Here is a 72,089-nt window from a genome sequence, read left to right as displayed (position 1 = left end):
GCCTTAAAAGTACAGAGAGTGTCTGCCTCCTGAACCCAGACTGGGAGCTGGTTCCACAGGAGAGGAGCTTGACAGCTAAAGGCTCTACCTCCCAGTCTGCTTTTGGAAACTCTGGGAGCCACAAGTAGACCTGCAAGCGGAGAGTGAAGTGGTCTATTGGGATAATATGGTACTATGAGGTCTTTGAGGTATGAAGGAGCTTGATCATGAAGGGATTTGTATGTGAGAAGAAGGATTTTAAATTCTATTATGTATTTTACAGGGAGCCAATGAAGAGAAGCTAATATAGGAGAAATATGATCTCGCTTGCTAGTTCCTGTCAGGACTCTGGCTGAAGCATTCTGGATTAATTGGAGGCTTTTTATGGAGATACTGGGACATCCAGATAGTAATGAGTTACAGTAATCTAGCCTTGAGATAACAAATGCATGGACTAATTTTTCTGCATCATTTTGAGACAGGATGTTCCTAATTTTGGAAATGTTGCGCAGGTGAAAGAAGGCAGTTCTAGAGATTTGTTTTATATATGAGTTAAAGCACAAAACTCAAAGTCAAAAATACTAGTTACTGGTCATCCAGGCCTTTATGTCAGTTAGACATGCTTGAAGTCTGGTTAACTGGTTTGTGTTAACAGGTTTAATAGACTACAACTGAGTGTCATCTGCATAGCAATGGTAATTAATAGAGTGCTTCCTAATGACATAGCCTAAAGGAAGCATGTATAGGGTGAACAGAATCGGTCCTAGCACAGAGCCTTGTGGAACTCCATAACTAACTTTTGTTCGTGTGGAAGGTTCATCATGGACATGAACAAATTGGAATCTAGTTAGCTAGTTAGCTAGCTAACATGGCCTCTCCCTCTCTCTCTCTTTTTTGCTCGGTGTGCCACATGTTTAGTTATTCCTCTGCCTCCTTTAGTGATAATGATACCTGTAATAAGTGTAAGGTTCTGTTAGCCTTGGAGGCGAGGATCACTGATTTGGAAGCGCAGCTCGGCACCTTCGAACAAAAGCCAGCTAGCCCATCCCCATTAGCTGGTGTGAAGCCACTGAGCTCAGGGTCTGTTAGCGGTCCAAGGGCAGCTCTGGAGCAGCCCGGAGAATTAGCCTGGGTGACGGTCCGACGGAAACGTACTCCTAAGCAGAAGCCCTCGGCTCATCACCTGCCTGTTCACGTTTCTAATAGATTTTCCCCGGACCGGGATGCAGAGACTCAGTCTAAAACGCCTCTCTGCAGTTTCCTTAGAGCCGCCGCCCCCCTCAAACCACATAGAGACTGTGTCTGCCCCTCGAACATATAAATCAAATAAATCATTAGTTAACAGAAGAGGAGTTATTCATAAAAACTTAACAAAAATTAAGACCACTCCTCTTATTGAACAGAACAACAGAACTGTCAAATGTGGATTAATAAATATCAGGTCTCTTTCATCTAAATCTCTGTTAGTAAATGATTTGATAACTGATCACCAAATTGACCTAGTTTATCTTACTGAAACCTGGCTATAGCAGTCTGAATGAATCAACCCCCCTCAGTCATAAAAATTATCATGTTCCTCGAAGCTCAGGTCGAGGTGGAGGAGTAGCTGCAATCTCCCACTCAAACTTATTATTAAACTTTCATCCTCAGAACAGTTTTAACTCATTTGAGAGCCTCACTCTTAGTCTCTCGCATCCAAACTGGAAAACACAAAAACCAGTTCTACTTGTCATTGTGTACCGTCCACCTGTCCCTTACTCAGAGTTTTTAACTGAATTCCCTGACTTCCTGTCTGATTTAGTGCTTAGATCAGATAAAGTCATTATGGTGGGAGATTTTAACATTCATGTAGATGTTGAAAATAACAGCCTCAGCATTGCATTTAATTCTATATTAGATTCAATTGGTTTCATTCAAAACGTTAATAAACCCACCCACTGTTTCAATCACACCCTTGATCTTGTTCTGACCTATGGCATCGAAATTGAACATCTAATAGTTTTTCCCCCAAATCCTGTTTTGTCAGATCATTCTTTAATAACTTTTGAATTTAAAATGATGGATCATGCAGTGTTTGGAAGAAAATTCCACTACAGCAGATGTTTATCCGACAACGCTGTTAATAAATTTAAGAAAATGATTCCATCTTTATTTACATCTATGCCAAGTATAAACATAGTGGAGGACAGCTGCTTCAATCCCACTCCCTACCAAATTGATCATGTTGTTGACAGCGCTGTAACCTCACTGCGTGAAACGCTTGATTCTGTAGCCCCTCTGAAAAAGAAGTTAGTGAATCAGAGAAGACTAGCCCCATGGCATAATTTACATATTCGTACCTTAAAGCAGGCATCACGAAGGCTGGAAAGGAAGTGGCGTTCCACAAACTTAGAGGAAATTTTTCTAGCCTGGAAAAACAGTCTACTAACATATAAAAAAGCTCTCCGTAAAGCCAAAACGGCATACTATTCATCACTAATAGAGGAAAATAAGAACAATCCCAGGTTTCTTTTCAGCACTGTAGCTAGGCTGACAAAAAGTCACAGTTCTGTTGAGCCCAATGTTCCCTTAGCTCTCAGCAGTGATGAATTTATGAGTTTCTTTACAAATAAAATCACAACTATTAGAGATAAAATTCAGCAGATGCTTCCTATACCTGCTATAAATAATCTTCTACTACAGTAGCTCTTGAATCATCTGTAGGACCTCAGTTATGTTTAGACTGCTTCTCTCCTATAGATCTCTCTGAATTTACATCAGTAGTTGCTTCATCGAAATCATCAACGTGTCTCTTAGACCCCATCCCGACTAGACTGCTTAAAGGCACCCTGCCATTAATGAACTCATCTTTATTGGACTTGGTAAATTTATCTCTAGTATCAGGCTACGTACCACAGGCCTTTAAGACTGCAGTAATCAAACCTTTACTCAAAAAGCCTAGTCTTGATCCAGGAGTCTTGGCTAATTATAGACCAATATCCAACCTGCCATTTATTTCTAAAATCTTTGAAAAAGCTGTTGCTAAGCAGCTATCAGACCACTTACACAGGAATGAACTATTTGAACATTTTCAATCAGGATTTAGTGCACATCATAGTACAGAAACAGCACTGTTAAAAGTTACCAACGATCTTCTCTTAGCCTCAGATAATGGACTTGTTTCTATACTTGTCCTCCTAGACCTTAGTGCTGCATTCGACACCATTGACCACAACATCTTATTACAGAGACTGGAGCATGTGACTGGTATCAGAGGAACAGCGTTAAAATGGTTCCAATCCTATTTATCGGACAGATTCCAGTTTGTTCATGTCCATGATGAACCTTCCACACGAACAAAAGTTAGTTATGGAGTTCCACAAGGTTCTGTGCTAGGACCGATTCTGTTCACCCTGTACATGCTTCCTTTAGGATATATCATTAGGAAGCACTCTATTAATTACTACTGCTATGCGGATGACACTCAGTTATATCTATCTATTAAACCTGTTAACACAAACCAGTTAACCAGACTTCAAGCCTGTCTAACTGACATAAAGGCTTGGATGACCAGTAACTTTTTACTTTTAAACTCGGAGAAAACAGAAGTCATTATATTTGGGCCTAAAAATCTCAGAAATAACTTTTCTAAAATTATAGCTACTCTAGATGGCATAGCCCTGGCCTCCAGCACTACTGTAAAAAACCTTGGAGTTATTTTTGACCAGGACATGTCCTTTAACTCACACATAAAACAAATTTCTAGAACTGCATTCTTTCACCTGCGCAACATTTCCAAAATTAGGAACATCCTGTCTCAAAATGATGCAGAAAAACTAGTCCATGCGTTTGTTTCCTCAAGGCTAGATTACTGTAACTCATTACTATCTGGATGTCCTAATATCTTAATAAAAAGCCTCCAATTAATCCAGAATGCCGCAGCCAGAGTCCTGACAGGAACTAGCAAGAGAGATCATATTTCTCCTATATTGGCTTCTCTTCATTGGCTCCCTGTAAAATATAGAATAGAATTTAAAATCCTTCTTCTCACATACAAATCCCTTCATAATCAAGCTCCTTCATACCTTAAAGACCTCATATATTATCCCAATAGACCACTTCGCTCTCAGAGTGCAGGCCTACTTGTGGTTCCCAGAGTTCTCAAAAGCAGAATGGGAGGCAGAGCCTTTAGCTATCAAGCTCCTCTCCTGTAGAACCAGCTCTCAGCCTGGGTTCAGGAGGCAGACACTCTCTGTACTTTTAAGGCTAGACTTAAAACCTTCCTCTTTGACAAAGCATATAGTTAGGGCTGGCTTCAGGCAACCCTGAACCATCCCTTAGTTAGTTATGCTGCTATAGGCCTAGACTGCCCGAGGACCATCGGTGCACTGAGCTCCCCTACCCCCCCCCCCCCCCCCCCCCTTCTCTCCCACCTCATGTATATTCCACCATTGAATGTTACTAACCTTGTGCTCTCTCTCTCCCCTAGTTTGTGCTCTCTCCCTCCCTCTCTCTCTCTCTCTCTCTGTACCTTCTGCAGGTGTCCCTGGTCCTGGAGCTGTTTATCGCTGATGTGCAGTTACTGGCCCCACCAACTTGCAGTGTCTATTTGTTGTTTATTGTTGCTGTTCTTTTCTCTCTGCTCTATCCACTCACCCCAACCGGTCGAGGCAGATGGCCGCCCAAACTGAGCCCGGTTCTGCTGGAGGTTTTTTTCTTCCGTTAAAGGGAGTTTTTTCCTCTCCACTGTCGCCAAGTGCTTGCTCATAAGGGAATTGTTGGGTTTTTAGTTTTAGTTTTTGTAAAGTGCCTTGAGATGATTTGTATTGTGATTTGGCGCTATACAAATAAAATTGAATTGAATTGAATTGAATGTTGCACAGGCATGTCAGCCATGACAGCCCAACAACATCCAGAGACTTGAGGTACTCGGGGTGGATCTCATCGACCCTTGGTGCTTTTTCACAGAGGAGCTGCCAAACTACAACAGTGACATCAGCTTGGGTGATGGATGGATCAGCCTTCAGCCTTCGAATCCCCAGCCCCTGCCTCCTTTGTGGAAGACGGTGTTGGCGGAGTTAAGGAGATCCTCGAAGTATTCCTTCCACCATCCGACAATATCCCCAGTTGAGGTCAGCAGCTCCCCTCCTCCACTGTAAACAGTGTTAGCAGAGAACTGCTTCAATTCAAATCAATTTAATTCAGTTTATTTATGTGTACAGTGCCAAATCAAAAAACCCAACAAATCCCTTATGAGCAAGCACTTGACAATAGTGGAGAGGAAAAACTCCCTTTAATGGAAGAAAAAACCTCCAGCAGAATCGAGCTGAGTTTGGGCGGCCATCTGCCTCAACTGGTTGGAGTGAGTGGAAAGAGGCCACGTTGGTGGGGCCAGTAACTGCACATCAGGCCGTTCCTCCCAATCACGCCCCTCCAGGTTTCACTGTCGCTGCCCACCTGAGCATTGTAGTCCCCCAACAGAATAATGGAGTTCCCAGTAGGAGCACCTTTCAGCACCCCCCCAAGAGACTCCAAAAAGGCCGGGTACTCTGCACTGTTGGGCTGAGACAACAGTGAGAGACCTGTCCACGACCCAAAGGCGCAGGGAAATGACATTTCATGCTGAGGGGTAAACTAGAATACATGGCGGCTGAGCTGGGGAGCTATGAGCAAGCCTACACCAGCTCGCCGCCTCTCACCGCGAGCAACTCCAGAGTAGAAGAGAGTCCAGCCCCTCTCAAGGAGTTGGGTTCCAGAGACCAGGCTGTGCATGGAGGTGAGCCCGACTATCTCTAGTCGGTACCGCTCAACCTCCCGCACAAGCTCAGGTTACTTCCCCCCCAGTGAGGTGACATTCCATGTCCCTAGAGACAGTTTCAGAGTCCAGGGATCAGGTCGTCAAGGTCCCCGCCCTCGACCAGTTAGTTTTTCACTATTTTTTTCTCAAAAACACAATCATGGTGCGCTCTCGGCCTTTTCTGTCTCTGCCATTTCTCTTCACAGACGCGGAAATAAAACAACCAGAATCTCAGCGAATACTTGCCTCATAAAAATATGAATTATATGGCTAGAAAGCTTGAAATGTTTTCTTTTGAGTGAAACAATTCAAGTCGAAAACAAATCATCACTTTTTATTTAATCCGTATGAACATAAGGAGAAGTCCATTTTTTCCTGTCTCACTTCATTACAGGTAATGCAGTCCGGCCTTGTACACTGTTCACTGTTCAGATGTAAATAATCTCAGGTGAACCAGGTAAATATGTGCACACCCCCGAGAAATGACACAAAATATCAAACTTCATCATAGAATTTACTCACTTTTTCTGCGCGTTTGGATGATGGCGCTTTACGCACGTGAAGCGGCGCTCCTTACATTCCTCACAGAGACAAATAGTTTAGCTTGTCCTCAGAGTAAAAACACTGATTTTAACTCAAATGAGGATCGTTTGGCTCCTCATTGTGTTGTATTGTGCTGCACTAATCCGTCCCATCTACATTGACTGAAAGGCTCATTATGTGCGTCTTTGTCTGGTCATTCAGTGCGTCTTTTGTGTTCTCAGGTAAATCACATGACTATTCATCCTCAGACACACCCTCTTGCATATGGCCTTTCTGGACAAAAAGTGTCTTAGAAAATTTAAATCAGTGTTATTGTTTACTGTGAATGTGTGAACAAGATGACATTCACAGCACTCTGAAGTAAACACTTTAGCCTACAACATGTAGGTCTCCAAAGTCTTGTGAACCAATGTTCTGTTTGTGTTTTATGGTCTTATTTCAGTGAGTAAAAAATTGTAGTTTTTCACTAACCATGCATAACCACTTTTTTCTCAAAAACACAATAATGTATAAACTTGCTGCTCACATATTATTGTAGCCAATTTTGTGCTGATTACAGTGTTATTAAACTTTTGGCATTAATATGTTTAAAAAACACTGAAAAAAGCACAAATGCCAGGACATGTCAAAATTTGTCCAGGCCCCAAAAACCCCCTCAGACCCCAGAGGGTTAATCAAAAATGTCCAGATTTAGACTTGAATCAATCAATGACACTACTAAACACCCATATAAGATATGAAGGAGATATGAATATTTATTTGTCCCACAGCAGAGAGATTCATATTTCAGTGAATATACAATGGTACTTTTCACTGAACCTGTCTTTGTCATTGATTCCACTAGAAAACCAAGTTATGCAAAATTAAAGTGTTACAATGGGGGAAAGGACATGACTCAAATGCAGGCTCAGCAATAAGTTCACTTCCGTTGTGTTTTCTCTCTTGCATGTGTTTTCTTGCTTACAAGCATTACTTGTAACCTGGGTGGAGTTAGCCAACAGTTAACTATAAGATGAAATGATATAACATGGAATTCTCAAAACCAAAGCCATGGCAGAGCCAGCAAACCAAACCAAAGGGGGTTTTGTTGGAGGAAGTGAAGAAAAGATAGAGAGAGTGATCGGACACAAGGCCGAACATGATGTAATATCAGACAGGCTTACCCTCTAGATTCCCAGTTCTGTCAGTATTTACGACACTAGTAACAGACAATTGTGCTTCTCAACCAGACGGGGGAAACTGTGAGCAAAAGTTACAGTGTTGCTTTAAAAGCTGTGTTAAAATCTAACATCAAAAGAGGGAAATGTAAGTTACTCTGCTTTAAACAGTTCCTCTTTGCCCTTTATAAAAAAAAACATTACATTATCATACATTGTGTTTGTTAAGCGTCAGAGGAATTTTTCCTTTGTTCCATCACAGAAAACCTACCTGTGTAAACACAACTTCTGTTGTGTTAAATGACACTGTATTTTAGTAAGAGATTGCAGGAACCTGGAAGACACGGCTAGTCAAGGGACTAACTAATTAGATTGCTGTATATATGTTGATTAAGCAGTGGTTATAAAGCCCTCAGGAAGCCTGCAGTCTGGGTTCATCATATCAAACCATTCTGGATATTCTGCTTATTAGAGAGCAGGTATGCAATGTGTTTTGTTTGGTTTTGTGGAGAGTCAGCAGGAATGAGTCAGGTTATGTAACTGTGCATGTCTAAATATTTATTTCATACAAGTGTGTTCATGAATGCAGTGTACCACTGTTCCGTCTGTACATTCAGTCTGGTTCAACATTACTCACTTTAACCACATGCAGGCAAACACAGGCCAAAAGGCAGAATTTTCCATTCTTTCCCACTTGAATCCCTCTTTGTGGTTTATCATCAGAGAGTACACTGCATATCATCTTATTTGCAAATTTAATTCTTTCAGTTCTTTGATTCTGCTTATAGGAACAAAGTATTGTGCAACAAGTTAGTTCTGCCATAAAATCTCCTCCTCCTCTCAGAAATAGGAATGTTACAAAATCCCTCTCAAACCATGTTTCAACAAGCTCTAAGGGGCAACAGTACTAGACTGTGTGAATGTCAGTGAGTATCCAGCTGTCATAATACAATGTGGATAAGAATACTCAGCAAACTACACAGGCTGTGAAGTTGCTGCAGAACATTTTGTTGCTATGAGTAATATTGTATTCAATTCAATTTTATTTGTATAGCACCAATCACAATACAATCATCTCAAGGTAAAAAACCCAACAAATCCCTTATGAGCAAGCACTTGGTGACAGTGGAGAGGAAAAACTCCCTTTAACGGAAGGAAAAACCTCCAGCAGAACCAGGCTCAGTTTGAGTGGCTATCTGCCTCGGCCGGTTAAGGTGAGTGGATAGAGGAGAGATAGGAGGCCAGGAGAGTAGAGGGGTAAACAGTCCTTAGTACTTTTAAGCCCAGTCGTAAAGGGTGTCTGCCTCCTGTAGCAAGACTAAAGACAGACAAGATGAAAGGGGAGAGAAGAGAAGAGGTGCTTGATGTATGGGAAGTCCCCTGGCAGTCTAAGGTTATAGTGGCATTCAGGATCACCTTGTCAAAAAGTTTTATGCCTAATCTTAAAAGTAAAGAGGGTTTCTGCCTCCTGAACCTGTGAGCTGGTTCCACAGGAGAGGAGCTTGATACACCAATCAGCCACAACATTATGACCACTGACAAAGTGAACACCACCGATTATCTTGTTACTGTGGCACCTGCCAGACTGTTGGGTATATTAAGCAGCAAATGAACATTTAGTCCTCAAAGTTGATGTGTTGGAAGCAGGAAAAAGTGTAAGGATCTGAGTGGCTCTGACAGGGGCCAAAGTGTGGTGGCTAGATGACTAGGTCAGAGCATCTCCCAAACTACAGCTTGTTGGGTGTTCCCAGTCTGCAATGGTTAGTACTGACCAAAAGATGTTAAGGAAAGTGAACAGATGACAGGGTCATAGGTGTCCAAGACTTACTAAGGACGAGGCTAACTTTCAATTATACTTTTCAAAAAAAATCCCATTTTGTTTGAATCTTTGTTGCAATGATTGAAATAATGTACCTTTGTCTCTATGAAGAAAAACATTCAGTGCCTGTAGTGGTGATATCACAACAGTCATGAAACGGGTGGAATGAGGGCCAATAAATTGCCAACACCACAACTCAGATATAAAAGCTTTAATTCTTTCTTTAGGGAAAAGGGTTCAGTGGATAAGTGACCAGGATGTGGAATGTAAACTGAAGTATTTATGGTAGAGTTGATTACTGCCTCAGCCAGGATCCGGTAACACCAACACCTTTTTTCAAATAAATTTCAGCAAGGCATTAATTTTTGTTACACAGATGAAACCATATGAAACAAGTTGAGTTTGTATTAAGGACATAAAAGCCTGGAGGACCAGTAACTTTCTACTTCTAAATTCAGACAAAACGTTTTTGCATTTAGACCTAAAACCCTAAAATATTTGATCTAACCATCCTGTTACTCTAAATGGTTTAACTCATGCATCTCATGCATGCGTCCATCTCACCGTTCACGTGGATCACCAGTTGCAGGAGCGCCAGAGGGTACGGCAGGAGCATGCCATATGGTCTCAAGGATGAGTCGCCACCAATCCCTGTTTTCCCGGCAGATCTCGCGGCGCCTGGTCACCCTCGACTCCTTCATCGACCGCTATGAACCGGGACAAACCCATGCAGTTGGTTCGTACCAGCCTCAGGCATCCCTGGACTAAACGACAGGGGCAATCAGAGACCAAGAGAGGTGGGGATCTGGCCGAGGCATCATTTCCCTCATGCCAGCTAAAAGGGTACCAAACAAGCCAGCAGGGTCTCCCCCAGATTTGCATTACCGGCAACCTTAGTGTTGGAGAGGAGGTGCCATAACCTCTCGGCCCTTACTGATTCAGGGGCCGAGAGGTTTTTTGGACTTGTCCCTAGCCCAGTGCTTCCATCTATTCCCCTGACCCAGAGTCTCCGGGCTGAGGAACTAGATGGACGACTGCTAGCCCACATCACCCACACGACTGAACCAGCTCTGTTGAGCCCAGGAGCCTTAGCTCTCAGCAGTGATGACTTTATTAGTTTCTTTACAAATAAAATCTAAACTATTAGAGATAAAATTAATCAGATGCTTCCTATAGATGCCACAAATTAATCTTCTACTACAGTAGCTCTTGAATCATCTATAAGACCTTAGTTATGTTTAGACTGCTTCTCTCCCATAGATCTCTCTGAATTCACGTCAGCAGTTCCTTCATCTAAATCATCAACAGCATCAACGTGCTAGGACCGATTCTGTTTACCTTATACATGCTTCCTTTAGGCAATGTTATTAGGAAGCACTCTATTAATTACCACTGCTATGCAGATGACACTCAGCTGTATCTATCTATGAAACCTGATAACCAGACTTCAAGCGTGTCTAACTGACATAAAGGCCTAAATGACCCATAAATTTTACTTTTAAATTCAGAGAAAACAGAAGTTGTTTTTGGGCCTTAAAGCCTCAGAAACAGCTTTTCTAACAATATAGCTACTTTAGATGGCATAGCCCTGGCCTCCAGCACTACTGTGAAAAACCTTGGAGTTATTTTTATTATTAAGATATGTCCTTTAACTCACACATAAAACAAATCTCTAGAACTGCCTACATTCACTTGCGCAATATTGCCAAAATTAGGAACATCCTGTCTCAAAATGATGCAGAAAAACTAGTCCATGCATTTGTTACTTCATGGATAGATTACTGTAACTCATTACTATCAGGATGTCCCAGTAACTCCATAAAAAACCTCCAGGTAATCCAGAATGCTACAGCCAGAGTCCTGACAGGAACTAGCAAGATCATATTTCTCCTATACCAGCTTCTCTTCATTGAGTCTCTGTAAAATCCAGAATAGAGTTTATAATTCTTCTCCTCACACACAAATCCCTTCATGATCAAGCTCCTTCAAACTTTAAAGACCTCATAGTACCATATAATCCCAATAGACCACTTCGCTCTCAGAGTGCAGGTCTACTTGTGGTTCCCAGAGCTTCCAAAAGTAGAATGGGAGTCAGAGTCAGGCTCCTCTCCTGTAGAACCAGGTCCCAGTCTGGGTTCAGGAGGCAGACACTCTCTGTACTTTTAGGCTAGACTTAAATACTTTCCTTTTTGACAAAGCATAGTTAAGCTTAGTTATGCTGCTATAGGCCTAGACTGCCCAAGGACTCTCCATCAGTACGCTGAGCTCCCCTCCCCATCCCTCCTATATCCTCCTCTCCTCTCCTCTCCTCTCATATGTATATTCCACCATTGAATGTTACTAACTCTGTGCTCTCTCTCCCCTAGTTTATGTTCTCTCCCTCTCTCTCTGTACCTTCTGCAGGTGTCCCTGGTCCTGGAGCTGTATATTGCTGATGTGCAGTTACTGGCCCCACCAACCTGCAGTGTCTATTTGTTGTTTATTGTTGCTGTGCTTTTCTCTCTCCTCTATCCACTCACCCCAACAGGTCGAGGCAGATGGCGGTCCAAACTGAGCCAGGTTCTGCTGGAGGTTTTTCTTCCATTAAAGGGAGAAAGTTTTTCCTCTCCACTGTCGCCAAGTTCTTGCTTATAAGGGATATGTTGGGGTTTTTTGTAAAGTTCCTTGAGATGATTGTATTGTGATTTGGTACTATACAAATACAACTGAACTGAACTGAATTGAATTGAAAATTTGTTATTTTGGTGAGTGAGCTTTAGTTTCAGCTGGTGTGTTAACTGTTTTGAAAATGTGATGTCAGAGTCAGCAGCATGGTGGCTGAGTGGTTAGCACTGTTGCCTCACAACAAGAAGGTTCTGGGTTCACAGTCTAGCTTTTCTGTGTGGAGTTTGCATGTTCTCCCGGTGCTTGCGTGGGTTTACTCTGGGTACTCTGGTTTCCTTCCACAGTCCAAAAGCATACATGTTAGGTTGATTGGAGACTCTAAATTGCCTATAGGAGTGTGTGTGTGGTTGTTTGTCTTTGTGTGTCTATATGTGGCCCTTCAACTGCAGAACATCACAAAGAATTGATGACCACTCTAATACTATAATAATCTCCCAGTCCTCAATAAAAGTTTTAGAAAGATATTTTACAAATAATTACATTATTGCTCATCCACTTGTAATATACTATGCAATGCTGTGAACTTAATGCATTAGCCAGACTGAGCATCTAAATGTTTGGAGCCACTTAACATTTTCAGTTGTATTTCTTCTGTACATGTATGTTTGTTGGGTTCTTTGGTATAATAAAGTTTGAGAGACAACATTAATTAAAACCTTAGAAAGGCCAGAAATGACTTTGTAATTTACTACCATAAAGTTATTCGAACTTCTCTGCCACAAATTAACTACTATTTATTTTTAAACGGTGGTCTTATTCTTTCATAAGTGATCTATGCACATATACAATGCAGATGTTTCTACAAGTAGAAGGTCAAATTCTAGTATGACAATCGTGATCTCCTGCGTTGTGATCTCCCACTGTATACTATTTATTTTTATTTAGCCAGTATATCACCTTATCTCCACAAATGCAATCTTCCAAAGCTCTTAACACCATCAGACAAATGGAAGAAAAATATATATATCCCTGAATTTCTTCTTGGGGAATAATAAAGTTTATCTTGTCTTAGCCTTCCAGTGTCCTTGAAGTTGTTAGTTTTTCTTTTCTACATGAACAACCAAACCCTAGACAAGTCATAAATCCCTAGAAAGTCATGTCAAATGGAGAAAGTGGCTTAAAATAGATTTTTGTGGGTCTGTCAAAGGCCCTAATCTAGGTATAGTTGGAAAAAGTGTATTAAATCTCTTTTTTTTCCTGTCTACCAGATGGCTGGTGAGTAGCATGATAAGGAATGTTGGACACTATGACCATATTTGGTGTTTTTATGTGTCACAACCCAGTGCTGGAGTTTTGAGAGTGACTATACAAAAGATAAGCTGTTGTTAAATCCTCTGAACTGACATGAATGTTTGGTAAAGATGATCAAAATATCATTAAAATAAAACAAGCTTATTTCATTGGAAATGTGATTTTGTGTAAATTTGCAATCGCATCAGCAGAAAGCACTAGTTCTAAGGAAGTTCCCTGGCACCTTCACAACATAGACCTCAACTTTTCTCATGTACAACTGACAGAAAAGAGAGTAAGAGAGAGAAAGAGGGAGAGTGTGTGAGTTCATGAAAAGGAAGCTTGTCCAGACAGTGTCAGATGACATCACAACTGTTAATAACTACTGTGTGTGCGGGGTGTATGCCTGGGAGGATCTACACTATAAAAAGACACAGACTCATTCAGTCATTCAGACTGAAGCAAAAGTGGAGGAGATTGCAGCGGAAACAACTGTTCTTTGTTCTGCATCTGACCACACTTCATGTAGAAGGTGAGTATTACAATTAAACTTAATTTTTGGAACCTTGGAAAATGAAATTGTGAATGTAATATAAAAAAGATGGCAGAATATTTTAATATTCAGCTGCAGGCAAGCCCAAAGGGAATATATTAAATTTTAAAATGCTTAAAATGTGAGTAATTTGGTTTTACTTTCTTATTTAGATAGAATAAAAATAAAAGAATTTTTTTGTCTAATCCAATGCAAATTACTACAATAATAAGAATCTGAATATCTGAGATAAAGTTAAAGGTTTGAGGACCACAGTTAAATACCATAGAAAATGTATTACTTAGACAGGCTAGATGTACAGCAATCAGATAGAACATTATGACCACTTGCCTAATACTAGTGATATTTTCAGAGCATAGATTTGTCTACCCTTCAGTGAAAAATTAATGTAAAAGGAATGAAAACAGATTAGAGGTAATTTTTTTAGACAATTTCAATAGTTTTCCCACTCTAGTTGTGAAATCACTATTATGGTCACAGAATGTTACTCCTCATAGACACCAATGTAGAGATTCAAACAAAGTAGAATATTTTGAAAAGACTGAATGAAATGTAAAAGTTTCATCTATAGTAGCGACAGCTTGGTCTGTGGTGGTGAGCACCACTACCTCATGTTCAAAGTTCAGATCCTGTTCAAACCTGGGGCCCTTCTGTGTAGAGTTTCTCCCCTGTGTGAGTTTTTTCTGGGTACTTTGCAGGACAGAAACACAAACTTTAATTCTTCCTGGGAGTTCCAGGGCACAAAACTCAATACAAAGCCGAGTGAGACGGTGAGCTCCCAAGACCGGGTAAGACGGTCGGGACTAAGAATAAAGCCCGGGTGAGACGGTCATCATAAAACCTCAAAAAAACACTTCCACTCTTAAACACTAACTGTACACAACTAATGCTTCGGCAGGGAACAAAGGAAAGGGGGGAGGTATAAATAGGGAGAACACAAAAGGGTGATTAACACAGGTGAAAAGGATAACCAATAGACAACAGGTGAAACCAATGAACACAATTAAACGTGAAGCTGCCGGGGACCAGTGCAAGGGGAAAAAGGAAGTCTTTACAAAATAAAGGTTCCCCGGCAGGAAGTCCCAGAGGGGAATCATGACAGTATCCCCCCCCCAAGGCCGGATACCAGACGGCCACAAACAAAGTCTAAAACAAAATCCAAGGTGGGCGGGGGGGAAACAAAACAAAAGGAGAAGTCTGGAGCCACTTGGCTCTCCAAGAAAAACAAGGGTCCGAGGCCGTTCCTGTGGGCGGCCTTTGCGGCGGGCGAAGGACCGCAGTCGCTCAGGAGGACGGCCTCTGGGATGGGCGAAGGTCCGCAGTCGCTCGGGAGGATGGCCTCTGGGACGGGCGAAGGTCCGCAGTTGCTCGGGAGGATGGCCTTTGGGACGGGCGAAGGTCCGCAGTCGCTTGGGAGGACGGCCTCTCCAGTGGGCGTAGACTCGAGGCAGTTCAGGCAGACTGCCTCCGCGATGGCTGAGGATGGGACTCTGGGCAACTTGGGACTCTGCGGTCCGGACGGCCCTGGTGGCGGCAGATCTGGATACTCTGGTAGCTGCCGCGGCTCAGGAAACTCTGGTAGCGGCGGCGGCTCAGGAAACTCTGGTAGCGGCAGCGGCTCAGGAGACTGTGGTGGCTGCTGCTGCGGCTCTGGAGAATGTGGTGACTGCTGCTGCAGTGGCGGCGGCTCTGGAGACGTGGTGGCTGTGGTCTGGGCAGCGGTAGCTGCTGCTGCGGCTCAGGAAGCTCAGGTAGCTGCTGCTTCTGCGGCTCAGGAAGCTCAGGTAGCTGCTGCTGAGACTCAGGGTAATCCGATAGCTGTGGCGGCTCAGGGAACTCAGGCAGCTGCAGCGGCGGAGAAGGCTCAGGGAAATCAGGTAGCTGCAGCGGCGGCGGCTCAGGGGACTGCGGTAGCTGCCGCTGCTGCTGCGGCGGCTCTGGAAGCCGAGGCGGATCTGGAAACTCTGGATGCTGAGGTGGCTGTGGCTCCAATTCCGGTTGCGGTGGATCGGGATCTTCTATAGGCTCGGTCGACTGCAGTGGCGACTGGAGTGACTCAGACAGGCCTGGGAATTCTGGGAGCTCTGGAAGTGGTGATTCGGACACCTCAGGGAGGAACTCAGACAGGTCTGGAAGCCCTGGCAGACCTGGATCTAGTGAGGACCTTAGCAGCTCTGATTGCCACGAGGGCTCAAGTAGTTCGGAAAACTCCGGTGGTTCTGGCCATTCACTGGGCTCAGGAGGTTCCGGCCACTCCGGTGGTTCTGGTTCTTCCGGTGGCTCTGAAGGTTGCGGATGCTGTGGATGCTCTGGAGGCAAAGACCGGCAAGGCGGCACTAGAGGTTCAGGCCGCTGTGGATCTTGTGGGGACCTCGGTGCTGGAGACTCTGGAGGTGGCTGCTGCGGCTCGGGAGGCTCCAGCGGCGGGCAGTGTCTGCTGCTGCGGCGGAACCTCAGTGGGGATGGGGACGTCGGCGCACTGAGGTTCGGGCTGCTGCGGTGGAACCTCAGCGGGGACGTCGTCGTCGGCGCGCTGAGACTCGGGAAACTGAACGGGGACCTCAGCGGGGACGTCGTCGTCGGCACGCTGAGGCTCTGGGATCCAGGGCGGTGGAACCTCTGTGGGGACGCTGTTGTCGGCACACTGAGGGTCCGGACGTTGGAAAAGGCCCTCAGTGGGGACGCTGTCGTCAGCACGGTGAAGGTCCGGCAGTAGGGGCATCAGAAGCTGGGAGAGGCCCTCAGCTGTTGCTGATGCTGTTGTCTGCATGCTGAGGGTCTAGACGCAGGGGCTCTGAAGATGTGAACTTTGGACCAGCTGGAGAATCAGGGGAAGGGCTGGTCAGGGACATGGGCGAAAAGGGGCCCTCAGCGGGGACGCTCACGTCGGCGCACTGAGGGTGCAGGATCCTGGGGGAAACCTCAGCGGGGACGCTATTGTCGGCGCACTGAGGGTACAGGATCCTGAGCGGAACCTCAGCGGGGACACGGTCGTCGGCGCACTGAGGCTTGGGGCTCCGGGATGGAACCTCAGCGTGGACGTAGACGTCGGGACACTGAGGTTCAGACGGTAGTGCTGGGGAGAACCTCTTCAAACGACGGTGACTCCGTCGTCGTCGAGGGAACTGGTCCAGCGGTTCCTCCAGCTGCTGATGTTGAACCTCAGCGGGGACGGCCACGTCGGCGCACTGAGGTCCGTGTTGCTGGAGAGAAACCTCAGCGGGGACGTGAGAGTCGGCACGCTGAGGTTCTAGGATACTGGGCAGAACCTCAGCGGGGACTCTGTCGTCTGCACACTGAGGGTACGGGATCCTGAGCAGAACCTTAGCGGGGATGCTGTTGTCGGCGCACTGAGGTTCAGGTTGCTGCTTCTTACGGCGGTGGCAACGCCGTGGCTGAGGCTGCAGAACTGGAGGCTCGGACGGGGCTGTGCTGCCAGAAAGTTCTGGCCTGGTGGCGCCACTGCGGGAGTCTGGCGGCTGGGTTGCTGGATCGAGGGAGGCTAGGCACCACTGCTTTGCCTCGTAGAGAGGAAGTCGGGCTGTGAGGCAAGTATCCAGAATGGTGTGCAGATTGGAAAATAGGGTAGCCATTAAAACTGCCCTATCCCGTGTCACAAACTGGGGAGGGTGACGGAAGTCTCCTTCTACCTGATGGCACAGATCCATGATGTCCCGGTAATTGCCGGAGGCTTGCAGGCTGCTGATCCTGGGGGAAACCTCAGCGGGGACGCTATTGTCGGCGCACTGAGGGTACAGGATCCTGAGCGGAACCTCAGCGGGGACACGGTCGTCGGCGCACTGAGGCTTGGGGCTCCGGGATGGAACCTCAGCGTGGACGTAGACGTCGGCACACTGAGGTTCAGACGGTAGTCACAAACAACTGAAGGCACCCCCTGCTCCATTTCTCCTCCGGCGTCCTCCACTCACTGTCCACTGGGTCCTTGTCTGGCCGAAGCATTCTGTCATGAGCTGGTGTCGGTGTGAAGGTGTGGGAGAAAAGGTAGGACCCAATTGCAGGACAGAAACACAAACTTTAATTCTTCCTGGGAACTCCAGGGCACAAAACTCAATACAAAGCCAAGTGAGACGGTGAGCTCCCAAGACCGGGTAAGACGGTCGGGACTAAGAATAAAGACCGGGTGAGACGGTCATCATAAAACCTCAAAAAAACACTTCCACTCTTACACACTAACTATACACAACTAATGCTTCGGCAGGGAACAAAGGAAAGGGGAGGTATAAATAGGGAGAACACAAAAGGGTGATTAACACAGGTGAAAAGGCTAACCAATAGACAACAGGTGAAACCAATGAACACAATTAAACGTGAAGCTGCCGGGGACCAGTGCAAGGGGAAAAAGGAAGTCTTTACAAAATAAAGGTTCCCCGGCAGGAAGTCCCAGAGGGGAATCATGACACCCACACACTGACATTTGCCATTGTAACAATATAATCAGTTTTTCACTTTACCTGTCAGTGGTCAAAATGTTATGGCTGATTGGTTTATAAATTAGATAGGCTATAAGAGTTATTTTAAACAGGAATTATGAAAGGGAGTAGAGAGTAATTGTTTAAATGACTGACTAAAGCAGTAATTTCCAACCTGTTTTGAATTATCATGTCTTAAAATCATTGTTTATATGTGATGAGCCGTTACTGTTTACTCATATGTCCACTTGTTTTGACCACAAATTAATTATCCAATTTTCTCAATTTTGTTATTTTCTGTGTTTTGTTATAGTAAGTAATCCCTACTTAAAACTTGTTTGTGCCTGCATGTTTTTTTCATCTGATACAAAATACATTTAGAATAGAAAGAATACAAAAATATTTATTTTACAAATACAAAATAATTTCCTGTATCCCATCTATTCCTTATTTATGGGTTTTTCTAGTAGTTAGAATCCATCCTTGGCTATCCTTCCTTCTTTGTTAATTCCCAAGTTTTATGGATAACGTGAGAGGTGTTTCATTACATTGTTGCACAATACAATATATGCACTGTTCCTTTTTAAGAATCATGAACTTACATAAAATTGTGTGGTCTGTTGTATTCCCACAGATTTAGTCCTGTTCAATATTTACACTCACATAATTGATGCATTTTACATATTTGTGCAAAGATGAGTCAGCAAATTTTATTGTGTATGCATTCAGTTCAGTAAGAAGTTTGAGGCAAAAGTGTTTCAATAAATATATTTTTTTTAAAAACAGGCTTTACTTTTTAAGGAATTCAAGTGTTTGAAGCTGAATCTGAATTTAAACCAAAAACAAAATGTATGTCTTTCCCAGGATGCTGTGCATGTATATGTTCCTGTTGCTGACCCTGGGCACAGTGGGGATGTGCTCTCTATACGATAAGCAGACTGACTTTGGCCTGAAGGTCTTTTCACAGCTGGCCCAGGGCTCTGTGAACAAGAATGTGGCATTCTCCCCATATGGCATCGCCTCCATCTTGGCTATGGCTGAGCTTGGTGCTGCTGGAAAAACCCACAAGGCCTTAACTACTGCTATGGGATTTTCTCTACAAGGTAAATATATTATAACAAACGAATTTTGTTAGGAAATTAGACTTTCCAATGTATGTATCAAATGCAATGCAACAAATTCTAAGCAGCCATGCATATATAACACTCAGCTGTGACTGGCCACTTAACAGCATCTAATGTATCTACACATCCATAAGTTTCATTATAAGAGGCAAAATAGAATCTGACAATAAAAATACAGAATACATAAAAATAAGAGAAAATAAGGCTAATATGTAGCCTGTGTGCCATGTGTGCTAATAAGGCAAGTACAGATGTGTGATGCATTTCTGAACAAATAAACACACAGATTTGTGAATTTGGAAGATGCATTTATATTACTGGCATAGCAATAAACGAACACTCCTCTTCCATCTTCTGAAGACAGAGAGATGTCTCGGCAGCAGCGTCTTCTGCAGCGGCACCTTTCCAATGAGGAGGTGATAGAGATAGCCGGTGGGGTGATGGTGGAGAGGAAAATGAACCTGGAGAAGGGATATTACCGGGCCCTGGCCAAGGCCTTCAGGACTCACCCTCATCAGGTGGACTTTACTAAGCCAGAGCAGGCCATCAACATTATCAATGCATGGGTCTCAGACCACACTGAAGGTACCAGTATTGCTACCAACATGTCATATGTAGTATTGCACAACCACTATCCTTTATGAGTTATTATTTGTCTTTTCCTCTGTAGGTGCCATCCCTGAGTTCCTGGCATCTGGGTCTTTAACTGATGAGACCCGCCTGATCCTCCTTAATGCTCTCCACTTCCAGGGCCCCTGGAAGGTTCCCTTTGACCCCAAACTGACACAGGAGAGAATGTTCCATTGTGCTAATGGACGCACTATGCCTGTGCACATGATGAGACTCACACACAGCTTCAATTACGGTAGGCTGATCCAGTGTGCTGCTTTATTTCAGTTTCATAGCATTTTCCAAAGATGGCTATCTGTGTACTTCAAAATACCTTCTCCTTTATCAACAGGTGAATTTGTGACTGCTGACGGGGTGGACTATGATGTCATTGAAGTTCCATATGAGGGCGACTCACTTAGCATGCTCCTAGTGTCACCTTTTGAGCTTGAAGTTCCACTCAGTGTTCTCAGTGCAGATCTGAGCAGCCAGAGGATTAAACAATGGAGGGCAGAAATGAAGCATGTCAAGAGACAGTTAGGCATGCCCAGGTAAAGTAAACAGTCAAACAGAATGTTTCTCAAACTTTCTTATAGCAGAGTTTTATGTTTGTTAGGGTCAACCTACATAGCTAATTAGCTGTAATCAACCTGTGTGTTTTTGTAGGTTCAGTATGAGTACTGAGCTGAATTTGAAGATGGCCCTACTTAATATGAGCCTGGGAGACATATTCAACTTGGCTAGTGCTGACTTCACACGCATTACCAGTAAGTATTTTTATTGTTTTCAACTTTATATATTAATAGTGAAGACACGGAAATTATTATTAGTAACAGATATTGACTTATGTAGTCAACAAAAACATGTTAAATCCCAGAATATGTTTTATATTTTTAATTTTGCAAAGTATCGATATTTTTGCTTTGAAGAGAGCTTTTCACACTCTTGGCATTCTCAGCCTCATGAGGTTGTCACCTGGAATGGTTTTCCAACAATCTTGAAGGACTTCCCAGAGGTGTTGAGCACTTGCTGGCTGCTTTACTCTCTGGTGCAACTTATTACAAACCATCTCAATTGGATGTAGATTTTGTGATTGTGGAGGCCAGGTCATCTGATGCAACACTCCATCACTCTACTTAAATAATTAGCTCTTACATAACATAGAGGGGTATTTGTGGTCATTGTCCTTTAGGAATTAAAATGACAGTCCCACTAAATGCAAAACAGATGGCAAGGCATGTTGCTGCAAAATGCTGTGTTAGCCATGCTGGTTAAATGTGTCCTCAATTTTGACTAAGGGTGTAATTACACTAGGCACAGTTGGTGTGTAACATGCCTGAGCTGGATTGCTCCTCCTCCCCACTGCCTCGATGGCCTGCACTCACACTGCACTTTAAATGATCTGGGCCTGAGCACGCTGAGGTCACCATGATACAGCTGGAGAGAAGCATTCTGGTACAGCACACAGTGTTGGTTCAGTGTACCGTGCCCAGGCACGGCACATATACAGTGGCCGACAAGGGCAAATGCGCCGCAACGGCCAAAACACATGCAAGAGAGAAAAGACATGCAAGAGAGAAACGCTGCAACGGAAGTGCACCAGGGCTGTAGGGCCTGTACTGAGGGATGCTATGCTAGGTCCCCCTACTGAGGGATGCTATGAACAAACTTTGGCTAAGTTTTACAGAGGCGAGAGAGACACATGTAGTGATATAAGCCAGCTATAGTTTTGAATTGCAACAGAATGAGCATCCTCTGATGATTGTTCTCATGCGCTAATATGTGCTAAAAATGTTCTACTACATTTGTTTACTTGATCAGAAGTGTCATACAACATTGAGAGACGGGGTTGTTTGGGGGTTGTTTTTGCAGGGTGGAATGTCTGAAGGTTTGTTTTCCATTTATTACTTTTTAAACACCACCATTAAACGCCATCATCTTTTACAATACTGTACTTTTATAATATTGTAAAACATGACGCCAAGTGTTTAAAAAGAAATAAACGGAAAGCGAACCTTTTTTATGTCACCTCTCTAAAAGTTTGCCAAACTTTGTTCATAGCATCCCTAAGTTCGGGGTCCCCATACAGGCCTGGTGCACTTTGGTTGCAGTGTTTCTCTCTTGCATGTGTTTTCACTGTTGCGCCGTTTCTCTCTTGCATGTGTTTTGGCTGTTGCGGTGCGTTTGCCCTTGTTGGCCACCGTACACATAGCCCTCATAGTAGTCTAACTAATTAGCCTTTGGGGGTCAAACATGCCCAGACACAGTATAGATCGCCTAGTGTGAGTACACCCTAAGTCAACAAACAGTGTCAAAATGACACTGCAAAGCACCCCCACATCACAACTCCTGCATGCTTCATAGTATTAACGATGCATTCATCAAATCATTAAATTAGAACCAAAATTTGGCCTCAGCAGAACAAAAGGACAGTTTCTCTCTGATCTGTCTGTTCCTTGTGTTTCTTGGCCCAAGCAAGTATTTTCTGCTTCTTGTTCTTCCAAAGTAACAATATGACCTAAAAGGCCTGACTTTTGCAGTTTCCTCTGAACAGTGGATGTTTCTGTTTATGTTTCTGCCCTCCAGCTGATGAAAGGCTGTGTGTGTCGAAGATCTTTCAGACAGTGAAGATTGAAGCGAATGAACAAGGAACCAAGGGAGCAGCAGCAACAGGTAGGGTGAATACTGAATGTCTTTCTCTTTTGTTTTTTCTTTCTATCACTCATAAACGCAAGAGCAAAAGAGAACAGTGGGGGTTGATATCCGTAGGTGCACTGGAACGGTATGAGTCCAGTCGAGGAGCAGGGAAGAGTCTTTAGAAATTAGAGGTTAGTTGGGGACCCCAGTCCAGCTTTGTGAAAACATGAGCCCACTTGGGGAGCTTGAATGCAGAGATGAGTAATGGCAAGGAGTAAGGGTCCTTAATTTGATTTCATCCAAATCTCTATAGTCTAAACATGGACATTCTTCATGGACTTCTTCCCCAAAAAGAAAAAACTGGCGCCTGCCGAGAAGCGCGAGGGCCAAATGATGGCTGAAGATAAGGAGGGTTCAGTATATTCCTGCATGGCCTGTCTTTCTTTTGAGACATAATTAATGCTCCAATCAGAAAACTTTATTGATCCCCAGTCTATCCTGGGACTGTGAAGTTTAAGCCAGGAATATCCTATGCTTTAGACAGACTATAATAGGCGTGCGACTGTCAGGGAAAGACGACGTGCAGTTTGGAGAGAGGCCGACTGTCCAACACTGTTGCCTTTATTGGACGGGCAATGGACATCGATTTCAGCCCCATGCAATGGGCAAGGCTGGAGTCCATGGCTTCAGAGTCTACCAACACCACCAGTTGGGGAGACACATGGGGGGAAGACAGAGTCGCTGTGGGTAAGGGACAAGAGAAATTTACTACACACAAGGTGTGGGTCACCAATATCCTCTCCTTTATTGATGAGAATACGCTTTCAATGGACAGACAGAGGCACATTGACCAGGCTATCCACAGTAGTAGCAGAGTTTCAGTTGAAACCTCTTTCCTTTCTCCGCGTTCGACAACTGGGTGCGTCCCAGCTGCATGGGTTCATCAGTGATGGCTGTTTTTGGTTTCAGAACTGGAGCAGGGAGCACTGTTTGGTGAGTGTAAGTTGATTCTGACTTGAGTTCCACAGCAGTGGAAGATGATCGTTGAGTAGAAGTCGATTGCGGTCCTCCAGTAGTGGCAGAAGGTGAAGATCGACCGTTGATAGACATCAAGATGTTCTTGGCGACACTCTCTCTCGCTCTCTTGGAGATGGCGGTTGACCTTGACAGCCAGGACGGGGAGTTGAGATAAGAAGGCAGGTTGAGTGGTATAAGTTGATCCTTTATTTGTGAGGAAAGCCTGCAAACAGATTTATTGTATAAAGCGGTTGAGTCCCATCCGGCTTCTGCAGTCAGGGTTCTGCTTGTTCAGTGAGGTGTGAAATAGCGTAAGTTACCTTGGACCACTCTGTGGGATAAGCCGGTGCATGCTGTTTAAAATGAATGTTACAATGAGTGAGAAATGACCGACAACCTCCTGACTGGCCAATTCAATTCAATTTTATTTGTATAGCGCCAAATCACAATACAAGTCATCTCAAGGCACTTTACAAAAACTAAAACTAAAAACCCAACAAATCCCTTATGAGCAAGCACTTGGCGACAGTGGAGAGGAAAAACTCCCTTTAATGGAAGAAAAAACCAGCAGAACTAGGCTCAGTTTGGGCAGCCATCTGCCTCGACCGCAGGTTGGTAGGGGCCAGTAACTGCACATCAGCGATATACAGTTCCAGGACCAGGGATGCCTGCAGAAGGTACAGAGAGAGAGAACAGAGAGAGAGGGAGAGAGCACAAACTAGGGGAGAGAGAGCAGAAGGTTAGTGACATTCAATGGCTGGTAAACGACTTGGTTGGGCTAGCTGAGATCGAGTGGCCGGCAAAACGGGGGAATTTTGGAGGTGCAGTTTTGAAGGTGGCAGTGTGGTCAGGGGGATTAGAAGCTTGTACTTTAAGTGTCAATTGTCCAAGCAGCTCACTTTTAGCAGCCAGTAAAATCTCTTGCTCATTGGCATTAACAAATTCTCTATAAATTGACTGGAGCTTCTCCAGTTGTCGTGCTAGGAGTTGTCCTTGAAACTGAATAGCGGATCAAATTGGACCTAGCCCAGACTTGTAACCTGAAAATTGTAGGTTCGAGTCTCAGGTCCTGCAGGAATTGTCGGTGGCACAGAGTGAATAGTAAGTCCACCTTCAATACCACAACTGAGGTGAGACCCCTGAGCAAGGCACTGGACCCCCAACTGCTCCCCGGGCGCCGCAGCACTAGCTGTAAAATAAATAAATATTCTGTATCCTAATATTGCCCACCCAAGATATCTGCCAACCACCCTTCCACAGGAGGCAAGAACCGGCCTGAAATCAAAGGGTTTTTGATTAATGATATTTCAATATCTTTCCATGTGGCATGATAGTCTTAATTGCATAGACACGTCAAAAATAATATTTCAAATGTGACAGAACCAACACTGTGACACCAACCTGTTTTTCTTTTCTTCCATCTGTCAGCTGCTGTCATGTTTTCTCGCATGGCAGTGGAGGAGATCACTCTTGACCAACCTTTCCTCTTCCTCATCCAGCACAAACGTACAGGTAACATTTTAATATAAAATTCATTTTACAATACAATTCTGCTAAGAGGGCTAGGCAAAGTCTGTGGGGTGTCTAATGTTTCCCTTCTGTGTTCAGGTGCTGTTCTGTTTATAGGTCAGTTCAATGAGCCTCAGCAATAATAACCCAATCTGAGGACATGCCTTTATTGCACTGTATCTGACTACACCACATAAGGACCATATGCATGATGACCACACAATTAAAATGGCACATGTCTTGAACATGACCGAAAGTGGAAATTGGACTGACTAAAATATTTGAAAAGAGTTTGCTGTTTATTTATTTCTCTGAATGTTTATAGTTAACAAAATGAAGAAATATGAAATAATTATAACAAATTGTTTGACAGAAACTTAGGCGCTTCACACAAAGAGGTATTATTGCATTTATATTGCATTAGTACCAAAAACAATTACCTATTTGTTTTTACGATGTCAATTTTAGAATTTTGCCATGCTGCTGTGAAGTTGCATTTCATGTATTATATTTATTAAAATACTATGTTTTTACAAAAGAGCAGTGTTTGTGATCTATACTTTACTGTTGAAGAGATTTATGGAAAATCAATTTAAACATGATGTACTATAAAAGTGACCATTTTTTACACTTATTGAAATTGTGCTAACATATAATGTAAAAAATAAACTTTCTGTACAATCTGTATTTTATTTAAGTCATCACTTCTAAATGTATATAATAAATATATTGTAACAGATGTCGTCGGACACAGAGGTTAGTGAAGTAACTTAGAAGTTTTATTCACACGGGTTACGCTGGACAAGGAAATGGAGAACCTGGTAAGAACAGAAAACACAGGGATACAACAACTGGAACAAAATGGAAAACCATGGAAACAGAAATAGGAGAATTAGCTTTAGCTCGCGAGAGTAAGGTCCACATTGTGTTTACGAGATCGGACGAGGATAGGAGTGTGGGAAGTGCTTTTATCTGGTTGCGGTAATGAGGTACAGGTGATCGTGGTGAGGACTCAGGTGAAATGAATTGTGCTGATTGTCTGAGGAGGGAGCCTGGCCAAACCGTGACATATATATAATGTAGTATAATATAACATAATATACAGTATATATATACATATATATATGTTGTGGCCATTTATCCTTAAGCAAGTTGTCCACATATAGTTTGTTCAAATGGCCACTGAGGACCGTCAAACTCAGGTTTACAGAAGGTAAAAAAAAATTAATGAATGTTCAGATGACAAACGTGCATGCATCCTCTCTGTTCCTGGTAAAAAACCATGTGCCCTCGGTCCCTGCAGACCCTCCCACTTTGATCTACTTATCAATTCACCGGCACACCTGTACCAAATGAACTAAACTAAACAATAAACACAAATAGCTCCAACAACCCAGCCCCTAATTGTGCAAATATAAATCACAATTACTAACATTAGCATATGCATATGGAGCTATTTCCAAACCTATCCCATATACACTACAAATCTTCCTGACCTCCTTTTCTTCTCGACTTCCTGAAAGAAGTCTTAGAGCTTAGTAACAGGTCTCTCAAAATGCTGGTCTTTGTCCGAACCCTCACAGAACGAACCAACCTTCTAGAGTCAGCTGTTCTTTCTGCCCATCATTCAGGAACTTCTTGGAGCTGTGGCATCAGCAATTATGACAATGTCTCCTACAGAGAAGCTCCTCTTTGGCCTCACCCACTTGTGTCTTTCTTGCATCACCAGTAAGTACTCAGCAGTCCACCTCTTCCAAAACAGCTCAGCAATATACTGCACTTGCCTCCATCTTCTCTTGATGTTCATGTCAGATGGTTCAAACAAACCTGGTGGCAAAATAGGTTTGCCTTTTAACAAGAGAATATGGTTTGGAGTAAGTGCCTCCAAATCATTGGGATCGTTTGAAGCCTTAGTGATTGGCCTGTCATTTAATATTGCCTCCACCTCACAAAACAACGTCTGCAGGCCTTCATCATCCAGTACTTGCTGTCCGACAACAGAAGTAAGAATACTTCGCACTGAGCGTATCAAGCGCTCCCAAACTCCACCCTGGTGCGATGCTGCCGGAGTGTTAAAGCTCCATTTCACTCCCTCCTGGACAAAGGTTCTCTCCATTTTAACATGATCCAAGGCTGCCACCGCCTGCCTCAGCTCCCTCTTTGCACCAATAAAATTTGTGCCATTATATGATCTTATGCTTACCATGGGTCCTCTTCTGCAAATAAATCTCCACACTGCATTGATGCAGGAGTCCGTGTCAAGTGAGTGCGCTACCTCTAGGTGCACTGCACGACTGCTCAAACAGGTGAAAATTACTCCATACCTATTTAAGACAGTTTTTCCTCTCTTCACATCCAACGGTCCAAAATAATCCACTCCCACATCTGTAAACGGTGCTTTATCAGGCAGAACTCTCTCCTCAGGTAAGTCTGACATTTTCTGTTCTCCCAATTTTCCTCTGTATCTTCTACACACTATACAATCTGATATGATCTTTCTGGCTGCTGAGTTGGCGTTAATAATCCAATACCTTTGTCTTAAACTATGCAGCATGTGATTGAGTCCAGCATGTCCCAGTTGTTGATGGATATGACGCAATATCAACTGGGAAACATGCATGTCCTTTGACAGAATCATCGGATGCTTTACCTCCAACGGCATAGCAGATTTAGACAGGCGACCACCAACTCTAAGGATGCCATCTTCCAAAAAGTGATCCAGACGGTACAGAGGACTGTCCTTAGACACATTCTTCAAGCCTTGTTTTAGTGATGTTATTTCACTGCTGAATCTTTGTTTCTGTACAAACTGAATTATCGCCTTTTCAGCCTCTTCACAGCGTTCTGTTGTCAAACTAAATTTTCCAAGCATGACCTTAACTCCAACAGCCAGGCCACTGATGTTCTGAGTTTCCTCCAGGATGAAAAATATTGAATGAGAAGACTGGTGGAATTGTCACTACACACACTAATGATATTCACTCGTAGCTCTTTCTTCACCTCTGGATCATCAGCAAGAGTGGAAGAGAAGTCTATATGAAATGTTGGCCACTCATTTTCAGGCAAATGCAAAAAATCCGATCCCTTTATCCATTTTCCCTTTACAAACTCCTCAATTGTCAGGCCACGAAATGCTTCATCTGCAGGATTATCCTTTGTATTTACATATCTCCATTGATCAATATCTGTGGCTTCTCTTATGGCAGCAACACGATTGGCAACAAAGGTGTGAAAGCGCTTGTTTTCATTAAAAATGTATTTTAGAATAGTAGTACTATCGGTCCAAAAAACAGATTTCTCCAATGGCAGCTGTAGCTCCTTTGACAACATTATATCCACTCAAACAGCAAGTGCAGCTGCAGCAAGCTCAAGGCGAGGGATGGTAATTTGTTTCAACGGAGCAACACGAGCCTTCCCCATTGTGAATGAGACGTGCAGACTATCAACATTCTCCAATCTCAGGTAGGAAACTGTGCCATAACCTGTTTGACTGGCATCTGAGAAATAATGCAACTTCACAGGTGTTCCAAAACTCTGAGGTTTAATGCATCGCTCCACTTTAAATCCACTCATCTTCTGGAGGTCAGACAGCCACTCTGACCAAGATTTAGAGCATGCAGGTGGAACTGGTTCATCCCACTTCAGGTTCATCCTGCAGAGCTCTTGTAACAACGACTTGGCTGGTATAATAAAAGGAGACAAAAAACCCAACGGGTCATAGAGAGAGCTCACCACAGATAAAATGCCCCTCCTAGTGTGTGGACGTTCCTGTACTGCAGTTCTGAAACTGAAAGTGTCTCTATGAACACACCATTGCATCCCCAATGCTCTTTCCATAATGTGCTGGTCTCTAACCAAATCCATGTCCTCCAAAGCTGGTCTGATGCTACATGGAATCAATGCAAACACATTTGGTCTATTTGTGACCCACTTCTGAAAGAAAAAGCCACCTTTTCTACAGATCGAGGTCAATATATCTATCAACTTTACTGCATTTTCTTCTGTTGCAGTAGACTTAAGACAGTCATCTACATAAAAATTGTTGTTGACAGTACTGATGATGTCCACTGAATACTCCAATGCATTGTCCTCTGCTGTTCTTCTCAGGGAATAATTAGAGCAACTTGGAGAAGAAACAGCTCCAAACAGATGCACACACATTCTGTATTCTTTGGGCTCCTTTGTAGTATCTCCATTGGGCCACCAGAGGAAGCGCAAGAAGTTGACGTGCTTGCGTGGAACCCTAACCTGATGAAACATGGCATAGATGTCAGCCATGATAGCAACAGGTTCTTCTCTGAACCGAAGGAGAACACCAATGACCGTGTTGGTTATATCTGGATCCTGTAGAAGCTGGCTGTTTAAGGATGTACCCTTATATGTGCAGCCACAATCGAACACAACTCGCAGCTCGCAGGTGGGGTGATGCACTCCATGGTGGGGGATGTACCACACCTTTCCTTCCATGGGAGCCTTCTCCTTTATAGGAATCTTTTCTGCATATCCTTGCTCTAGCATGTTGTCCATAAAATCAGTGTACTGGGTTTTAAATTTAGCATCTCGTTCAAACCTCCTCTTCAGGCCTTGGAGTCTTTGTAATGCAATACAGCGGTTGTTTGGTAAAAGGATAAGTAGGATCTTCAACTCTGAAAGGTAAGTCAATGCAGTATTGCCCCTCTTCTAGCACTGTAGTATCCTTCACGATGTTCATGAATTTAATGTCCTCTATTGACATCTCAAGAGAGGACATATCATATGTCCTTTCATTAAAATCATGATTGTACTGCTGCATTAACATATTCTCCAAGTACTCCACAGATATGCTATTTGCAGTTACAACTGTGCAGCCTGCTTGGACATCATTACCTCCAGAGTCTCCAACACGGAGAGGTCCATTTATAACCCATCCAACTCTCCTCCTCACTGCATATGGTCCATCACAAAGACTATTAATCAGTTCCCACGGCTCCAAAACTTTGGGAGAATCAGTTCCAATGAGCAAATCCATGTCTGCATCCACTTCATGTAACTTAATGCTGCTTAGATGAGGCCACTTAGCAATATCCTCTTGGCGTGGTACATTTATTCTGGTCACTGGTATTGTTGCTTGTGTCAAAACAGATGACAGCTCAATAAAATCCTCTATGTCAAGATCAGACACCTCCAAACAGTGGTGTCAATGTTTTTAATCTGTCCCATTGTCCTCAATAGCACATTACAATTCTTGCCTGTCACACCCAACCTCTTTGCCAAACTGGCAGTGCAGAATGTACCAGAACTCCCAGGATCCAGGAAGGCATATGTAAGTAATCTCTTATTGCTTTTCTGGCTTTTCACTTGCACAGCCACAATGGAGAAAACAGCAGTGTCCTCCTCACCAGCCCCTATATGGCCGCATGTCTGCTGTTGCTCAGACAAAGTACTCAGTACCTTTGGGGGTTATCTTTATATCCTCCTTTGCCACATGTAGGACAGATGGGTGCTTCCTGTGGCACACTTGACAATCCAAACAACTCCTGCAGTCTTTGCCTGTGCGTCCATACTTCAAGCATCCATTCCTTTCTCCTTTAAGAAGTGTATTTTGTCCTGTTGTGTCCTTGATTTAAACATTTGTCAAGAGTGTGATTTTTATAATTGCAAAACAGACATTGGACCTGCTTACTTGGAGATGATGTAAGAGTTTTCTTGTTGTCCTCGTCTCCATCCTTTATTGCAGTGACGCTTGTGGCAAAAGTACCACCCTTCCTCTTCTGCTTCATGTGTATAGAAGCCTTTGCATGGCTGTTTAAAGACATATCATTGATATTTCCAAACAGTGGGTCTGAGACAATTTTAACTTGTTTTTCAATAAAATTCACAAGATCAACAAACACAGCTCTGCTTCCAGTTTGTTCATGGATATCACAGGCAACATTCCTCCATTTTTCCCTCAGCTTGCATGGAAGTTTCATCACAACAGTCCTGAGGTTTACTGGCATGTCCAACTCCTTCATGTATTTGATATGCTGCACTAAATCAGAACAACCTCGAAGGAATAAGGCAAATGACTGCAGAGCATTTACATCCTCTGGTTTTATTGAGGGCCAGTCATAAATCTTGTCCATGTAGGCAGAGGAAAGTTTATGTTCACTGCCAAAATGTTCAAAAAGAAGTGTTTTTGCTCTTTGGTACCCCTGTTCAGATGGAAGATGCTGACAACTTTTCACAATATATCTTGGCTGCCCCCTAGTGTACTGTTCTAGGAAATACAAACAGTCACTGAAATTATTAGTTTTATCTTCAACACAATTTTCAAAGGCTCGGAGGAACGATTTAAAATGCAGTGGGTCACCATCAAACACAGGGATATTTCTCACAGGTAGAGCAGATGATGAATTTTGCTGAACTAACAGAGCAGTGATCTCATTTTGGCGCTGCATGATGTTTAAAATATCCGCAGTAGAATGAGACTGATAGGTTGTATTATGATGAACATTATCACTTGTGCTTGTTTACTTTGACTTTGAGGGACGTAAATACCTGGTGATTGTAATATGTCAATGCGTTTTGTCTTGACGCTGACAATGTGACAGTCCGAAGGCGGTTCAGAGTTATTAGATGTGGGTACAAAGTGGTCAGCACATGGATTTAGTTCGTATACCCTTTGTGCTTTTGCCCTTTCCAGATAAGAATTCATTCCATCCGATATTTTAGAGCCACACTTTGAGTTTAACTCCAAAACCTCAAGCTTTTGCATTAGTCTCCTTCAGTTCGGCCTCCAGTGCCAGTTGTTCCTTTTCCCTCCTTAGTTTCTCCAGTTTTCTCTTTAATTCCTCCTGTTCCACCTTTATTTGTTCCTCCTGTGCTTCCAAAAGATGTTTCTGTTTTAATGTAGCCACACGCTCAATTAATGCTGCCTTTTCAACTTGCACTTTAATTTTAGTTGAGGCAATGGATGACGCCTTAGACAGTTTAGAGCCAACATTAGAATGCTTTTTGGGACAAATATTTGATGCGCTGTCCTCAGGCCGTATATCATCACCGGAGATAATTTGATTTTCAGGAGGATTATCAGCATTTGGAAGTTCATATGAATGTTCTGCGTTAGACAGCCAACTCTTTACATCCTCGATGAAATTGAAGAATGTCGTCTCCTTTTCATCGAAATATTTACTGTTTCTCCATTTCATCCTTAGGTAAACCCAATGACATAAAGGACTCATGATGTTGCTTAGCTTCCTTAAAACATTTTATCAATTGATCCAGGAGAGATTTCACAGCATCAACATTGTCCATAGATTGCATTAAGGTACACAGTTGATTGATATACCTTTTGGCTTGTTTACATTTCATTGATCTCTTTTCCTGACAGGTTTGCACAAAGAACATCATGCCTTTAGTGCTATAACTTATGCGCCGTTTTGTGGAGAGTGCAATCTGTGTGTCACTTGCAGCTTTAAATGTTCTTCCTCATACAACTGTTCTTCTTCATAACTGTTCTTCCTCAGGAGACTCTGTTCTTTTGGTGTGTGCAACAAGCTACTGAAGACGTTCTATCAGTCTGTAGTAGCGAGTGCACTGTTCTTTGCAGTTGTGTGCTGGGGAGGTGGCATCAAGGCTGGTGAGGTCAACAGACTAAATAAGTTGATCAGGAAGGCAAACTCTGTTGTTGGACTGGAACTGGACAGTCTGGAGGCTGTGGCAGAGAGGAGGATGGTGGACAAAATAAACTCCATACTGGACAATTCTGCCCACCCACTTCATGAGGAACTGTAGTGAATGGGAAGTTCATTCAGCCACAGACTAATTCCCCCTAAAGCCAAGACTGAAAGATTCAGGAAGTCTTTTGTGTCCACGGCCATAAGACTCCATAATTCCTTAATATAAACAATAACGTGCACACACACACACACACACACACACACACACACACACGCATATACGCGCACACACACACACAAACCCCCCCAAATAAATAATTAGTTAATTACTTTATTACTTTATTAATTACTTTATTAATTACTATGAATCAGTATAATTTAAATAATCTCAAATTTAATAACTGCTGTAACAACTGAATTTCCCCTTGGGGATTAATAAAGTACTTCTTCTTCTTCTAAATGCCTTATCCGACATTGTGTTTTAATATTCTACAGTGCACAAGTTACTTGCAAGTAAAGGAAGACACGTATCATGTAGCATTTTCACTTACAGAAATGGGTATTGCGCGCGACCATGCGCATGACCTTCATTGTATAATAGGCTTTGGGCCTTCTTAAGTCCAGCATAGTCCAATTTGCAACAATAATAATCCTCGGTCCAGTGATTTATACTTCCAGAACTACGGTATCCAGAGAAAAAACTTTTCACATTCAGAAAATGGGATTATATAGTGTACATTCGGCATCCAGGTCGTCGATCCTCCACTCATCGGCCCAGTCTTTGTCTACAGCGTCCACATGAATAATCCAAAAATCCTGATAGATCATCCAACGAAACACATCCACTTTCCAGGTAATCCAAAACTAAACATCCAGGGGCGTTTTTTTACTTTATGTTGTGGCCATTTATCCTTAAGCAAGTTGTCCACATATAGTTTGTTCAAATGGCCACTGAGGACCGTCAAACTCAGGTTTACAGAGGTCAAAAAAATTAATGAATGTTCATACCTAGAGTTTCGTGATGATTTATTTACACATCAATCAGCAAGCTTACAGACGACAAACGTGCATGCACATTTAAGGCTTAAGGATAAATGGCCACAACAATATAAATAACATGACTGGACACTATCTGAGTACATTTCACGCTTCGCATTCCTTGACTGATTTAGGATACCGTTCTATTGGTAGCTTCAGATTACACGTCCATCAGCCACAGCAGACACTTGACACTGTTTAACTACTTTAATCAGTATACATAGCATTATCCATGTCACAGTGCTTTCTACAGTATTCTTCGTCATCCTCACTCCCACAGCCAAAGTGAGAGCTCCCGTGTGCCGATTAAGGCCGCATGCACGGAAAGCGCCATCACGATGGTGTTCCAGGAGGGAATAAGTTGTATTTTGTTTATATTAGGGATGTATGTATTAGGGATCTATTGGGATGATAAGGTACTATGAGGCTTGATCAAGAAATATGTGAAGGGAAGGATTTTACATTCTATACTGGATTTTGCAAAGAGCCAAGCTAATATAGGAGAAAATGATCTCTGTTGCTAGTTCCTGTCAGAACTTTGGATGCGGCATTCTGGATTAATTGGAGGCTTTTTATGGAGTTACTGGGAGTGGGAGGGGGGGTACATTTAAAACAGCCACAGTGTCACTTGCTCTAAGTTGCTGAGAATGGTCCCCATCTGTAACAGCAGTGGACATTAGGCAGCCAGGCATTCTTAATTGCCAACCACAGACAGCTGTTGTTCTGCTATGGCTTTGTGAGCTGTTGCTATGGTGACCTAAACCCAGAGTGGGAGGGGGAGTGATGCAGCATTTTACACACACAGATTGGAGAGGCTGAGAAAACTTCACCTCACAAAATGGAGGAATACAGAAAAACTATAAGACCTATCAAAATAATTCGTTCACTAACAGTGCCAGGAAGCTTTAACAAAAAGACTGATCCACTTTTTGTGAAGATATTCCAAAAAATGAACAATTGGTGGCGAGTTAGAAACACCCTTCATTTGTGTTTTTCACCAGAAATGCTAGAGCTCTTTATAATGGGAGTGAATGAGAGATTGAGCAGTCACTCTCTGTCTGTTTGGCCACCTGGTGGAAAAACTGTAGGTCCTATCAAAATGAGAACCGCATTACCTGAAAGAAGACAAAAATCTCTACTACTTTTGACAAAATAGTGTATGAAGAGTCAAAATTGTGGCTGTCACGGCGAGTTAAATAGAAAAATCTTCCATAAACTTAACAGCTTCTCCCACCACTCTAGGTCTCCCCCATACACACCAATGTAAAATTCAGAAAATTCCTAAAAAAAACCATAAAACTTAATCTGCGATTAAAGAAAAACCATAATAGATAGATTATCAAAAAGCTGAATACAAGACTTATAGATTAATGTCTTCTGACCTGTTTAAAGGTTGAATGGTGTTTCTAGCTGAAAGTATGCTGACACAGTTAAAGCTGAAAATGGACAAAGTTCTCTCCATTCATTTCTATGGGAAAAAATTCCGACAAAACCTGGAATATCTCAGAAATTAGAAAAGATATTGCTGAAAAAAATAGAAGCAACCCTCTCCTCATCGAGCTGAACGCGACAATGTTTGAATGACGTTTCTACGTTGAACGGTGTAGGACTAGATAGCGACCAAATAACGGCAGGATAATAATAAAGAGAAAAAACGAAGAACATATCTTGGGATTGGTGCTTTGCACATCTCTTCTTCATGTCAGGCCAAGCAAAAAAGCTTATCGTGTCGAGGTCGTGCGACCAACAGGAAGTCCACCAGCTGGGAGTTTATCTTGAGGTCATTGAGTTCGCTGTTTTTGCTCACCTCGAACTTCAACGAATTCCTCCTTGGGCTTTTCACCATATGAGCTAATTTTTGGTCAGCATCACCTAGACCCATGGGGCTGCAAAAGTTATCCAAATTTTGTGAATAAATTTTACGGTTTGTCTTTGGCAGGCGCGGCAATTTGACGCAGGTTTTTGGCTCGCCATCATTTCTTCAACTCTCACACGCATTGTCAGATTTGAATCGGACCAGTTGATGAATTGTAGACCCTGGGGACCTGCATCCAGGTGATTGAACAAAATCACTGTAGGCGCTATAGCGCCCCCTGTATAACAATTTGAAAATTTTCAAAAATTTTTATGGAGAGCCAAACATTTAGTTTGTCAGAAATGGACCAAATTTTGCACAGAAATCCTTTAGGGCATTCTGAGCAAAAAAGCCAATGAGAGCCATGCTCTATTTTCCACGCTGTTGCCTTGGAGATGACAGACACCCACCATTCATTTCCTATGGGAGTTTTACACTTAAAGATGCAAGTGCTGTAGCAAAATCTGCAGCTGTTGTGTTGTCAAATTTTAATCACTTACACTCCCCGCAGGCCTGAACCCACGTGACCGATCAAAGTCACAATAGGCGCCCCCTTTGTAAGGGCTTTCAAGTTTGAATGGAGAGCCACATTTTAGTTTGTCAAAACTGTACCACTATTTTCTGACAATCCTTTACAGCATCCCAATCAAAAAAGCCAATGAGAGCCATGCTCTATTTTACACACTGTTGCCGTGGCGATGGCAGACAGCCTCCATTGTTTTTCAATGAGAGTTTTAAACTTAAAGGTGCAATAGCTGAATAAATGTCTGCTGCTGCTGCCGTCCTGCATTTCTGTGTGTCTGTATGTGTGTCTGTATGTGCCTGTACTGTGGCCTAAGAGATGTGCCCTCTGCAGCGGTAAACAAAATCCCACACCTCACCTTTCCGGGTGAAAATTCTCCTCTCACTTAAAAGGCTCCCAGTGAGGTGACTGGTTCCACAGTTTGACCTTGGCCTTGAATAAAGGTCGTGTGCTCGTGAGGCGGTGCGCTCGAGGCGAGGGCCGCTTATTGCCACTTGTGGCTATATTTATCTTTACGATTTTGTATGTGAGCAGCAGGACATATAGCTTCTTACGGGATTAATAAAGTACTTATCTATATATCTATATAATGGAGGTACAGTATGTGCAGAAAGGTTAACTGGGCTGTTGGAGTAACATTTAGCTACCTCACTAAGTCAGTTAGCTATCTAGCTAGCTAATTCAATGCTACCGGTTGCTAACAAAAACTGGTAACGCCAGTTGTCATAGCAACCGTTTAGTTAATGTAATGTTAAATGTAGTTAAGTAGAACAAAATAACAATGTCAAACCATCCTCTTAAAACTATACAGCCCAGTTAACTGTTGTGCAGTTGGTGTCCAGCCAGTCAGCCGTTGTATGCTCGATGCTCCTGCAGGTCCTCCTCTTAGCCAGTAGGCAGAAGAAGGTGGAGCAAGTGCACTAGAACCAAGATATAATCTTTACAGTATCCATCTGTATTGACGACTAGTGGGACTAATCAAACCATGTAGACTATCCCTGTTAGCCTATTGGCGTATTTTATTAAAAGCTATGTGATTGGGTTCCGTGATATAGATTCTGTGAGCTCCCACCCTGATTTTCTGCAAAATTTCAGATCTGTGGCCTGTGAAAACAGGGTTAAAAATGCAGTCTGACACGCTGCAAAAAAAAAAAAAAGAGTTGAAACACTGAGAGCAGAGTTGAATGTTTGCAAATCAAGTTTGCAAAGGATAAAGCCAGATTTTCAGACATTCAAATCTTACTTTCCAACACTTTTTAGTTTTAAAATCATTTTGTACGTGTGGACCTTTCATTTAAGTTTCAGATCATTTTGCCTGTTAAGACAGGGTCAGAATGAGCAGACTTGAAGCCAGAAAGAGGTTTACACCAATGGTCAATGGTTCACACGAAGACGTAATCGTACCTGATAGGCAAAATTGAGGGCAAGACATGTATTGTCTATGCGCATGCTCATTAGAGGCGGTACTGCTCAGTGAAGCAGGAAAGGGCTTCAGTTCAGTAACGTTATAGTATCTGACAATAGAGATGAGCAGTCAACGTTAACTGCAGCTTATACGTTTACGTTGGACCTCGCAGCATAGAAGTAGAGTTTTTTGTAGCGATACAGTAGCTGAAAAAGAATCAGAAAAAATGGTAAGTTACTGCATCTCATTTGCTTGAACAATGCAGGAGGTGAGTGCTAAGCTAACGATAGCAAGGTGTAGGATTTCAGGAAGTGCATACCTGTTATACTTTTATGTAGTTTTTCAGCATAGCCTGTAAGCTGACAGGGCGACTACCACCATGAGTAGTAACATTATGCTGGGTAGGGCTTTCAATCAGCGTATGGCCCATATAATGCAAAGTGCAAACAAATTATTTAGTTAAGTAAAACATAATAGCATAATCGTCAGTGAAAATTTAAGATGCACGTACTAAGCTCTAGGTTTTCGACCGTGTCAACAATGAAAGTGACTGATAACTGTTACTCAGCTCCCTGTTTTTCTTTTTTTAAACTGTGCCAACCTACAGCTGGAATAAGCGCTTGAGTGTTAGAGTAATAACTACTACATTTTCAACTTTATTAGCGCACAGCATGTCCCATAGTATGCGCTCATATAGAGTGCAAGTATACAATATGTGCGCCATACTTTTCATACCCTTGTCCATGTGAAACACCCCCTCTCCATGTGTAACTCTTTAGCCTATCTGCCTGTCTATAGGTGAATGCTGGCATGTTTTAAACATTATTTCTATTGGAAGTTGATGTTATTGGCAATAACTGATAAGTAAAATATATATATATTAGTGTTTAGAGTGATATAACTTGAGCATAACTTGACTCTGTTTTTATGACAAAAGGTTACTGTAACTAAGGTATCTGAAATGCACAGCAAGTGCCATAAATTATGGTACTTAATCTTACTGGTGCATTATTATATTAAAATCCAGTGCTGCCTTTAAACAGTCTTTCTCAGGTATCTGGAACTCTATATTGCTCTTGTCTTGTTTTGCTTTTTTATTTTTAATTTCATTTTCATGTTTTGTTGTTGGCGGGTAATACTCTCTACATATTCTTTATTACTTGCCTTTCCTTTAATAGTTGGGAATTTTTTTGGCTTCTGCTTGTAGATGCGTTTCATGCTGCTGTTCAGTCGGCAAGGGAAGCTACGGCTGCAGAAATGGTACACAGCCACAGCTGAGCGTGACAAGAAGAAGATGGTAAGGGAGCTGATGCAGATAGTGCTTGCCCGCAAACCAAAGATGTGCAGCTTCCTAGAATGGAGGGACCTTAAAATAGTCTACAAAAGGTACACTAAATTATCAAAACCATCTACATGTATACTTATTTTCTTCATCCTTGGGTGGGTGTAAATATGACAACAACCAATCCTTTGACATAAATGTTAATGAACTGTGGTAATGTATAAAGATTTTCCCTGGGACACAAAAATAACAGACTGAGAAGACAAGGTCAAGATTTTCATATTACAATTACGTATGAAGTTTACCTATAGTTGCAAGAAAAACTAAATGCATTGTTTGCAGTTTCCTGGTTACCTGCATAAATTAGTCATAAAATGTGATATAATATCATCAGTTTGTTGATATTTGTTGGTCACCTATCTCAACAAACACTATTTCTAAGCTGATAAAGCAAACAGTCATGATCTTTCTTTATTCAACACATCCATTAAACAAATAAAGTGGTAGAAAAAGTAATGGCAACATTAGGCTTTTGATGTTAATAAACATCAGTTGGAGTCAGGTGTTGGCAACCTTAGGTCTGGACTGGAGGACGTTTTTCATAATTCTTAGAACTATTGGAAAGAGTTCCTCTTTTTTGTCTGTCCACACCTGAGAACTATAGACTGCTGTTTTGGGGGACTTTTTTAGCTCCTGCTTCAGAGTATGTACTTTTCCAGTACAACATGAAGCACAAGTGATGCATGTTTACATTGATTGACACGGAAACCAATGCAGCACTGGCAAACGGCAATGTTAAAAGTTTATTTTAGTAGTGTAGACAGCAGCTTTGGACCTGGAAAAAAAAACGCACAAACAGACTAAGTCTGAAGGTTGGGCAGCCTAAATGATGGAGAAAATTCTGACATCTTAACTGACGAATGCAATGTGAAAATTTTTGCTAGTTTTGTTGTTAAATGTTTTGCAGAAGTGATTATACCAACTATCAGCCTGATTACATTACTTCAATGTTTCTACTGGTAGTGTGAATGCAGGTCTGTTCTTGAGGGGTGGTTCCTAGAACTGATTTCCTGGAACTGTTTAGTCCAAAAGTTCTTGGAGTTCAAGAATGGAGGTTTGGTTTAGATCTACCTTGATGTATAAAAAGAATCAAACAGTGTCAGTGCGTTATTCACAAACATGATCAGCTAATGTGAACTATGCCTTGCATGAAAAGGAGATCTCAGAAGATCTATAATCAAGAGCTGTTGATTTGCATGTAGCTGGAAAGTATACATAGTACATTCAGTAACAGCTAAAACCAGAAAGATTTATTGGACCTGATTAACAGCTCTGTTCATGATTCAACTACATGCCCAACACTGAATTGACATGGGAGAACACCATGGACGAAACCATTGCTCTCCCAAAAAACACTGCAGCACACCTGATGTTTGCTAATGACCACCTTGACAACACTACTGGGGAAAATGTATTGTTGATAGATGAAATGCAGGTAGAATAATTTGGGAAGAACACATGTTTGGCATAAAAAGACAACTGCGTACCAACATGAGAACATCACCCCAACAGTGAAGTGCAGTCGAGGGAGCATCATGTTTTGGGGCTGCTGTGTTGAACCTGGACTGTTTGTCACTGTGGAGGGGGGAATGAATTATAGGCATAGGCATAGGGCATTCTACAGAATAATGTCAGGGCGGCTGTCCACAAGAAGTTCATTTCACTTCAAAAATTTTAATTTGTCCCATGGGGGCAATTCAAGGCAAATAGAACAGTTACACAGAATAGCAGCAGCCATGAAAGTATAATAATAGGATAATAATAAAAACCAAAAAAAGATAAATAATAATAATTAAAAATAAAAAAATAAACGATAAGAAGTTAAGATTTAAGATTAAGTCAAGCATTACGTTTGGAATAGGGCTGCAGCTGTTGAATATTTTAGTAATTGACTATTCTATTGATTATTCTGTCGATTAATCGAGTAATCAGATAAGAAACAATTTTGCGGTGTTAAAAAGCTGCAGTAAATGTACAAAATAGAAAATAAAAAAGCTAATTGATTTTCTTTCAAAATCGCAGACAAAATTATCTGCCAAAACTAAACCCATTTAGTACAATAAAGTGAATAATTGCAGAAAAACAAAAGAAAGCAAATTCAAATTAGTTAAAAAAACAAAAAATACAATCATAAACCAGGACATAAATATAACAAAAAACAAAAGATACATAAACAATCCCTTGAAGTTGTGACATTTACAGCTAAGTTTCCAAACTAGCTACAACTAAGGCACTTAGCCTTTATTGTCTCTTTTTGAAGCTTAGTGGTATTTGTAGGAGACAAAAACAAGGGCATAAGAAAGTTTAAAGAAGAGTCAATGTGTATAATTTCAACACATATTGTGTTGAAAAACAAAGCCAACCTAAAATTAAACTGATTCATGCAAAACACCTCTTTCAATGTCTCTCTTTATACTGGTGTGTACAGACTGGCACATGTATGCCTTTAAAGGAATATGTGGTGGTTACAATGAGGGAAGGTGAGCATGTCAACATGTCCAGAACTGAGGCTTGCCTTGTGTTTTAAGGCAATGTTTCCTGCTGCAGAAAACAGATGCCGTGATGCTGTGGATGTTGCCGGAATACACAGCAGGGACTTTGCCAGCGTTGAATAGCATGCTGCATTTGTTTTCCACCATTTGACGACTCTCCTTCTTGGACAGAGGACCTTCTTGGACCTTCTTGCTCTCCAAAATGTATCAAGACCTCCTTCTGCACAGTTTGGTTTAGTTTGCTGTTCCTCATCTTCTTCATCAATGGTGCTGGACTCCGATGATCCCAGTACAGTGTTGATGAACAACGTTGCACCCTTGACATGCATTACTAGGTTGTCTTGTGCTGTACGAGAGGCTCCATTTTCAATTATGTTGGGCTGCCCCTTCTTTTTGACAGCAAGTGCCATGTTTTGTACTGTGCTTTTGACCTTGAATGCTTCATCAACCGGCAAGAACTTAAGTTTTCTAAACCTGGGATCCAAAGCAGCAGCAATCAAGACTGTTTTTGGAGATTCAGGTTGAAAGACAGAAAATCCTTCCCATCTTACTTTGATCTGTTCTGCCACATAAGCCTGGTATGACCTAATTCGTGAAGTCTCAAAAGTTGAACTCTGTACTGACTTTTTGAGGCTTTGTACTAGCTGTGGAAGTGCAGAGTGCACATATTGTTGCCCACTCAGAAAAACAGTAGCTCCTTCAAAAGGCTCAAGGGCCTGGCTCAGCTCCTCAATCAAGTTCCACTGTTCAGGTAGTGGTGTTTTCCTCTCTGAATCACTGCTGCGTCAGAAAGTGCATCAGTCACTGGCCATCTTTGTTCCAGTAGACTGGATAACGTGATAATTGCTGTTCCAGCGAGTACGTACGTCTTGCACCAGCATAGGTTGTGGTGTGCCCTGCTGCTTATCATTTAGCTTTGTGCATGCAAGCTCACTCTTCTTAAAATGTTCAACAAGGCATCTTGCAGCAGCCACACACTTAGAAATAGCTTGATGGCTCCTAAGAGTGCTTTGCACAGTCATGTTCAGGGTGTGACCTGTACATCGCACTGACACCAATCCATACTTTTCTTCCAAAATCTTTACAGCTGCTACATTGTTGGGCACAACAGTTTTGATATTCTCTGGTGGAATGTCTTAACTTGGCAATAACATCCTCAAGTCACTCTGCAATATTTGCAGCTGCGTGTCTCTCCTCAAGGTGCATTGTTGTCAGGCTTTAGGACTCTATTTCCCAATCCTCCCTAAGAAAGTGATATGTCAGCAAATGTCGGTTGAGTGCAATGCTGTCTTTCTCCTTAAGGGTGTTCTTCAACTTGTCTTTGATTTTTTTTTTTTGTACTTGTTCTCCATCATTTTTTAATAAAGCAATTTTCTTGAAGAAAGCGTGTACCTGGGATTGAAAGTGTAAATCATCTCTTGAAAGCCTTCATCTTCCACCATAGAAAGTGGCTGCATGTCTTTGACCATCATGTTCAAAATGCTGTTGGAGAACTCTTTTGCTTGCTCAGTTGAACATGGTGGAACATGGTTCAATCTGAAGTGATCCCAAACTTTGGACATTTTCTGTCCAAAGTTGACCTGTCTATTCACCTTGCACCTTGCTACTTTCTCCTGCTTTCACCATTTTGCAATCCATGCGACCAACAAAATATAAAAAAACAACTTATATTTCCTCATACAGTGGGGCAAAAAAGTATTTAGTCAGCCACCAATTGTGCAAGTTCTCCCACTTAAAAAGATGAGTGAGGCCTCTCTCATCTTTTTAAGTGGGAGAACTTGCACAATTGGTGGCTGACTAAATACTTTTTTGCCCCACTGTACATGTCCACGGTGTAGGATGTTGTGTTTATCAGTTTCTCAAAGAATCGTTTTGTATTTTCATATATCATATCATATAATTGTATTAACAATTATATGATATGTCAGTGAATGAAATTACATATGACATGGCAGATATATTGTGTTATTAACACCCAAGAACAGATTTAAAGTATTATGTACGGTATACATTTAAGCAGCACATGTACATTTTACATGAGGTGAGGGAGTACCAGCATTTGTGAGGGGTCTGCATGCTGTCCTCAATGTCTGCTGCTTGCATGTGTTGTGAGTCCAATGGTACTACAGCAAACCTTGACTGCACTCTGTGGGCAGTTTCTGTTTTGCAGACTGATGGAGTGGAAGCAGTGAGTTATAGAGAATGTCATGACACTCTATTAAAAGAGTAGTAGAATGTTCCGGTTTATGCCAGAAGTGTTGAGCTTCCTTAGTAAGTACTGCCACTGCTGGCATTTCCTGCTCAGTACTCCATGAGGGGAGTACTGAGCTCTGGTGACGAGGGGGGCCAGAGAGCAGGGACAGGAGAATCAGCATACAGCATATTTCATCAGCATACTTGACCAGGTGAGATGAACCTGCAATCATCAGTATAGAGGATGAAGACTAGAGGTGAGAGGACAAAGCTCTGAGGGGAGCCAGTGGAGTTAAAGGAGAGGAGAGTAGGTGCCCCACTCACTAGAGTGAAAGACAAAGTGGCAGTTGTGACATTGACCAACACTCTATGCAATCTGTTAATCAGGAAATTTATGATCCACAGGATTAGCTGATTACCCCGGTTGAAGTAGGTGGAGAGTTTCTCTGCTAGGACGTTTGGCTGTAGAGTGTTAAATGCAGAGAAGTCGGCAAACAAGAGTCTAAGAGTGGTATTGGTGTTTGTGTGCTGAATACATGATGAAGATTTTTGCATCGTCCACCCCTCTGTGCAGTATGTGAACTGGAGATGGTCCATCAGCGGGTTGGTTTCCTTGATGATGTGGTTCTTTATGACCCTCTCCATAGCCTTCATACAAGGGAGGGTGACAGCCATTGGCCTGAGGTCCTTGAGAATGGGAACCACTGTGGAGTGCTGGAGTAGCTGGTGAACTATGTCACTGTTCATTTGAAACAGCAACTGAAACACGCCCCCCAACTGCTCTGCACAGCACCGCAGAGAGTAGTGTGTAAATGTACAGGTTAAGTGGCTGCAAACAAAACACTACCAAGTGAAAAACATGTTGTATGGCCGGCTTCCAGGGGAGAGAGCCATATACAGCTGAGAAACCAGGGCTTTTATAGCTTTAGCCCCTCCCCTCTGTCTCCCAGTTGAAAGCAGTACAGCTGACGACCCACCCAGGCTCCTGCTGGAGAAAGCACACACAAGAATTCACAGCAAGCCAAAAAGGGTGGTTCTGTCACATTAGTCATCTGCCATTAGCTAAGGTGCAGCCTGATGGCAGTGGGGATGAAAGATCTCCTTTATTGTTATGTGCTGCAGCGTAGCAAGTTGGAGGTGAAGAGGATGATCAGTGTATTCCAAGAGGGCTGCTACCTTTTATCTGTGTGCATCTTTCCACCACAGCCCTTAGTGGATCAAGTGTTGTTCATTAAGTCAGCTTTACATCCTTGTGCTTTATGCTGCCTCCCCAGCAGACTGCCGCATAAATTGCAAATAATGTCATTAATTTTTCTTGCAACTGTACCTAAAACAATTTAACATCAGCAAGCTGTGTTAAGAATATTATACTGTAGGATTCTTGCACATAGAATCCACCATATGCAATGCACAACCACCATAGCTTGGTTGGTCACCAGGTACAGACAAATTGAAGGACTTAGGAGTAGCGGTGTGCAATATGACACTATTACAGTGCACCTTTTTTGCATTTTATGATGCAACCTGACACTGCAAATGTTTAAAATAATTATTTTTGTCATTAATCTACACTCAGTACCCCATGTTGACGAAGTGAAAACAGACGTTTATGAAAAAGAAAAAACTGAAATATCCCCTTTACAGAACTATTCAGACCCTTTAATTAGTACTTAGTTGAAGCACCTTTTGCAGAAATTACAGAACAACGAGCTTTGCACACCTGTTTGGGGGATTTTATGCCATTCTTCTTTGCAAATCCCCTTAAGTTCAGTCAGGTTGGATGGGGGCCATCGGTGGACAGACATTTTCAAGTCTTTGCAGAGATGTTCAAGTCAGGGCTATGGCTGGGCCACTTTAGGACTTCACAGAGTTGTCCCTAAACCACTCCTGTGTTGTCGTGGCTGTGTGCTTAGGGTTGTTGTGATGTTGGAGAATAAACCTTTGAGGTCCTGAGCGCTGAGGAATAGGTTTTCATTTAGGATATCTCTGTACTTTGCTCCATTCAGCTTTCCCTCAACCCTGACCAGTCTCCCAGTCCCTGCTGCTAAAAAACACCCCAAAAGTATATTGCTGCCACCACCATGTTTCACTGTTGGGCAGCTAATCAGAGGTGCCTGGTTTCCTCCAATGTAACAGTTCAACCTTGGTTTCATCAGACCAGAGAATCTTCTTCCTCACAGTCTGATAGTCCTTCAGGTACTTTTTTGCAAACCCCAAGCAGGCTTTCATGTGTTTTTCATGTGTTTTGCACTGTCTTGCTACTCTACCATAAAGCCCACATTGGTCGAAGGCTGCCGTGATGGTTGTCCTTCTGGAACTTTGTCCCATCTCCACATAGGATCTCTGGAGCTCAGTCAGAGCTTGGGATTGGGTTCTTGGTCACCTATGATAGGTATAGGTATAGTTTTATTTATACATGAATTTTAGCAAATGTATGAAAAAGGAAAACCTGAAATATCACAATACTTCACCGAATATCAGAATACTTCTGTATTCTGTATACTTCTGTAAAAGTGATATTTCAGTTTTTTCTTTTTAATAAATTAAGACATTTCTAAAATTCTTTTTTCACTTTGTCATTATATGGTAGTGAGAGTTGATTAATGAGAATAAAATTAATTTAAACAATTGTAGTATCAGGCAGTACCATAACAAAATTGAAAAAGGTGGAGGGGGTCTGAATACTTTCTGAATGCACTGTATTAAACTGCATTAGTTTAAGCTGTTGTACAATATCAGCTGCTAACTGTGTGTGTGTGTGTGTGTGTGTGTGTGTGTGTGTGCGTGCATATATTTTATTTTTATTGTATAACTGTGTACTCATGCAGGTATGCCAGCCTATATTTCTGTTGTGCAATTGAAGAACAGGACAATGAACTCATCACACTGGAAGTTATTCATCGGTTTGTAGAGCTGCTGGATAAATACTTTGGCAGTGTAAGTCATACATGTCTAAATCTCTAGGAGCATGTGAACATTTCCCCTGTTGTATAAAACATTAATGACTTGTGTTTGTTTGTGCAGGTATGTGAGCTAGACATCATCTTTAACTTTGAGAAAGCCTACTTCATTCTAGATGAATTTCTGATGGGTGGAGACATCCAAGACACATCAAAGAAGAGCGTCCTCAAAGCCATTGAACAAGCTGACCTACTGCAGGAGGTAAGCTTGGCTTTAGGGTTTCGCCCATCACCTACACCATGGAGAGTTAGAGTTTGGGTTTCTGTCCAGTTTGTATTTCTATTGTTTAGCAGGTTATTACAAATAATATTTACATAAAATCTGGTAAAAAGTTATGCCATGTGAACTCAAATTGACTGTACCTCTTAAAATTAATACAATATAATATAAACTACACAGTCACATTCACACCAAATGTGAAACACATTTAATTTTTTACAAAACCTGAAATTTTACTGTTTTTAGTCAGGGGTTTCTAAGGGTTTGGTATTTACAGCAGTTTTAATGTTGGCACCTGGTCGTGATTTTGTTTCTTAGTATTGTGATAGAAATATCTTACAGGTATGTAGCAATCAGACATTTAATTTATGAATTAGAATTATTAATTAATTATTAATTATTAATTAATATCATAATGACTTGGAGTACCAGACTCTCTGATGGCGGTCCACTGGTCCTGTTTTGGATCAGTTAGTCTTCTGGTTCAACAATGAATCTCATCTAGATGGTTCTTTGATTCATCAGATTTGGAAACTAAAAATATAAAATTAAGGAGATTATTCAATAATAATCCTGCAGCACAGGTAAGACAATGTTCTTACTCCTAGTTGTATCTCTCTTCAAATCCTACAAGAGGTTTGGTATTAGTTAGGTGAAAGACCACTCACATTATAACCAACCACTCTTAACATTACTGTGTTCCTCATTAGATAATAGTATTTACACTGAAGAAAATTTAAACAAATGTCACTATGAAGTATGGGTGGAAATCTTTAGGCATTCCACGATTTGATTCGATTGCGAGGCCAATGATACGATTAAAAAATGAAGCGTCATTTCTATACTTGCTATCTGTTAAAACCCCACCATCCGTATTCGGGCCGGAAACTGTATTTCCGAAGATCATTGGCGTAGTTCAAATGAAGCCCAACAAACTATATGTCATTTGAAAGCAGAAAATCTCACAATTCAAATGGTAACCAATTTAGGATTGAATTATCACACACAGAGCAAAATGGCAATTTTTGCCTTTGCTGATGTGTATCAATTCACTCATAATGAAACGGCAAGTGTTGTATATCAGTTTTTTCGAGTACAGTGAATAAAATGCCCCAGGTTTTTAGTTTAAGAGATGTATTATGTTTGAGTAAAAGCCATAAAATGATTGTACTGCACTTTTCAGTCCTCATTAAGTTTTAATTCTGTTTGTTCTCCAGTTGTTTTCGCTGTTTTTTTGTTTGTTTGTTTTTCACCTCAAATAGACAAGCAGACAGTAGATTTTGCAGATTTACATTCTGCAGACTCCTGCTTTCCTTCTGATTCAATTTTATAAATGTCTCCAAACTGTTTAATGTTTAATGAAACATCCGCTGCTCGTATAGTTTTTGTTTGTTCCACCATTTTCTGACGTAGATCATGGACCTAAACATACGAGCCTAAATGTTTTTGTAGTGCATGCACTACAGGCATGCATGCATGTAGGCTGTTTGTAGTCTAGTAGTGGTAAACCGTGTCTGACTGGCAGACTTTATTCAATCAAATATTAAAATCAATTATTTACTTTTCCACATTGTTTCAGAATCGTTTTAAAGTGCATCGAAAAAAAATACTATTTTTTCCCACCCCTACTAGAAGGAGTGAAACTTTACATTCTTTTGAATTGGTGAATATTTGAACATTGGTTTAGTGCCCCTTTCTTATCATTCCGCAGTTTAATCCCACAGACAAACAAAAACTTTTCCTGGTGGTCCATACAATGTATGTTTTGAAATTCATATTTCTCTTCAGATTATATCCTCTCCTTCCACTCAGCAAACAATTTTTGAATACTGGCTGTTAAATAAGTTGTCTTTAGCTTTGAACATTATTATTATGGTGTAGTATTGAACCAGATCTGCTAATTTGAATAATTTTGATTGTAAGAAGAGTGGATTGGTGTGGTCTCTGCAGTGTTTCCCATAGGCTGAGAATTTAATTGTAGTGGTGGGCACGGCGGAGTGGCATGGCGCAGCGTAGAGTGGGGTTGTGTGACTTGGCACGGTGCTTGGCGAGTGGGTTCAGAATGCACTAGTCAAACCAAGTTTTATGAACTCTATTACAGAAAATACTCACTATCATTAACAAATAATTTTGAAATAATTAAAAATGATTTTTGAAATTCAGATATTAAACAAATGATTCTATAAGCATGAACAAATATTTTCAAATGTTCTTCAGATTTCCACTATTTAAAAAGTAGACAGTTTTTGTCTGAGCAGTGGGTTTTTCTTGGCTTTGAGGAAAAGTTTTCAGGTCCATTTATACTAATTCTTAAGCATGCAGCAAGGTGCGCTCCTTGGAGTTTACCCCGTGTATTTTTTGGAGAATGAAGAGTGAATGTATAGTACTTCTGTAATTGTTGCCCCAGACCTCAGCAGTAATTTAAGCATGGTAAAACTAATGAGTGAAGTGAATGAAGTAATGAAGTGAATTATGATCCAGTATGTGATTGACTTTAAGATTGAGACCTTAAAATAGAAGTCTAGTTGCCATGACTCAGATTCTAGATAACGGCACTTGGATGTATGGATGTACCACAGAATATGTCACTTTGTGGTCGACACTTTGAGTAAAAAAATTGGTTTTAAAAAACTTGAGAACAGTCGTGACCTTCCTGTTCCTAGTCTTCTGCAAGGTTAGTGAAATGATCTCCTACAGTCTGTCACTTTCCTCTACAGTAATACTAACTTACCACAGTAGATACTGTCATCATTTCAGAACTCAAGCTCTTTGAACAGAATATTTGTTTCTGTTGTTTGTGCTTACCTAGGATTACCACACATCTTTAATCTCAATAAGTAATAATTTATTCAGAACCTGATTGATTGTGGTGTCACTAAAATGCTGTTAATTGTATCCATCTTCCAACAACTAGAAATGTTCAAAAAGATTACTGAGACTGAGAGAGTGTTACGGAATGTAAGATGCTTCTTATCGCTGGTACTCCAAGAGACTGAAGAGATAAATCATCTTCTTTGACTGGTGTCAATAAATATTTAATGCTGAATTCTCATTTTCAGAGTTTTAATTAGGTACAGTAGCTGTTCCAGTAATCAAAGTTTTTTATTTAGCATTTTTTTGAAGCCTTACTCACTCAGCACAAAATCTAAAAAACATTTTGTTGTTTTCTAGTCTGTAAAAGTTGCCTTTCAAACACTACCATAATCTTTTAGATCCGTTAATGGATCTACACTGTTCACACGTCTTGTCAGAATAGCCATTCACCAACCATCCTGACTTCCATCCATTATAACATGGCATTCACTGATGATTTAAACAGAAAATACATTTTCATATTTCTGAACCAACTTCAAACGTTTGTCTTTGTGAGCTTTAGTAAGGGGTTGCCAAAATGCAGTGTTATGGACAAGGCCAACTGCCAGAGGATCCTACATCAAGAGGATTTTGAACCTCTATGTACTCAACAGTCTTTTTACTCTTACTATTAATTTGTCTTATTGACACTTTCTTTATTTGGTCTTAATCAGACTAGTTTCGATGAGCTCTGAAGCAGTTAAAAATATTTTCATAATAGATGATGTCATGGTTCACAGAATTCCAGTTTTTTATTTTCAGAAAGCGCTTTCATATTCATACTGCATGAGGACTGTGACTTGCATAATGATAAAGAACCGTCTTTAATTTAGTGTGTGTGACAGGGTCCCTCAGTGTAAGAACTTTTGGCAGAGAGTTTTAGAAATTTATTGTAAGTCCTTGTGGGAAGAAAAATCATAAAGCAAAATGTCTAGTACAGTATTTACACCATTTATAAAGCACACTTCCAATCTGTGCAAAAACAACACAAAAAAATACACAGTCCTTCCTTGACTTGTCTGAGACGCACTCACAAACGGTGCAAAAACGCCCAAAAAAAAAGTCTTTCCTTGACCTCTCCGTTACCCTCTCTGTTACGCACACAACTGTCGACTCCTCTCTTCTCTGCTGGATGAGGTGTCTTTTAAAGCCTCTAAACCCCTGACATCATGTCCTGTAATTGTTTTTAATGGTTGGAACCCAGGACCCGTTGAGTGAGGTGTGTGTTGTGCAAAAAATTTTTGAGAATGTTTAAAATTATGGCTATAATTGTGTAGATAGAGCAGCAAGTGTGCACCCTCGATGCCCTATATTAGGTGCTTGTGACCGGCAAAGATGCTATGACAAAGGCGAGTTATAATGGCACTGTTTATGTATGTTTGTATGCATGGAAATGTGCCTGTTTGCGCGGTGGCTACCAGCGCATTTTCTTAATGGCTGGATATGGGCTGCGGGTCTGGCCTACGACTATCTGTGTGGAACTCACTCCGTCACTATGTATCATTTGCCATGCGAAAGTCAAAATGATGTCATAATCATGTTCTTTTCACTGTTTATTAGTGTGATTGCTGAAAAATGTCACATGAAATGATCAAATCCCTTCTTTAGTGTAACTAATGCTCCTACTATTACTGGCACAGTTCTCGTTTTAAAGTTCCACATACTGCTGATCTTAATTTCCAGGTCCTTGTATTTAGCAATTTTCTCAGTATCTTTTGTATCACATTGAATGGTTATATCAATCAGCAGGCAAGTCTTCTCTCTTTTATTGTGCAGCACAATATCTGGATCATGCTGTCAGTTACTAATGGAACATCCTACGAGATGGTTATATTGATGATGTTGACAACTTTCTGACTGATATTTACGCAGCAATCCAGATATGAGGCAAACTGTTTTCTTGTAATGTATCAAAGCCATACCAGGATTTCGCAGATGTTTCTTTGCAATCGAGTTTCTTTTTTGCATTTTGCATTTTGCAGTGTTGCTCTAGCCATGTTCTTTGTCCGCTTTGTATTTCTTTGTCTTATCTATCTTGATGTGGACCTGGCATGCAGAGATTATTTTCTTGTGCTCACAGCTAGATCTTCCTATAGGATTTGATGGTGCTCTGAATCCTTTGTTTCCATCCCGGTTCTTTGTAGGCAGTCTTTGGCAGCATTTTCTGCTTGACTCACCGGCTATGACTGCAGCAGTTGCATAAATAAGTTGGTTGACTACAGTGAGATTCAAGTAGTTGCCTCTTTCCATCTTTGCTAAAGTGGTATTCACTAAAGTGATTTGATGTTCAATTCAGTTTGTTTCAATTTATTTTATTTGTATAGGTCCTCTCAGGTCAGTAAGGGCTTAGCTTTCCAACACCATCAAGATACTTACCTCAAAGAAATGAGGTGAGCCAGGTAATTATGTTTACGCCCCTGAGAAATGGTCAAGCTTCACCATAGAATTTACGTACTTTTTCTGCGCATTTGGATGATGGGACGCTACACGCATGAAGAAGATGCAAGATGCCGTCAAGCTGAAGAAGGAGTCCTACCGAGCTTGGTTGGCTTGTGGGACTTCCGAAGCAGCTGACAGGTACTGCAGGGCCAAGCGTGCTGCAGCCTAGGCGGTGATGGAGGCAAAAACTCGGGTATGGGAGGAGTTCGGTGAGGCCATGGAGAAGGACTACCTGTCGGCCCCGAAGAAATTCTGGCAAACCGTCCGGCGCCTCAGGAGGGGGAAGCAGTGCTCTACCAACGCTGTTTACAGTGGAAGTGGTGAGCTGCTGACCTCGACTGGGGATATTGTCGGACGGTGGAAGGAATACTTCGAGGATCTCCTCAATCCCGTCAACACGTCTTCCATAAGGGAAGCAGGGGCTGGGGATTCGGAGGCTGATCCATCCATCACCCAAGCTGAAGTCACTGAGATAGTTCGGCAGCTCCTCGGTGGCAAAGCACCGGGGGTGGATGAGATCCGTCCCGAGTACCTCAAGTCTCTGGATGTTGTTGGGCTGTCATGGCTGACACGCCTGTGCAACATTGCGTGGTGTTCGGGGACAGTACCCCTGGATTGGCAGACCGGGGTGGTGTTCCTCTTTTTAAGAAGGGGGACCGGAGGGTGTGTTCCAACTACAGAGGGATCACACTCCTCAGCCTCACAGGGAAGGTCTATGCCAGGGTGCTGGAGATCCGGTCGGTGGTCGAACCTCGCATCCAGGAGGAACAATGCGGTTTCCGTCCTGGGCGTGGAACACTGGACTAGCTCTACACACTCTCGAGGGTGCTCGAGGGTTCATGGGAGTTTGCCCAACCAGTCCACATGTGTTTTGTGGACTTGGAGAAGGCATTCGACCGGGTCCCTCGTGACATCCTGTGGGAGGTGCTCCAGGAGTATGGGGTCTGGGGCCCTTTGCTGGGGTACAAACGGAGCAGGAGCTTGGTTCGCATTGCCGGTAGTAAGTCAGACCTGTTCCCAGTACACGTTGGACTCCGGCAGGGCTGCCCTTTGTCACCGGTTCTGTTCATTACTTTCATGGACAGAATTTCTAGGCGCAGCCAGGGGCCGGAGGGAGTCCAGTTCGGGGACCACAGGATTTCATCTCTGCTTTTTGCAGATGATGTTGTCCTGTTGGCTCCATCGAGCCAGGATCTCCAGCGTGCGCTGGGGCGGTTTGCAACCGAGTGTGAAGCGGCTGGGATGAGAATCAGCATCTTATAACCCTTAAAATGTAAAGACAACAGCTAGTTTAATTTGGGTGTGTTGTTCGTCCGTGTGCCAAAAAAGGGGCAAGGTGACTAAGAGGTTAAAAATGTTTGTTTTTCACTAACTATGCATAAACACGGTTTGCTTTTAGTGCAATTAATGGCCTAGCACCTTCATAACTAGGCCAAGAAATCTATTGAAGGCATAGTACAGAACAGTGTTGTAAGAGACTGTAGATACTAAGGCAGAAGTCTGGGTGAGAGAACATGGTCGGACTGACAAAGTTGGTTCTGTGGATCTGTGGTTCTAGCTACTGATGTACAGTGTTTAAGAGACACTGAAGAATGGAATATCCTTGCATGGATTCACATGGTGTGTGTGTGCGCGCGTGTGTGTGTGTGTGTGGTATTATGAGGACAAATAATACCTATTAATATTCACATTGTGTGGACTCAGCCTTCCTTGTGGGTACTGGTCCCCACCATGTAAATCATTTATTTTAGGGTGACAGCTTGATTTTTGGGGCCTGGACAAATTTTGACATGTCCTGACATTTGTGCTTTTTTCAGTGTTTTATAAACATATTAATGTCTAAAGTCTAATAACACTGTAATCAGCACAAAATTGGCTACAATAATATGTGAGCATCAAGTTTATACATTATTGTGTTTTTGAGAAAAAAGTGGTTATGCATGGTTAGTGAAAAACTACAATTTTTTACTCACTGAAATAAGACCATAAAACACAAATAGAACATTGGTTCACAAGACTTTGGATGACCTGCATGTTGTAGGCTAAAGTGTTTACTTCATAGTGCTGTGAATGTCATCTTGTTCACACATTCACAGTAAACAATACACTGATTTAAATTCTCTAAGACACTTTTTGTCCAGAAAGGCCATATGTAAGAGGGTGTGTCTGAGGATGAATAGTCATGTGATTTACCTGAGAACAGAAAAAGACGCACTGAACGACCAGACAAAGGCGCGCATAATGAGCCTTTCAGTCAATGTAGATGGGACGGATTAGTGCAGCACAATACAACACAATGAGTAGCCAAACGATCCTCATTTGAGTTAAAATCAGTGTTTTTACTCTGAGGACAAGCTAAACTATTTGTCTCTGTGAGGAATGTAAGGAGCGCCGCTTCACGTGCGTAACGCGCCATCATCCAAACGCGCAGAAAAAGTAAATTCTATGATGAAGTTTGATATTTTGTGTCATTTCTCGGGGGCGTGCACATATTTACCTGGTTCACCTGAGATTATTTACATGTGAACAGTGGACAGTGTACAAGGCGGGGTCGCATTACCTGTAATGAGGTGAGATGGGAAAAAACTTCTTCTCCTTACGTTCATACGGATTAAATAAAAAGTGATGATTTGTTTTTGACTTGAATTGTTTCACTCAAAAGAAAACATTTCAAGCTTTCTAGCCATATAATTCTTATTTTTATGAGCCAAGTATTCGCTGAGATTCTGGTTGTTTTATTTATGCGTCTGTGAAGAGAAATGGCAGAGACAGAAAAGTCCGAGAGCGCACCCTGTCGGCTTTCTTTATTTAAAAAAAGCACAACGTTTTGTTGTTATTATGATGGTATACCACTAAAAGTAGACCCTTTACAGATTTGAATGATATACTTCTTTTATCTGTACGATCAGAATTGACGGAGTAATTTAAGTTTGTTTCGGCCTTATCAGAAAAAGATGCGTCAAAACGCGCCGGCGCGTGCGTCGACCCCAGAGGGTTAAAGTGAGGGGTCAGAGACTCAAGACCAGAAGCTGCAATACTGGGGAGGTTGGAGGTTCCAGACAAAATACATTCTGTTTTGCTCTTATTCAAAAAGAAAATTCTGTGACAGCCAGAGTTTGATGTCATCCTGTGGATGGATATTTGCTCCACTATGCTCAACTCACTGGACCCATTGCAATTTGCTGTCTCCTACACTCTGTTTTCTCACATCTGTCTACATTAGGGCACACATGTCATAATGCTGTTCAATGACTTCAGCTCAGCATTCAAGTGCAGTCATCCCCCACCAACTGGTGAGGAAACTCTTTCAACTGGGCCTCAACACTCCACTATGTAAATGAATTCTTGACTTCCTGACAGACTGCATTGGCAGGAGAACATCAGGCACCATCACATTCAGCACAGGTGCTGTGTGATCAGCCCACTGCTGTTCAAACTACTAACTGCACATCAAAGTCAGAATCCAACCTCATCAAGTTTGCTGATTATACGACATTGGACATTAATGGTCACATTCTGCATTCAGCCACTATTACTGTGCAATCATAAGTGCATATTCGACATATAGCACATCTGCACACACCCAGGACTTTTGACTCTCATCCATTCAATCCTGTTTAAAAGAAAGTCACCTCTGACTGTGCACTTGCACTTCACTTTTACATTTCTAACATTTGTTTAATGTTTACTGTTATATTTAATGTTTATTGTTGTTGGTGGTTACTTGTGGCACTATCTATGCCACTATCTATCTTTGGTTCACACACATTTAATTTTTTTTTGTCTGCTGTGTGAATGACAATAAAGCTTGAGTTGAGTCAGCACAGGACGTTCATTCTTTTTGATAACTCCTTCATGTCTATTAATTTCAGGAAACAAGCTATGATGCAGTGCTCCTTCACATCAACTTTTCAAACAACCAGTCATACCAAGTGGATTATTCAGGAGGCACTCCAAGCAGGAGGCACACTCTGTTAGGTTTTAATTAAGATCACCTGGCAAACTGAGATTGATAGCAGTTATCTAAAAACATATGGAGCCACAATAAAGCAAGCAAAAATTTTCATAGTAAAAACATTTTCATATTTTTCTGAACTGAAATAGTATATTGAAGACATTCATTCATTATCCTGTGTCTTTATTATTGTTGATGAAGATATGTTCTTCGTTTTTTCTATTTATTGTTGGGATTGCTGTTATATGTTCTTTGTTTTTTCTCTTTATCATTATTATTATTATTATCATCATTGTTATTCCTCCATTTGCTCCTGCACCGTTCGACGTAGAAACGTCATTCAGCTCAATCAGGAGAGTGTTGCTTCTACTATTTTCGCCGATATCTTTTATATTTTCCGAGATATTCCCGGTTTTGTCAGAATTTTTTCCCCTAGAAATGAATGGAGAGAACGTTAAAATCCCCTTCAACTTTGTCCTCTTTCAGCTTTAACTGTGTCAGTGTACTTTGACCTAGAAACACCATTTGATCTTTAAACGGGTCAGAAGGCATTAATTTAAAAGTATTGTATTCAGCTTATTGATATCTATTACGGTTTTTCTTTAATCGCAGTTTACGTTTTATGGTTGTTGTTTTTTTTTAACTTTCTGAATTTTACATTGGTGTGTATGGGAGAGAGGGGCTTCAGCTTTTTTCAATTTTTTTATCTCTTTTCTTCTCATCTTGTGTCAACTTTCAGCTATATAAACAATTAGTAGAGATTTTTGTCTTCTTTCAGGTAATGCGGTTCTCATTTTGATAGGACCTACGGTTTTTCCACCAGGTGGCCAAACCCACAGAGAGTGACTGCTCAATCTCTCATTCACTCCCATTTTTTTATGAGCTCCAGGAGTTTTGCTGAAAAACGTGAATGAAGGCTGTTTCTGGCCACCAATCCTTCATTTTTTAGAATATCTTCACAAAAAGTGGATCGGTCTCTTTTTTGAAGCCTCCTGGCACTGTTAGTGAAAGAATTATTCAACATTCACAGTATTGTTATCCTGTGTCTTTATCGTTATTATTATTATTCCGACATTTATTCAGTCACTAACTCCTCCCGCATACTTTGTGCTAGAAAGACCATTCAGGTATCAAAATGTTCAGCTTTTTAAGAACATTTCTGCTTGTATTCAACTTTTTTATACCTTTTATACTTTTTGAAATATTCAGCTTTTTTCAAATTTTTTGTCCCATTGAAATTAATGGAGAGTGTTGAAATCCTCTTCAACTTTGTCCTCTTTCAGCTTTAACTGTCAGCATACTTTCAGCTAGAAACACCATTTCACCTTTAAATGGTTCAGAATGCATTAATCTGTTAGTCTTGTATTCAGCTTTTTGATATGTTACAGTTTTTGATTAATCGCAATTTATGTTTTATGGTGTTTTTAGGCCTTTTCTGAATTTTACATTGGTTTCTATGGGAGCGGAATGTTCAAAGCTAGAGTGGTGACATCAGCAGCCAGAGTGGGAGAAGCTGTTAAGTTTACTGAAAGTTTATTGAAAATATATCTCCATGGTAACTATAAGATGCACACAAACATTAATACATACACAGAAATATACATATATATACACACACACACACACACACAAACATACACAGACACCCATGGACAGACACATTGACATGTGACAATGACATACATTCATTGATGCAGACATGCAGCTACACAGACAGACACACAAAAACAAATACAGAAACATACCTGTGGAAAGACACATTCATACATGTCCAGATATACTCAGACAAACAAACACACATATACATTCATTGATACAGACATGCAAATACACACATACAATTACACACAGATGAACACAAACATTCATACACATAAACATACAGACATATTCAGACACCTTTCATTGCATTATTTTAAAATAAAAGCCAAGAAACAGTAACATGAGCTTAAAATGGACATTGGCTATTGGCAAACAGCTTCAGGCACCAACTGAGGACATTTTTAATGTCAGCCATGTCTTCTTCCAGGAGGGCTGGTTGGACTTTCACAATAACAGTCTACAGTTATCTGTAGAAAGTTACTGCACCTTTTTAAAGGATAGTGACTATTCAAACTTAAGATTCCACCTTCAATTGAGGGTCATCTGAATGTCTCACAGTATGCTGCACTTTCAAAATTAAAGCCTTTGTTCTGGATTCTTTCAAAATAAAAGCCAAGAAATAACAAAATGAGCTTAAAATGGACTTTGGCTCTTGGCATACAGCTTTAGACACTGACTTTTCAATGTCAGCCATGGTGTCTTCTCCCAAGAGGCCATGTACGGCCTTTCAAAATAAAAGTCTACAGTTATTTATAGGAATCTATTATACCTTAGAAAAGCATAATGAATATTCAAAATAAAGTTAAGATTGTAATCTAAGATCACGCAAGTCTTCTGCAGCACTTTGTCCTTTCCAAATAAAAGCCCTTTTATAGGCTTATTTCAAAATAAAAGTCCTGAAACCGCAACATGACCATAAAACAGACTTTTGCAATTGGCATACAGCTTCAGGTATCAACTGAGGCCATTTTAAATGTCAGGCATAGTGTCTTCTTCAGGAGGACATGGTCAGACTTTCACAATAAAAGTCTACAGTTATGTATATGAAGTTGCCGTAGCAATGCAAAGTACAATAAACATTTAAAGTTAAAGTTCAGATCTTAACTCAGGGTCACATGAGTCTGCTGCAGTCTGCTTTGGTTACACATCATTTACCTTCTATTTTTCAGCAGTATTTATCAGTTTTAAAACTACACTATATAGTCTTTCTACAATTTCACTTTTTTGCTATTTCATTCTTCCCTTTTCTTTCTTTAACTCATATTTAAGTCCTTCAGTTCTTCCTTCCTTCTCTTCTATCCTATCCTGCTACAAAGGTCCTTCACTACACTGTCTTCTTGCATGTTAGTGTAAGGCTTCTTTGTCTAGCAATTGAAAGCCAATTTATTACTACTTCATCATATCCTTCTCTTCCCACCCGTTTCAGCAATGTTTTTTCTTTTAGCTAAACAAGTTAAGCTTCCAACTCCAGTTTTACATTTCAGCCTCCAGGATTCGTCAGCATTACATTTCAGCCTCCAGGATTCTTCAGCATTGCATTTCAGCCTCCAGGATTCTTCAGCATTGCATTTCAGCTTTCAGCTTATTCAGCAATGCATTTCAGCCATTTTCAGCATTTTTTGGGCAGCTCCATTCAGCTTTCAGCATTCGCACGCATTTTCAGCAGGAAATGCATTTGTCTAGTTTAAGTGAGTCCTCCATTTTAACATCTCTTTTTTTTTCTGTTTACAGGAGGATGAGTCACCAAGAAGTGTATTGGAGGAGATGGGCTTGGCATAATACAGAGCTGTGTTGTAAGAGACTATAGATACTAAGGCAGAGGTCTGGGTGAGAGAACATTGTTGGACTGACTGACAAAGTTGATTCTGTGTATCTGTGACTCTAGGGACTGATGTACAGTGTTTAAGAGACACAGGAACGAAATATCCTTGCATGGACTCGCATGGTGTGTGTGCTTGTGTGTGTGTGTGTGCGTATGTGTGGGTGTGGTATTTCAGACATTATGAGGACAAAACCTGTTTAAATATTCACATTGTGTGGACTCAGTCTTCCTTGTGGGTACTGGTCCCCACCATGTAAATCATTTATTTTAGGGTGACAGCTTGATTTTAAGTTAGGGTAATGGTTAAGGTTAGGCAAGTAGTGGCTATGGTTAAGGTTGGGGTAAGTCCCCCTGTGGCCAGTCACACAACTTTAAAAGGCTGCTTAAGTTTTAGCGTAAAAGAATCAGATTTCAATCAGTTAGTTGTGATTGTTAAATTTAGAATAAGAGAATTGGTAATGCCAATGAGTGTCCTCACAACAATAGTAAGACAACTGTGTGTGTATGATTTAAGCATTGGGCTGTGTATGGGGTACACTTTAACTTGAATGTGGCTGTTGAGGGGGCTGGGAGTTGTGTAATCACAGTGGATACTGGCATTATTTATGAATAGCGACACAATCACAACTTGTGAATGTCTGTCAGGTACATTATTGTAGATGAACCTAGGTCAGGGATTTCATTAACAAAACCGGAAAAAGAACTGGGCATATCTTAATTGATATGTTTTATATTGGTTTTTTTTGTTTTTTTTTTTGTTTGTTTTTTTTGTTTTGTTTTTTCAACAATTCTCATGAAAGTACCAAATCCAACAATGTGCTAGTCCATCTCTCAGTACTTTCAGACGTCCCTAGACGTCCCATCCGTGGTTTTAAATTTTAAAGGCTCAGGAATTTCACAATAATGGGGAAGCAATTTGCAAATGTTATTTAAACTTGAGAAAATAGTCAGATTGTAGTAACAATTCTCTAAGTCAAAATAAACTGCTGTACGATCATGATAATGAAGAAACAATGTATTATCTTTGTGTTTGAACAATTTTGTTTTTTTTTTACTAAATAGGAGCTCTATGCCACAGAGGAAGAAGCTCTTTCATGCTTTGGGTATAGGCACAGTACTTAGTAGAATCAGTTCATTGTTGGTTTTGATTTGCACATGACATTTGTTGACATTCATAAAAAATATAGATTACCACCAGACTTTTCAAGCCAAATTCTACAACCTTGTTTTTGTTGCTTTTGTTATTATTCCCTCTTGGTTGCGTACATGGTTATTTATCAAGGAAAATAAGATAGGCAGGTGCAGGTGAAAAACACAAACTGTCATGTTATCAATATTAGGTCAATAGGAGTGCAATTTTCAAACATTTTGAGTACAACAGTAAAAGCTGTGTTCAAATTATGATTTACTTTTGTTATAGGTAATATTGGTTAATAACAATATGGTGACTATAATGGCTTCTGTCTGTTGCATCATTATACAGCCATATACTATAGTCATTTAAGTTCCCATAACTTACTAATTAAGAGGCAAATGGTACATAAACATAACTGGACAAAGGACCATAACTACAACATTAACTAGATGTTGCCACAGGTCTTGTCAAAAAACATGTCATGAGTTGTCTTTTGATTATTTTGTGTTTTAAGAATTTCTCTTGAATTTCTTGTTGATGTTAATATTAATTTTTGGCACATCTTGCCTAAAACAGTAGGCCTAGGATTACAACTGCATTGCAGATTGTAACCAAAAACATCTGACTTTTGCATTACAGCATATGAACCATTCATATTCGTATTACAATTAAAACATTTTAATTTAAATGCAACTGAGAATCACGTCGCAGTTTGTTTTCCTAAATGAAAACACACATGTTTATTTTAAATAAAATAATATACATTTATATACACAGTACTGTGTAAAACTTTGAACCAGTTTAGATAACACCATCGGGAACCAGGAGTCCTATAGCAGATGGTCTGGCCCCCACAGAGCCCAGATGCAAACAACGTGGAGTCATTCTGGGATCAAAATGAAAAGACAAAAGACAATGCAACAGCCTAAAACCTACGGAGGAACTGCAGCAGCTTCTCTAAGGTACCAGAAGAAAGTATGTGCAGGTCAAACCAGAAGGAACTCCTGCTGGCTTAAGGTCAAAGGGAAGTGTTACAAATACTTATTCAAGTTAGGTTTGGTTCCCTGTACAGTGCTTTGTATGAAGTTAACTGATGAATGAAAAATGCTTAGTCAAATTAGGAACTTGACATTGTTTTGCTGATACTGGTACTACATATCACGCAAAATTCTAATTGATTGTTGTTAGTTTTCAGTTAATAAACGGAATTGCCCTGTAAATCTTTTCACAGTTTTAGCTCTTAATTTGTATTGTGAGAGTGCTAGTTATCTAAATTTGAGTTTTGTATAAAATGCAGGATAAGCAGTACTGCTATACTCCTTAAGTAAAGTATAGCAGGGTCAAGTATACAGTAAATGATCTTCCTGTACGTGTTGCTTGCTTTGATAAGTTAGTTAAAGCTGTTTAATTCAAAGTGCATTTCTTAAAGAGTACTATGTTTGAAACCAGTTTTGAAGGTACAATTAGAAAAAGAAATAACAGTTCACTACTGTCATGGTGGGACCATACTTGTTTTTGATTGCATTTTTGACTGTTTTTAATTATTATTTTTTTTTTTTTTTATTAAGGCAAGGACACATTTTTTTTATCATGATTTCATTAATGTTGGAAAGTTGTTTTTTTTTCTTTTTTTAGTGTCAATTAGCATCTGAGTTGATTTAGTTTCAATTGCCTTGTAATCATAAAAATGATAAAGTAGAAGGCATAGTCAAAAAGTATGCACCACATTCTGACATATAACTAAATTTGACCATTTTTGTATTTTATAATAAAAATTTCTGGCAGGTGTATGTGTGGTTTTGCTTAAGGCAAAATGGCAAAGATAAAATGAAGAAATTAAAAACAAAAGTAAAAAATTTGATATCCTATTTCATTGGTGAAGCTATGTTTCATATGCCATGTTCAGAAACATGCCTGACTGAAGCATTAGATTGTAAGAGACAAGACAATTTTAAAATGCATGCTATTAAGCCTTAAATGTTAAATCTTAGTGTACATACAGTGGGTACGGAAAGTGTTCAGACCCCTTTAAATTTTTCACTCTTTGTGTCATTGCAGCCATTTGCCAAAATCAAAAAAGTTCATTTTATTTCTCATTAATGTACACTCAGCACCCCATCTTGATAGAAAAAAAACAGAAATGTAGAAATTTTTGCAAATTTATTAAAAAAGAAAAACTGAAATATCACATGGTCATAAGTATTCAGACCCTTTGCAGTGACACTCATATTTAACTCACATGCTGTCCATTTCTTCTGATCCTCCTTGAGATGGTTCTGCTCCTTCATTGGAGTCCAGCTGTGGTTAATTAAACTGATTGGACTTGATTAGGAAAGGCACACACCTGTCTACATAAGACCTTACAGCTCACAGTGCATGTCAGAGCAAATGAGAATCATGAGGTCGAAGGAACTGCCCAAGGAGCTCAGAGACAGAATTGTGGCAAGGCACAGATCTGGCCAAGGTTACAAAAGAATTTCTGCAGCACTCAAGGTTCCTAAGAGCACAGTGGCCTCCATAATCCTCAAATGGAAAAAGTTTGGGACGACCAGAACTCTTCCTAGACCTGGCCGTCCAGCCAAACTGAGCAATGGTGGGAGAAGAGCCTTGGTGAGAGAGGTAAAGAAGAACCCAAAGATCACTGTGGCTGAGCTCCAGAGATGCAGTAGGGAGATGGGAGAAAGTTCCACAAAGTCAACTATCACTGCAGCCCTCCACCAGTCGGGGCTTTATAGCAGAGTGGCCCGATGGAAGCCTCTCCTCAGTGCAAGACACATGAAAGCCTGCATAGAGTTTGCCAAAAAACACATGAAGGACTCCCAGACTATGAGAAATAGGATTCTCTGGTCTGATGAGACCAAGATTGAACTTTTTGGCGTTAATTCTAAGCGGTGTGTTTTTCAGCTGCAGGGACAGGACGACTGGTTGCAATTGAAGGAAAGATGAATGCGGCCAAGTACAGAGATATCCTGGAAGAAAACCTCTTCCAGAGTGCTCAGGACCTCAGACTGGGCCGAAGGTTCACCTTTCAACAGGACAATGACCCTAAGCACACAGTTAAAATAACAAAGGAGTGGCTTCGGAACAACTCTGGGACCGTTCTTGACTGGTCCAGCCAGAGCCCTGACCTAAACCCAATTGAGCATCTCTGGAGACCTGAAAACGGCTGCCCACCAACGTTCACCATCCAACCTGACAGAACTGGAGAGGATCTGCAAGGAAGAATGGCAGAGGATCCCCAAATCCAGGTGTGAAAAACTTGTTGCATCATTCCCAAGAAGACTCATTGCTGTACTAGCTCAAAGGGGTGCTTCTACTCAATACTGAGCACAGGGTCTGAATACTTATGACCATGTGATATTTCAGTTTTTCTTTTTTAATAAATTTGCAAAAATTTCTACATTTCTGTTTTTTTCTGTCAAGATGGGGTGCTGAGTGTACATTAATGAGAAATAAAATGAACTTTTTTGATTTTGGCAAATGGCTGCAATGACACAAAGAGTGAAAAATTTAAAGGGGTCTGAATACTTTCCGTACCCACTGAATGTATTGTAACTATTAAATTTAAAGCAACTGACTAATGGTAATCCATATGCGGTCTTTCCTTGATTTAATTAAGAAAACATTTAAGTTAGCCTATATTGATAGCTCCCTTTTAACCTTTAATAGACTCACATTTAGTCAGACGGAAGCATTCTACAGAGGAATTTTCATGTTCTAAATTGCTGTATTTTTTTGACATAATTCGCCAAGGCTGTGTACACAAAATAAATTAAAAAAAAAAAAAAGCTTTTTATTATACTTTAAACTTGCCTGTTTTCATCATTGTGGTGTGGGGTGTCAGCAGGAGTGATGCTAGTGTGCCCTGTAAAGTCAATGCAGCAGACATTTAAGTGTCAGAGTCAGGAAGAGGTACCAAAACATCCAGATTTAAAAAGGGGGCAGCACCAAGAACATCAATTTACACACAAAAACAGTCACTTGCATAAAAGTGTAAAAACAATCTTAAATATGTATATTTTTTTCACTTTCACTGCATCAGATCTTTTCAACAACTTCATACCTAACCATAGATATTAAGTTTATTATTATTTTTTTTATGTATTTTTAGGCCCTTTTTGTCATAAAAAAAAACCTGATTTTTTTTCAATGGGAAAAACACAAAATATGCAATATTTTCCAAAAATGAGGTTAAAAAAAAAAAGCTTTTTATTATACTTTAAACTTGCATGTTTTCATCATTTTGGAGTGGGGTGTCAGCAGGAGTGATGCTAGTGTGCCCTGTAAAGTCAATGTCAATATTTTCCAAAAATGAGGTACGAAGTGGAATATTTGGGATGAGGTTATTACAGCCTTGACTAGGTCAATAATTGATAACATCGTTGATTTTGATGCATTATTATTTTTGGAGACTTTATTCAAAAAATTACACTTTTTATCCTTGTGTACTAAAACAGTCGCTTTCATAAAAGTGCAATAAAAATCTTATATATAATTTTTTTTTTTTTTTTCATTTTCACCACATTAGATCTTTTCAACACCTTTGGAGCTAAGCATAGATACTGAGTTTTTTATTTTATATTTTTAGGCCTTTTTTGTCATCATTGGAAAAAACACTATATATGCTATATTTTCCAAAAAGGTGCAAAGTGGAATATTTGGGATAAAGTTATTACAGCTTTGAATAGGTCAATAATTGATACTGATTTTCCAGGCCCAATGGAAGTTTATTCAAAAAAACTTTTGATACACACCTTTTCTGTGTGTAACCCACGTTCACACCATTCTTTTATATCAATCCCAACATACCAAGACCATTTTTGTGTTGTTCAGGTTTTTTATTGCCATACATTTTGCAAAGTAAGAGAACCAGGCCTCCATTGAAACTTTATGCATTGAAGGCTTTGCTGCCCCTGGTGGCTTCGGGGGGTCCTTAGCCTTAACCTGTTTTTCCTGTATTTTGAAGGTGGAGGCCTAGATTTATTAGGTATCCATGGGAAAGGCATTTCTGGTTGGGAACCGTTTCCAGGTAAGTGAATCACTTCCTATTGCAAGCGTGTCGTGCTGTGTGTGTTGTATAGTTTGTCTACAGATTAGCAACAGACTAACTATAGTCTAACACACCTAAAAACTAACTAAACTCTCTAAACAATTCATTAACCTTGACTTAGCGCTCGTTAGCCTACCAGTTAGCTTAGCTAGCTAGTAACATGGCTTCTCCCGCTCACTCTCTTTCCTGCTCGGTGTGCCACATGTTTAGTTATTCCTTTGCCTCCTTTAGCGATAATGATACCTGTAATAAGTGCAGGGTTCTGGTAGCTTTGGAGGCGAGGATCACTGATTTGGAAGCGTGGCTCCGCATTTTTGAACAAAAGCCAGCTAGCCTAGTCCCGTTAGCTGGTGTGGAGCCACCGAGCTCAGGGTCAAACCACATAGAGATTGTGTCTGACCCTCGAACATATAAATCAAATAAATCAGAAATTAACACAAGAGGAGTTATTCATAAAAACCTAATAAAAATTAAGACCACTCCTCTTATTGAACAGAAAAACAGAACAGTCAGATGTGGATTATTAAATACCAGGTCTCTTTCATCTAAATCTCTTAGTAAATGATTTGATAACTGATCACCAAATTGACTTACTCTGTCTTACTGAAACCTGGCTACAGCTGGATGAATATGTCAGTCTGAATGAATCAACCCCCCCTCAGTCATAAAAATTATCATGTTCCTTGAAGCACAGGTCGAGGTGGAGTAGCAGCTGCAATCTTCCACTCAAACTTATCAAACTTTCATCCTCAGAACAGTTATAACTCATTTGAGAGCCTCACTCTTAGTCTCTCGCATCCAAACTGGAAAACACAAAAACCAGTTCTACTTGTCATTGTGTACCGTCCACCTGTCCCTTACTCAAGAGTTTTTAACTGAATTTCCAGACTTCCTGTCTGATTTAGTGCTTAGATCAGATAAAGTCATTATAGTGGGAGATTTTAACATTCATGTAGATGTTGAAAATAACAGCCTCAGCATTGCATTTAATTCTATATTAGATTCAATTGGTTTCATTCAAAATGTTAATAAACCCACCCACTGTTTCAATCACACCCTTGATCTTGTTCTGACTTATGGCATCGAAATTGAACATCTAATAGTTTTCCCCCCAAATCCTGTTTTGTCAGATCATTCTTTAATAACTTTTGAATTTAAGATGATGGATCATGCAGTGTTTGGAAGAAAATTCCCCTACAGCAGATGTTTATCTGACTACGCTGTTAATAAATTTAAGAAAATGATTCCATCTTTATTTACATCTATGCCAAGTACGAAGACAGTGGAGGGCAGCTGCCACAATCCCACTCCCTACCAAATTGATCATATTGTTGACAGAGCTGTAGCCTCACTGCGTGAAATACTGTGGCCCCTCTGGCTGGAAAGGAAGTGGCGTTCCACAAAGTTAGAGGAAATTTTTCTAGCCTGGAAAAACAGTCTACTAACATATAAAAAAGCTCTTCGTAAAGCCAGAACTGCATACTATTCATCACTAATAGAGGAAAATAAGAACAATCCCAGGTTTCTTTTCAGCACTGTAGCCAGGCTGACAAAAAGTCACAGCTCTGTTGAGCCCAGTGTTCCCTTAGCTATCAGCAGTGATGAATTTATGAGTTTCTTTACAAATAAAATCAACTATTAGAGATAAAATTCAGCAGATGCTTCCTATATCTGCAATAAATGAACCTTCTACTACAGTAGCGCTTGAATTATCTGCAAGACCACAGTTATGTTTAGACTGCTTCTCTCCCTCTGAATTTACATCAGTAGTTGCTTCATCGAAATTGTTGTCTCTTAGACACCATCCTGACCAGACTGCTTAAAGACACCCTGCCATTAATGAACTCATCTTTATTAGACTTAGTAAATTTATCTCTAGTATCAGGCTACGTACCACAGGCCTTTAAGACTGCAGTAATCAAACCCTTACTCAAAAAGCCTTAGTGCAACATTCGACACTATTGACCACAACATCTTATTACAGAGACTAGAGTATGTGACTGGTATCAGAGGAACAGCGTTAAAATGGTTCCAATCTTATTTATCGGACAGATTCCAGTTTGTTCATGTCCATAATGAACCTTCCACACGCACAAAAGTTAGTTTTGGAGTTCCACGAGGCTCTGTGCTAGGACCGATTCTGTTCACCCTGTACATGCTTCCTTTAGGCAATGTCATTAGGAAGCACTCTATTAATTACCACTGCTATGCAGATGACACTCAGCTGTATCTATCTATGAAACCTGATAACACAAACCAGTTAACCAGTCTTCAATACCAGTAGCTCCATAAAAAGCCTCCAGTTAATCCAGAATGCTACAGCCAGAGTCCTGACAGGAACTAGCAAGAGAGATCATATTTCTCCTATATTGGCTTCTCTTCATTGGCTCCCTGTAAAATACAGAATAGAATTTAAAATCCTTCTCCTCACATACAAATCCCTTCATGATCAAGCTCCTTCATACTTTAAAGACCTCATAGTACCATATTATCCCAATAGACCACTTCGCTCTCAGAGTGCAGGTCTACTTGTGGTTCCCAGAGTTTCCAAAAGCAGAATGGGAGGCAGAGCCTTTAGCTATCAAGCTCCTTTCCTGTGGAACCAGCTCCCAGTCTGGGTTCAGGAGGCAGACACTCTCTGTACTTTTAAGGCTAGACTTAAAACACCTCCCTCTTTGACAAAGCGTATATTTAGGGCTGGCTTCAGGCAACCCTGAAACCATCCCTTAGTTATGCTGCTATAGGCCTAGACTGCCTGAGGTCCATTGGTGCACTGAGCTCCCCTACCCTAAACCCCCCACCACCTTCCCTTCCCTTCCCCTCTCTTCCTTTCCTCTCACCTCACATGTATATTCCACCATTGAATGTCACTAACCTTGTGCTCTCTCCCTCTCTTCCTCTCTCTCTCTCTCTGTACCTTCTGCAGGTGTCTTCTGCAGGTGTCCCTGGTCCTGGAGCTGTATATCGTTTATGTGCGATATACTGGCCCCACCAACCTGCAGTGTCTATTTGTTGTTTACTGTTGCTGTTCTTTTCTCTCTCCTCTATCCACTTACCCCAACCAGTCGAGGCAGATGGCCACCCAAAATGAGCCCAGTTCTGCTGGAGGTTTTTCATTCCGTTAAAGGGAGTTTTTCCTCTCCACTGTCGCCAAGTGCTTTCTCATAAGGGATTTGTTGGGTTTTTTAGTTTTAGTTTCTGTAAAGTGCCTTGAGATGATTTGTATTGTGATTTGGCGCTATACAAATAAAATTGAATCGAATTGAATATACACCTTGCAATAAAGGGAGTAAAGGAATTTAAAAAATAATAATAATAAAGTTTCATACAATTAGCCTTTGAACCAACCGATATACTGAGAATAAAAAGAAAATGTACACGTCTCGAGGGTTACTGATTTTATAAAGCTGATGAGGTAAACTTTATTGCTCTCTGAAGGTACATTCATAACATTCATGTTCATGTTATTCTGCCACTGGTTGTAGATACTGATGGCAGTTGGGATATATAGGATCTCCTGTATCGTTCAGTCCTCCACCACAGTGAGGTAAGTCGTCCAGGATGGCCTCCACCTTTCTGTGTGCATTTGTCCAACCACAGCTTCCAGTCACTGAATTGGCTTTTTGCACCTTACATTCTTTTGCTTTATGGTGCCTCCCCAGCAGCATAAAACAGCACACTTGCTACCATAATTTGGTAAAATGCTCAGCATCTTCCTCTATACGTTTAAAGACCTAAGCTGCTTGATAGAAGGAAAAGTCGTCTCTGCTCATTTTCATCTGTATTAAGTCAACCTTATTGTCCTAAATGTCCTAGGCTGGCACCACTTTAGTGTCTGCACGACAAATGTAGAATGGATAAGAAGGGGGCTTACAAGTTTGAAAATTAATTACCATTTCCTGTGTCTTTTTTCATGAGGAGTGATTTTTGTGCTACTGACACTAAAAAGGCTTATATCAGGCTTCCATCAGGCTGCTTTTCATGATAACCGCATTATTATTATTACATCAAAATACAGAATTGGCAAGAATGATGAATGAGACCGATCAGTAAAGAAAAAGTTCTATTGTTCACATCGTGTCTTAATGCAGACCAAATACTAGATTGAATTGACATAATATAGACATTTACAAAATCTAATGGCATATATCAACACAACACATCAACATACATTTCCCTTTCAGCAACTAAATGTGAAAACACCAGCGTGTGTCAACTGAATCAACTCTGTCAACTGTAATTCTGTGAGGGTATAGTCTGTGAGGATATAGTTTAGAGAGATACAGAATGTAGCAGCAAACAGAAATGTGGAAATCGTGATTAATCATGTTAACTCATGACAATCATTCAATTAATCAATAAACTATGGATCACCTCCTGAACCAGAAGAAGAGGGCTTACAGGTATAAGAAGCTGAGGAGTATAAAACGGGAGCTTAAAAAGACACTGAGGCGAGCTAAGGTGGAATACAACAAAAAGTTGGAAAAACAGCTGGAGAACAATAATGCCAAGGAGGTGTGGAGAGGGGTAAGAACCATCACTGGCTACAAACTGAACAACTCTCTGTCTTTGGATGGTGATGTGGATAGAGCCAACACCTTCAAACAGTATAACATCAGGCTCCATTTTAGGAGATCAGAAGCACCATGCCAGTCAGTCGGCACTGGACAGGAGATAGAGACTATGCAGACCTTCAAGTATCTGGAGGTGGTACTGGATGAAAAAGTTGAGTGGTCTGCTAATGTGGATGCAGTGTACAGTAAAGGGCAGCTGGTGGAGCTGAATGACTATAGAGACCCGTGGCGTTGACATCCCCATATCATGACGACCTTGGAGCAGGCCTTGTCTGTCGCATGAGGTTGCAGGTTGAGGAGGATCTTGATCCTCTTCAGTTTGCCTAATTTGTGCTTTACATGCTGCACCGGGCAATCTGGATGTGCCTAGTTCGTATGTGAGGATTCTTTTTGAGAGGGCTCAGTTCGTATGTCTGCAGTGACATTCCATGCAAGTTCTACCACACTTTCAAGTACACTGTTCTAATGCTGCTGTCTGTTTGGTTAGGGAAACTGTAGGCGCCTGTACAAACTGGTGAAAAAGGCCAGTTCTGTTCTAGGCAGGGGGCAGCTACACAATAAACGGACTAAACAGAGTAGCAGCTGCAGTGGGAGGCTCAATGCAATCACAAGGGGACACAATGCAGTGTCTTCATGTGCCGGTCCCAAGTCCAGGTAAATGCAGAGGGTTTTGTCAGGAAGGGCATCTAACGTAATCATCCAATCCAAATCCAAATCAAAAATGCAAATCACAAATATGACTTCCATACCAGATCGGTCGCGGCCCGGGTTAACAACAACCGCCACAGTGTGCCAGTGGAAATGGGACTACTGTTGGTCGAAGAAGGAGAGAAGGACTTAGGACAACAAGACTTAGGACTTAGAGTAGGAACTTAGGAGCTTACAGCTGTTTTATCATGGTGCGGATGGAAAGAGAAATGGAGTAGGAATTATCCTGAAGGAGGATTTTGCTAGGAATGTTCTGGAGGTGAAGAGAGTGTCCTTTGTTGATAGGGTGATCAGTCTGAAGCTGGAAGTTGAAGGTGTGATGTTGAATGTTGTCAGTGGTTATGCCCCACAGGTAGGATATGAGTTAGAAGAGAAGGAGAAATTCTGGAGGGAGATGGATGAGGTGATTCAGGGTATCCCTAGTGGTAAGAGAGTGGTAATTGGGCAGACTTCAACGGACATGTTGGTGAGGGAAACGGAGGTGATGAGGAAGTTATGGGTAAGTTTGGTATGCAGGACAGGAATGCAGAAGGACAGATGGGGGTAGACTAAAAGGATGGAAATGTCTGTAGTGACAGGGTGTCCGCGGATCCTTAAAAAGTCCTAAATTCCATATTATAAAACTAAGGCCTTAATTAGCATTAAAATGTCTTAAATTCGCGTTTCAAAGGTCTTAAAATGAAATCTAACCAACCCCATAAGGAAGATTTTATTTTCACCTTGAAATCAATTTGAAAGCCTTTCGCATATTTGTTACGCAGAACGAAATAGGCAGAACCAACTAAAATACGCGTTTGAGGGGAGTTCATTTAACACATGCTTTCTGGCAGCTCATGAACCGTGGGAAAGTTTCAGCATTAGTCTTTTGCCATGGGTAAATGTAAATTTAATACAACTGGTTACAAAACCCTAATTTTGCGCCGTGGTTAAGTCCAGTTAGTGGCAAAGTGTTCGAGGTCCGGTGCAGACTCTGCAAAAAAATGTAAAACTGGGAACAATGGGTATGAAAGCTTTGGAGACCCACATGCGGTGTGAATAACACAAAGTGGCTACGGAAACCTGTCGGAAAACACCTGGTGTTTTATTTTTGTTTTACTCAATAAATCAAACGGTGTGTAAACAGTTTATATCAATAAACAGTGTGTTATGGTAATTGGTTGTATTGTGTGATGTTTTATTTTATTTCTAAAAAAACTGGTCTTAAATTTCATTCTGCGTGGTATTAAAAAGGTCTTA

The 72,089-nt window shown here is 41.1% G+C and overlaps 2 protein-coding genes across 2 annotated transcripts; both read left to right on the top strand.

The window, feature by feature from the left end:
- The first annotated feature begins 13,464 nt into the window (after positions 1-13,464).
- serpine1 (serpin peptidase inhibitor, clade E (nexin, plasminogen activator inhibitor type 1), member 1) lies at positions 13,465-25,585 on the top strand. Its single transcript, XM_026299061.1, has 9 exons — positions 13,465-13,700; positions 19,016-19,254; positions 19,636-19,860; positions 19,946-20,140; positions 20,237-20,435; positions 20,551-20,651; positions 22,471-22,557; positions 24,967-25,050; positions 25,147-25,585. Exons 1-9 carry the CDS (start codon positions 13,498-13,500, stop codon positions 25,188-25,190), a joined length of 1,377 nt encoding a protein of 458 aa, XP_026154846.1. The 5' UTR covers positions 13,465-13,497; the 3' UTR covers positions 25,191-25,585.
- Positions 25,586-37,571: 11,986 nt separating this feature from the next.
- Positions 37,572-61,741, top strand: ap1s1 (adaptor related protein complex 1 subunit sigma 1). Its single transcript, XM_026295942.1, has 5 exons — positions 37,572-37,737; positions 38,716-38,894; positions 46,364-46,472; positions 46,560-46,697; positions 59,296-61,741. Exons 1-5 carry the CDS (start codon positions 37,735-37,737, stop codon positions 59,341-59,343), a joined length of 477 nt encoding a protein of 158 aa, XP_026151727.1. The 5' UTR covers positions 37,572-37,734; the 3' UTR covers positions 59,344-61,741.
- The last annotated feature ends 10,348 nt before the right edge of the window (positions 61,742-72,089 follow it).

Source organism: Mastacembelus armatus, chromosome 18, assembly GCF_900324485.2.
Source record: "Mastacembelus armatus chromosome 18, fMasArm1.2, whole genome shotgun sequence".
Lineage (NCBI taxonomy): Eukaryota > Metazoa > Chordata > Actinopteri > Synbranchiformes > Mastacembelidae > Mastacembelus > Mastacembelus armatus.
This window is presented reverse-complemented; position numbering and strand designations above follow the sequence as displayed.

What these genes read in the sequence shown, in the direction of transcription:
- ap1s1 (XM_026295942.1), top strand. An exon ending in CTTAAAATAGTCTACAAAAG is followed by an intron (nt 38,895 to 46,363) that starts GTACACTAAATT and finishes GTACTCATGCAG; the next exon opens with GTATGCCAGCCTATATTTCT. An exon ending in AAGCTGACCTACTGCAGGAG is followed by an intron (nt 46,698 to 59,295) that starts GTAAGCTTGGCT and finishes TTCTGTTTACAG; the next exon opens with GAGGATGAGTCACCAAGAAG.
- serpine1 (XM_026299061.1), top strand. Translation starts at nt 13,498, where the DNA reads ATGAAAAGGAAGCTTGTCCAGACAGTGTCAGATGACATCACAACTGTT. An exon ending in GGTCTCAGACCACACTGAAG is followed by an intron (nt 19,861 to 19,945) that starts GTACCAGTATTG and finishes TTTCCTCTGTAG; the next exon opens with GTGCCATCCCTGAGTTCCTG. An exon ending in CAAGGGAGCAGCAGCAACAG is followed by an intron (nt 22,558 to 24,966) that starts GTAGGGTGAATA and finishes TCCATCTGTCAG; the next exon opens with CTGCTGTCATGTTTTCTCGC.